We start from the raw sequence: 72,089 nt of genomic DNA, 5'->3' as shown, positions 1-72,089 counted from the left end.
ATTTTGTCCCACAATTTGAAATTAACGGAACAAGGTGCGAATAAAACAGCCTCCGAAAATTACGAAAATAATTTTAAAATGTCATAAATATCCCGGCGTTTACAAAAACATAAATTTCGGAATTTTAAAATAATTTCTGAAATGCAATTTATACCCGCATTTCTCATTTAAGGAACTGAGGTGCGTTTAAAACAAATTCAAAAAATCGCGAAAATATTCTTATAATATTATAAATATCCCGAAGTAAATAAAAACGTAAGTTTCAAAATTTTAACATAATTTTTGAAATGTCACTTATACCCGCTTTTATCAATAAAATGAAACGACGAGTGCGTGAAACTAATCCCGAAAATTTCCAAAATAATTTTAAAATTCTCAGAATATTCCAAATTTAAATAAATATGGGTTTCATAATTTTTGAAGAATTATAGAATTAAATATGGATTTTGCAAATAAAAGCATTCAGAAAATCATTTAAAGATAAATAATTAATAAAATATTAATTTCTCAATTTTATAAAATCCTAAAAATAATTATTGTAATTATACAATCATAAAAATAATTTTTTGAAACATTCCCAATATTTATGCAAATAAATTTGCACCAAATCCAGTTTTGAAAATGAAAACAATCCAATACGACTCCATAATTAATCACATGAACAACCCGATATATTATAAATTACACCTATATAATAATCAACCAACACAGAGCGATCAAAACCAATACACATATTTTATTTAATAATTTCCGTAATAATCACATATTTAAATAATTCAAAAACACACGAGTCGTTATACATAGAGTGTTCCACAGAGTTGTTGGATTTAAGGTTGTTTCTCATCATAACAAGAAATCAATCTTCTTCCACGAAGTTGACAGCTTCCCGAGATGTTTCTCATGTCACTTGAGTTGACAGCTTTAGAGATGCTTCTCATGTCTTTATTACAACCTGCCTAATCTATATCTATATAGCCAAACATGTTAAGCAAAGTATCTTTAGGGTAATTTACTCCAAGAGTTGATAGTCCCTTAAGATATCTAATAATCTTGATAATAGCTATAAGATTAGATTCTCTAGGATCCACTTGGAACCTTGCACATTGGCATCTTGAGAACATTACATGTCTATTAGCATTTGAGTAAAAGAGTGAGCTTTTCATACCTCTATAGCTTGTCATTATTACCTGAGTTGCACTGATCAAGCTTAAGTGGTTCATGTTGGTAAGTAGTCTTGACATGTTCAGAATCTTCCAAATTTTGCATCTTCAGAAGATCCTTACCTTACATGTATTTCCATCATCCTTTTAGTTTACTTGTGCTCCTAAAAGAATTGTTCTTTTGGCTTTCTTGAGCTCCTAAATGAATTATTCTAATGGCTTGCTTGAAGTAATCTCAAAAAGAATTGCAACTTTTCCAACATGCTCCTCCATACCTACTCTACAATTACTTAGCAAATAATCTTGCACAAATCTTTGTTAGTAGACCAACATATAACATTTTAATTATATCACTACACATATATAACATTATGTTTGTGCCTAATGATAAGAGAGTTATTAATATGACGAATCTACTAATTCATATTAAACTATAGCTTCAGTTAGAGTGTCATACCATGCCCTTGACGATTTCTTGAGTAAGATACCATTTCATACCATCCTGAAGTGAGCTTGTGAAGAAGAGATATACATAGTCCAATAGATCTGCAACTGCAAAGTCCATGAACTGTTGTGCATTGACTTCCTCTTTTGACTCACCAACCAGGAGTACACTTGTACATATTTACCAGAGTCCAATTCCAGGTAGAATATGGAACAGGTTCCTGATATGTCATAATATCCTCAAGTCTCATCACTGGTGCTTTTTGTTAGATACTGCTTCTAGATAATAAACTAGCATCCAGTTTGGCCTTGTCCCTCGTAATAATGCCACTGTCATCCAGTTTTGACTTCTGGTTATCCTAGTACCAATTATAAAGTTGTCATTTGGTTTGGATACCAGCTTCCCTACAATCTGCTTGCTGACTGATTGAGTTCATCTTGTTTTGCAATCACCCAATCAATCTGGATCTATCAGAGCTTCTATAACTTTCTCATTTTCTTCTTCAGATAGAAAAATAGAGAAGTAATCATTCATGCTCAGTAACCCTGCTAATCATTACTTCACCATCTGGATCACTTAAGAACTAGACTCTGGGAATAATATTGACATCAAACCCTTTGTCTCAGCAGATATGTTCTTGTAGTGTCCTCTTGATTTTCAATGTGGTATTGTGTCTGACTAGTTAATCCTTCAATTACTCCCCCTAAGTTGTAGCTGGGATTTCCTGAAAGTCCTTACCCTTGCTGACTGGCTTCATTGAAATAATGAGTTATTTTATACACTGCCATTCCACTGCTTGGGTTTGAATTATCATACCATTAATTTCTCCTTTAACAGCTTGGAGCATGGAGTTGTTGAACTGTGCACTTAGACTGTCTATCACATTCTGTTGATCAACCACAAATGCCCTGTAGGTTGTAGACTCCACTGAGTAGCCATGAAAAATATCCTAACTAGTCTTAGCTACAAATGCCAAGAGCTTCAAACAACTGAAAATATTTCTTGTTTGCTTCTGTAGAACATTCTCTCCAAACACTTTCAGGTTATTCAGTGTTTGCTTCTGTTGGCCATTAACTCATTAGTGGTCTTCATGTATACATCCTGATTGAGGCTTGATCTTACTTGTTACAAACTGTGATGACTACTTCAGCCCTTTGGTACTTAGAAAGTCTTGATTAGCTTGATATTGTCCTAGTTTCTTTAATCAAGTTCCAGTTCTTCCATTGTACCACTCCAAAATACAATTTCCATTACATGTATTTCAATTTAGACACGGAGCTCCCAGTGCTGAATATGTCTCAAAATATTCTTGATGTTACAGATATTAATTAGAACTGCTTCTTAAATTCAGTCCCATTATCTGACCACAAGATCATTTCTTTTACAGTTGCTTCCATATTGATCTTCTTTGATGTAATCAATCACCATTTGTGATGTCTTGTCTTGAGAATGCACGAATAACAACTTTGTATTAAGAGTAGTCATCAATCATCACTAAGGTATATCTTTACTTTGATGTGTTGTTGTGTTTGACTCTTCTTTCTAACATGCCTCACACTTATTTCATCCTTCTGAATTCCAGATGAGGCAGTCCTCTCACTAATCCCTTTTTACAAAAGAGTTTTTTCAATAGATGTTCAAGGGTGAGAGCTTCTAATGCCATAGCTAAACTTTTGTCAGATGAAGCTTTACAGTAGAAACCATTAACTTCACCTAAAACATATCTTTTCCTTACTCTAACAAGAGCAAGATTCTCAACCTTCCTACTTCAGATGAGACACTAATCCTTCGTTGAATTGACATTTTATCCTTTGATGCAGAACTGTCTGATAAGAGGATTTCTGTCTTGATTCTCCAGCAAGAAAGATGCTTCAACTGTTATCAGTGACTCCAATGATTATTTGTTATCAGTGATAGCAATTGTTGAATTCATGATGACATTCCTTTTTCTGTATAGCTTGTCCCGTAGTGAAAATATTTGCTGTCATCTCCAAAAATTACTGACGGAATAGCTTTTGTTAACCACATTTGTTTGTGAGGCTCTTTCTTTGATAATATGTCTTGAGTATGAATTACCAAGAATACATAAGAATCAATTGACCTATTATGTCCTGCACTCACAAATGGATTGACAGTTCTTGGTACCCAACATATCAGTTTGGGTCCATATGGATTAGAGATATTACTATAAACAGAGATAATAACAGCCGCAACCTTATCATGCTCATTCTTATCTTTGACTAACCATTTTCTCCAATTTAATGCCCTTGACAGATTTGTCTCTAGGCTAGGAGAAAAATGATTCCAACTTTATATAAGGAGGACTGGCAGTCTTTGCCCTATCGTAATCCTAAACATACTTTTTCTACAATTGATGCAAATACTAAGAGATGCATTCATGGCATAAAAATAAGCAAGCATTGTATTAGGAATACATGGAATTCATTCAGAAACATTACACATAAGAATTAAGCAATATTGGCATGATATGGAACAAACAGAATTAAAAACAACTCACTAATTCTATCTAGTCCAAGCTTGTTGATGTATCTCATCTAGTTATCTCAATCGAATTGTAAACTAGTACATCTTAACAAACAATTCAGATTAAAAGAATAAATCATATTGTAATAGGATACAGAGAGTAAGCATAAACAAAGGTCTTACATGCTGGAAAACATATATCTGACTAAAGCAATTAATCATGTTCAACAAATATTCAAACACATATTTAAGATCATCTAAAGTAACATGCACAAGTTAAACATCAATCCTAGTTACCAGACACATATTCTAGTGAACTAGTTCAGCATTATCTATGTTTGATGCTATCATGCTTGTGTGAGTGTTGAACATTTAAACACTAAGATCTTATCATGCATTGAATATTGAGAAAAAAATATTGCAGTGGTTCAAAAATTTGAAACCTGAGATATGTGAGTTGGATCATCTTCAGAGATTGCTATGAAAGCAAGATATTCATTATTCTCGTCATCTGATCCATCCTAACTCTTTCCCGTGCACTATAAGTTTTGATTGGTTGCTTCCCTAAGAAAACATTCTACCTATGTCTCAATTCTTCAACTGAATCCCTACTCATCCTTATTTGTCAAGCTTCTTATTCTGTTATAGCAAAACCCCTGATAGTTACTTGATACATATATCTTGTCACAACTATAACTATTAAATCTTTTTTTTGTCCCAATCTCAGTCTTGTAATCACCCCTTGAACTGAACCTTTAAGAATCTGTGCTTCAGAATAGATAGGCTTGATCCTTGGATATAGCTTATGTACTCCTTGTGAATCTGATGTGACTAAACTTCCCTGACAAGTGAAACACTGCCCTGACGTCCAGTCCCTCAAGTACTTCTACCTGAGCTTCCTCTGATTCATCTATCAGTAACTCTTACATTCTGTCCTGAGGTTCTAACTTAAATGCTTGTAAATGAGATAATTGTATATCCCCACTATTCTCTCTGACCTCCACAATTCCTGCATATATGTTCTCATTGATTCCCGGATAAATGTAGCATTGGTACAAACCACTGTGTGACTTTATAATCTGGAATCGTAGAGTTGTCTTTAAAATCTTTGAGAAAATTTGTACCCGTAGAAATTTCATTCATTTCCTGCATCTGAAAAATTCAGTGGTATCCTATGGAGTAAGCCTTTGAGGATGTTCCACAATTTTCGTCTATAGGTCTTTAAATTATTTTCATTTGAGTGAGAAAATCATTATCTTCAATTTCCGTATTCAGGAATTTTCTGTCTGAATAGCACATGGTCTTCGTTTTCTTCGAAAGATTAAAATCCACTCTAAAAGCCCGGAAGAATCTCGAGTCTACCAATCCTGTTATGGATAAAAAGCTAAGGTTATTATTTGCTGTATTTATTACTAAGATTCGGGAGCTCAAGGCCTTTAATGGCTGCTCTCGTGTATCGTAGCTTAATTCTGCCTTTACGAGATGCCTACGTATCTCTGTGAATTAGAGAATCAAGCCAAAAAACATAGTTCTGATTTGTGGGGTGAGGCCCCTTATATAGATGTGGGAGTCCTTGAATTGGACTTGGTATAGGAGACTTGGTGGACAAGCCTCTGAATTAGGATAGACTTAGGAGTCCTAGGAAGTAGGAAGCTGATTCCTTATCCTTTTAGGTCCCCTTGAGGCTAATCTATAAGGATTTATATCCTTATCGGGACTCTTCTCAATAGCTGATTTTTCCCTTATTAATTAATTACGAAATTAATTAATAATCAGGGCTTTTGGGCCTTTTTTATTCCACCAAGCCTGTTCTGGTCCATCAGGCTTAACCTTTCTGGTCTGAATATCATACATCTTCTTATTGGGCCTAGCAGCCCATTAATTATAAAATCAGGACTTATTTATCCCTATCATTTGCCCCCCAACTTTTGGGAAATATTGATCAGGTTTCGTAGAAGTTAAATCTATTCGTTCCCTTACAGGGTTTCGTTTTTGCGTAAAGTGTGGAGCGACCTACACATTTACAATGAATCTTACTTTTATTCAGAAATTATCTTAATTTCCAGGAATTTTTCCCTAATTTTCTGGGATTTTCCCTAATTTTCTAGGATTTTTCCCTAATTTTCTGGGATTTATCCTTAATTTCTGGATTTTTCCCTAATTTTCTGGGATTTATCCTTAATTTCTAGATTTTTCCCTAATTTTCTGGGATTTATCCTTAATTTCTGGATTTTTTCCCTTAATTTCTGGGATTTATCCTTATTTTTATGGATTTATTCCTTATTCCTGAAAATATTAGTATTTTTCAGAAATTATTAAAGGAATTTCCTTATTTTTCTGGATTTATTCCTTATTCCTGAAAATATTAGTATTTTTCAGAAATTATTTAAGGAATTTCCTTATTTTTCTGGATTTATTCCTTATTCCTGAAAATATTAGTATTTTTCAGAAATTATTTAAGGAATTTCCTTATTTCTCTGGATTTATTCCTTATTCCTGAAAATATTAGTATTTTTCAGAAATTATTTAAGGAATTTCCTTATTTTTCTGGATTTATTCCTTATTCCTGAAAATATTAGTATTTTTCAGAAATTATTTAAGGAATTTCCTTATTTTTCTGTAATTTTCCAGAATTTTTCCTTCCCTTTTTCTTCCTCTTTTTTTTTTAATACAAATTTCGGCCAGGAATCCTGTTCGACCAGGATCCTGGTCGAATTATCCATCACTTTACCCTAGTCGACAGCCTTTCGAGCAGGAGCCTTTCGAGCAGAAGTCCTGGTCGAATTTCGGCCAGGATTTCTCCTACTCTTTTTTTTTTTTTTGAGCAGGGAATTTTCGGTCAGGATTTTGGGTCAGAATTCCTTGTTTTGACCGAATTAGCCACCTTTTGTTGCCCTGGTCGACGTAAGTTCGGGCAGGATCCATTCGACCAGGATCTTGCCTTGCTTTCTGGTCGACAGTTTTTCTGGTTTATTTATTCTCGATCAGAATTCTGACCATTTCGGTCAGGAACTAATATTTTGACCGATTTAAGTATCATTTCGTGCCTTGATCGAAGCAATTTCGACCTCCAGTATTTCGATCAGGATTTCCTCATGATTCCTGGTCGAATTGGGTCATATTCCTGATCTTTTTATCCACTTTTCCCTGGGCTTTATTTTTTGGGCCACCTTCACTTAGCTGGGCCTTTATTCTTTTGGCCCATTATGACTGGATTTTGGGTTATGGGCTGTTAACCTTAAATATCTGGGGCCTTTTCTGGGCTTTTGTTTTTATTGGGCCCATATTTATTCAACTGGGCTTTTATTTTAAGCCCAAGCTCCAAATCTTTCTGGATTTTTCTGGATTCTTCCAGATTCTTCAAAAAACTCAAGTTTTCTTCTGATTTTTGCTAGAATTCTCTTGGATTTTCCAGGAATTTCCTGGATAATTCCAGAACCTTCCAATTTTTGGGCCCAAATGGGCTTTTTAAGGCCCATTACCCACTTTCTCTTCCTATATATAGGTGGGGGGAGTGTGCATTCACTTCACACTCTTCACTCTTCACCTTAAACTTTCTAAACTTCTCCTCTCTCAAATCCCCTCCTTTAGCTTTCCAGGTCTTTTCCAGTCTTTACTAAATGGCTGACAAGAGTTCTGAGAGGGCGGCCAAGATAGCCTCGGCTTCAAAACGAGGTAAGGATATCGAGATCCGCTCTTCGTATATGTCTTTAATTGATATGATTAACACTAGGGGGGATGAATATCCCTCCACTGCACATCTCGACTCTTTTAATCATTGTAATACTTGGCACAACATAGATTTCAATAAACTAAATGCTCGCTATAACGTCCTTCCTCCTCTTAGATTAGTTCCAGTCTCTGGTGGTGACCGTACTTGCCACTGGAGACCCGACACTCTCTTCATTTACACAGATGCCCTTAATGTTGGGCTTAGGTTTCCTTTTCACCCTTTTATTCCTCATCTTTTGGCTGATTTACAAATCAACCCGTGTCAGCTTCCTCCAAACGCCTGGAGGAACATTCTATGTTTTATGGTCTGTTGTCTTAGGGAGGGCTTTCCTCTTTCTGTAGCTGTTTTTAGGAAGGTCTTTCAGTGTTATAATAGTTCTTCTAGTATCTGTGGCTGGGTCTATGTCAAGCAAAGGCCCAAAAGCAAACATATCCTTAACAGCGCCTCTATTCCTGATAATAATCAAAATTGGAGGAATAGGTTCGTTGGGTTACGTTGGGAGAATGGTGACTGGGGCACACTTTTTCGATCTTCCTTCGGGAAGGTCAGTGATGGTAGCCTCAAATCCATTCACCTAACTCCTGAAGAAACTATTATCTATAATGGGCTTACTCAGGATGATGGCACTACCACCAGCTGGACTCTCTTAGAGGAGTTTTCCCTGATTCATGTGGGACTATCCTCTGTTTCTCAACAGGGTATTTTTCTTCCCTTCTCAACTTTATTTCATTTCATGCATTATTAACATCACTCATTTTGTCTTTTGCTTTGTTTCGCAGCTGCCAAGGAGATTAACGAGGACAATGTTCCTCTGGTTGAAGAGACTGCTAGGATGAAGAAAGCTCGGCTCGCAGGCCTTGACACCCGGGGAAAGGCGACAGAGCCTATCTTTTTGAGAAAGCAAAAAGAGCCTATGGGGGAGGCTTCAACTGAAGGAGTTGGGGGCCATAGTGCTCCTATCACTGCTGCTGCCCCTACTGCTACTGCCACAGGCGCCTTCCAGCCTCTCTGGGGATTCTGCCGAGGGGACACCGTGGTTGGTTCCACGAAACATGCTTGGGATTGGTCCTACCATAGCGTGACTCCAAAGGACTTTACTGATGTGGTGGCCACCCCTGACCTTGAGAGGATTAAGCTCATGGGAGCCCAATCTCTGGCTTCGGTATGCCTTCTCTCTTTTGAACTTATCTTTCATTCTCGTAGCATTTTCTTGCCTTATACTTCGTTGATTGCTTTGTTTCAGTCTAACGCCTATTTTCAAGGCGCTGTGAGGCAAGCCGAGTCATGGAAGCGGGCTTCTGATAAGGCCGATAATGCCTTCAGGAGGCAACAGAAGAAGTATGCTACCCTGGAGAAGAAGCTCAAGCGCAAGGAAGAAGAACTCGGAGAGTCCAACGCCGAGCTGGTGGTACTTCGGGCGGAGAAGGATAAAGCCATAGACAACTATCTGGACTCGGAGGAGTTTGCCCAATCCATGAGGATTAGGGATGATTCAGTCTTTCCCGGGTTTTTTAGGACAGGTTGGGACACGGCCCTTGGGACCGTGAACGAGGCTTGTCCTGATATTAACCCGACGGACTATGTCTGCCCTGATGACGAGGCTTTGCTACAGAGGTTTCGTACCCGAGTAGTTGTCTCGGATCATGTCTCTCAAGATCCACTCCTTCCTCCTCCCGAGTCTTCTTCCAGACCAGCTGAGGACGATAGCTCTTCCTCCTCCTCCGAGACGACAAAGACATCCAGCGAGAGCGGAGAGGACGATGATATGGATGCCGAGGGCACCTCAGCTCCTTAGAGCTTTTTCAGCCCTGCGTGGCTTGTCTTATTTCTGAGACTTTATTTATTGAACTTCTTGTAATATTTATTAGATCTATTTTATTTATCACCCTTCTTGCATCCATGCATTTGGTTTGTTAGGCCATAAACATTCATTGAAGAACTAATGAATTTTATAAAATTATCTGGGATTCGTCCCTCACACAAGTCTTAATAAACTTCGTAATAAAACTAAAACATATAAATCCTAAGCAATCGAAGCTTCAAGGTGCTTTTCAACCTACTCGCCATCCTGACGAGTGAGAATCGTATCCAGCTGCCCTACACATAATAAACCTTCAGGTTTTGTGCATGCCAAGTTCTCGGGACTTCAAAACCATCCATCGTCTCTAGCTTATAAGTTCCTCTACCTTGAACACTCTTGACTCTGTACGGCCCTTCCCAATTTGGGGCAAGCTTCCCTTTTTGTCCTACACCAGATGCTTCTATCTTCCTCAAGACCAGATCGCCTTGTTTAAAAAACCTTTCTTTAACCCTTAGGTTGTAGTAGAATGAAGCCTTTTTCTGATATTCTACTATCTTTGCATGTGCCGTATCTCGCACTTCATCGATCAGATCCAGGGCTAACCTCTGCCCTTCCTCATTTTCTTCTGCATTGAAAGCCTGAATCCTTGGAGAGGAATGTGATATCTCTACTGGAACTACTGCTTCTGCCCCATATGCCAACATGAAGGGAGTTGCTCCTGTCGTAACTCTACAGGTAGTCCTATAGGCCCATAATATGGGAAGTATCTCATCCACCCAATTATTTCTTGACTTCTCGATCCTTTTCTTTAATCCATCCAGGATTATTCGATTTGCTACTTCTGCTTGCCCATTAGCTTGTGGGTGAGCCACAGAGGTGAACCGTAACTCAATTTCATTTTCTTCACAATACTTCTTGAATTCCTCGTTGTTGAATTGTGTTCCATTGTCAGTGACGAGGATACGGGGAATTCCATATCGGCACATAATGTTTTCCCACAGGAACTGTGCAACCTGCTTAGTTGTGATTTTGGCCAAGGGTTTGGCTTCAATCCACTTGGTGAAATAATCAATGGCTACAATCAGAAACTTCCTTTGTGTCGTGGCCATAGGAAAAGGCCCTAGAATATCCATCCCCCATATAGCAAAGGGAATAGGCGAGTTGATAGAGGTCAGCATCTCGGGGGGTTGTCTAACAACTGGTGCATGCTTCTGACAGCGATCACACTTCTTTACATATTGTTTGGCATCAGCCATCATTTCTGGCCAATAAAAGCCTAAACGGGTTATCTTATGAGCTAAGGCCCTGCCCCCCAAGTGTTGTCCACAAATGCCTTCATGCACTTCCTCAAGAGCCAAGCGTGCCTCATCGGGCCTGAGACACCTCAAGTAAGGAACCACGAAAGATCTTTTATACCGAATCCCATCTATCAAAGAGTACCTTAGTGCTCGAACAGTTAACTTTCGTGCTTCAGTTGCATCGCTTGGCAACCATCCAGTTTGAATGTGAGCCTTAATGGGATCGATCCATGACGCCCCCAGGCCTACGGGAGCCACAAGCTTAACATCTATGCTTCGTGTCTTCAAAACACGGAAGTACACACTTCCTGAACTTTCTTCAATCTCAGATGAAGCAAACTTTGATAGCGCATCTGCTTTAGCATTTTCTTCCCTTGGAATGTGTTCAACATGACATTCATTAAATTGGGTCATCACAGCCCTTACTAGGCGAACATATTTAGCCATCATATCATCCCTTGCCTCAAATTCTCCCTTTACCTGGGATATGATCAGCTTCGAGTCTCCACGGACCTTTAAGTTTTTGACTCTAAGTGTTCCAGCTAGACCAAGGCCAGCAATCAGGGCTTCATACTCTGCCTCATTGTTTGTGGTCGGGAAGTCTAGCTTCATAGCATACTCAATTAAGAATCCATCAGGGCTTTGCAAAACCAATCCTGCTCCACTGGAGTTTGTTTTTGATGCCCCATCAAAATAGAGAACCCAATATTCTTTATCATCCTTCTCTTTGTCCCCATTGTCGACTCCCTTGTCTTGATAGAGAACCCAATATTCTTTATCATCCTTCTCTTTGTCCCCATTGTCGACTCCCTTGTCTTGAGGTATGGTATCTTCCTGCCCCCCGACTTCTTGGTTGGGTATGGTACATTCCACCACGAAGTCAGCTAGTGCCTGGGCTTTTATAGCCGTGCGCGGCTTATACTTGAGATCGAACTCTCCCAACTCTATTGCCCACTTAATCAGTCTCCCACTTGCCTTGGGACTGTGAATGATGTTTCTCAGTGGCTGTGTTAGCACTTCAATCTGGTGAGCTTGAAAATAAGGACGCAGCTTTCTTGAAGCCATTACCAAGGCTAAAGCGAATTTTTCAATAGTTGAATAATTCAACTCAGCACCATGCAAGATTTTGCTGACATAGTATACGGGTTTCTGGACTTTCAGTTCCTCCTTAACCAACACCGCGCTCAAGGCGCTCTCTGAAACAGCCAAGTACAAGAATAAAACTTCACTCAGAACTGGCTTGGCCAACAACGGGGCATGGCCCATATATTTCTTTAATTCTTCAAATGCCTTCTGGTTTTCCTCACTCCATACAAAGTCTTTAATGTTCTTTAGTGACTTGAAGAATGACAAGCACTTGTCTCCTGACTTGGAGATGAATCGTCCTAGCGCAGCAACCCTTCCTGTGAGCTTCTGAACATCCTTGATAGTTTTTGGTGGTTCCATGTCCAGGATCGCCTTTATTTTATCGGGGTTAGCCTCAATTCCTCTTTTTGAGACCATCAATCCCAAGAATTTTCCAGATCCTACTCCGAAAGCACACTTCGTAGGATTTAACATCATCTTGTGGTACCTCAGGACCTCAAAAGCTTCCCTTAAATGGGCTATATGATCAGTCTTTACTAGACTCTTGACTAACATGTCATCAACATAAACTTCCATAGTCTTACCAATAAGACCCTTAAAAATTCTATTCACCAACCTTTGATAGGTGGCTCCTGCATTCTTGAGACCAAACGCCATAACAAGATAACAATAAACACCAAAGTCAGTGATAAATGATACCTTTGGAATGTCATCCTTATGCATTTTGATCTGGTTGTATCCGCTAAATCCATCCATGAAACTCAGCATCTCATGTCCAGCAGTGGCATCAATCAAAGTATCAATTCTAGGCAGCGGAAAACAGTCTTTGGGGCATGCATCATTCAGATCAGTGAAGTCTATACACATCCTCCACTTTCCATTAGCCTTCTTCACCATTACAGGGTTTGCTAACCACTCCGGAAATTGAATCTCCTCAATGAAACCAGCCTCTAAGAGCTTTTCTACTTCCTATTTTATAGCCTCTTGTCTTTCCGGGGCAAAAATTCTTTTCTTTTGTTTCACTGTCTTCCGGCTTGGATCCACGTTTAGCTTGTGAGTAATTAACTCTGGGTCTATGCCTGGCATATCAGCTGCTGACCATGCAAACACATCACTATTTTCTTGCAAAAATTTCACTAACTTCCCTCTAAGGGGCTCCTCTAATGTGGCTCCAATGAAAGTCATCCTCTCAGGATTCTTGGGGTCTAAAGGAACCGAAACCAATTCTTCTGCTGGCCTTCCTCTATTCTCATCATTTTCTCGAACATCCATATCTTCAATAGGAAGAACCTGCCCCCCGACTCCATCTGCCCTCAAAGAGGCCACATAACAGCTTCTAGCCATTTTTTGATCTCCTCTCTCTTCTCCAATCCCATTTCGGGTGGGAAACTTCATGACTGAATGGTAGGAAGAGGGGACTGCCTTGAAGGCATGTATCCCTGTTCTCCCCATGATAGCATTATAAGTTGAACTAGCCTTTACCACCACGAAATCCAGCATCTGCGTCGCTTGCCTTGGCTCCGTACCTATGGTGGTTGGCAATTTGATTATCCCTTCCACAGGACATTCTACTCCAGCAAATCCATATATCGGCATGTCGGTTGGTGTCAACTGGGAGTCGTTATACCCCATCCTTAGAAAGGTGTCATGGAGCAAGATATCCACAGAAGCACCATTATCCACAAGGACCCTCTTAACCGGGCTATTTCCTATTATCGGTGTTATGACGAGCGGGTCGTCATGGGGAAACTTCACGCCCTCTAGGTCGGAATCATCAAAATCCAATGTTACTTCTGTCCTGGCCCTCTTCGGGGCTTCGCCAACAATATGCATAACCTCCCTGGTGTATGCCTTTCTGGAATTTTTGAACAATCCAGCAGCAGTTGGACCTCCAAAGATCGTGTTTATCACAGGTCCTCGAGGGCGTCGTGGTCCTCCAAAAATTGCATTTATAACCGGTCCTCTAGGTTGGGGATTCCGCCCCTGATCGTCTTGGTCCCTCCTACGATCTTCAAAGTTCTTCCTTCCATTATTGTTTCTGTCCCCTCCATCTCCAGTATACTTGTTCAACCTTCCTTTTCGAATCAAAAACTCAATTTCATCTTTCAATTGCCTACACTCATCGGTGTCATGGCCAACATCCTTGTGAAACCTGCAATACTTGCTCTTATCTAGCTTGGCGGGATCGGCCTTCAAGGGCTTAGGCCAGCGAATATCTCTATCTTTCTCAATCTCCATCAAAATCTGACTTCTAGGAACACTCAGCTTAGCGTATTCAGTGAACTTTTGCCCAGGTCCTCCCTTCTTGGGGATTGAATCAGGGTTTTGTTCGATTCTAGGATATTTGTCCTTAGCGATATACTCCAAATCAGTTTTTCGTTTCTTGCCTCCAGTGGGCTCATTACTTACTACGGTCTTCCTCATGCTTTCTTCAACCTTGATATACTTCCCTGCCCTCTCTTGGAGTTGCAACATGTTTTCAGGGGGACGTTTGGCCAAGGACATCTTGAAAAACTCATCCCTAGTTCCTTGTTGTAGTGCTATCATGGCTACCTTATCATCAAGGTCTGGGACTTTTAAAGCCTCCTTTGTAAAACGATTCAGGTAATCCCTCAAGGATTCCTTCGCTCCCTGCACAAGACTCATAAGAGATGCTGAACTTTTCTCATGGACTCTTCCACTGATGAATTGCTTAATAAAAGCCTGACTTAATTCTCTGAACGATCCAATAGAATTTGGGGGTAGGCGACTGTACCATCTTTGAGCCATACCCGACAGGGTTTGAGGGAAGGCCCGACACTTTATAGCATCATTCACGGGTTGCAGCAGCAGTGCATTAGAGAATGTCCTAACATGATTAGCGGGGTCTCCCGTGCCATCATAGGCTTTGATAGTGGGCATCTTGAATTTCCTTGAGATATGGGCATTCATTATCTCTTCTGTGAAGGGTGGAGTCGGATCATCAGGATCTCCAAGGGGAAGGAGATTGCTTGGATCAGTTCTTGGGACAGCAGCCCTTCTTCTTACCGGACCATCCAGGTCTATGATAGGAGGAGAATTTCTCCCCCTAGGAGGTATGTGGGGTCTGGTGGCCTGGTGAGCCTCCAAATCACGCCTCAGCCTTTGGATTTCAGCCTCATGAGCCCTGATCCTTTCCTGCAATTCTTGGGGATTCGTGCCTGGGGTGCTTTGGGGGCGTTGCCTTCCATCGGCCATTGGCTCTTTTCCAGGACGCCTCCTTCTCGGGGCCACTTCATCATCCGAAGATTCGGAGTCTCTCTCAGTGTATGGACCAGAAAATTCCCGATCCTCAGGGATAGGACCCAAACCTCGTATATAGGGGGCTGACCGCCCTCGTGCTTCGCTTCGCCCAGCATATCCGCTTCCTCCAACCTCAGGGTGAAGGGGCATCCCATAAGGGGGGTTAGTAGTAACAATAGTTGAATATTCATACCCGACGGGTCGAGAATTCACAGGTATATGTATTTGTTGAACTTGAGGATTCGTACCTTGAATCGGGGGAGTTGTCCCTTGTAGCTGGGGTTGAGTTGCCCCTGTCTGGGCTTCCTCCTGAGTAGATGCATAAGTTGAATGGGGAGGAACCTCTACGGTTGATGAAATCACCTGGGTTGTCTCTGATGGTGTTCCTTCCTCTAGAGCTCCAATTGTTCTCCGTGTTCTCGCTATGGTTGTTGTTGTGCGTCCCACAGACGACGCCAAATGTTATGGATAAAAAGCTAAGGTTATTATTTGCTGTATTTATTACTAAGATTCGGGAGCTCAAGGCCTTTAATGGCTGCTCTCGTGTATCGTAGCTTAATTCTGCCTTTACGAGATGCCTACGTATCTCAGTGAATTAGAGAATCAAGCCAAAAAACGTAGTTCTGATTTGTGGGGTGAGGCCCCTTATATAGATGTGGGAGTCCTTGAATTGGACTTGGTATAGGAGACTTGGTGGACAAGCCTCTGAATTAGGATAGACTTAGGAGTCCTAGGAAGTAGGAAGCTGATTCCTTATCCTTTTAGGTCCCCTTGAGGCTAATCTATAAGGATTTATATCCTTATCGGGACTCTTCTTAATAGCTGATTTTTCCCTTATTAATTAATTACGAAATTAATTAATAATCAGGGCTTTTGGGCCTTTTTTATTCCACCAAGCCTGATCTGGTCCATCAGGCTTAACCTTTCTGGTCTGAATATCATACATCTTCTTATTGGGCCTAGCAGCCCATTAATTATAAAATCAGGACTTATTTATCCCTATCAAATCCTTTGAGAACCCTTAATTTAATATTTAAGAAAAATTTAAATTTCCAAAATTTTTAAATTTCTTAGAAAATAAATAAATCAAAAATAAATATTTACGAAAAATTTAATTTTCAAGAATTTTGAATTTTCTTAAAAATTAAATAAAACCTAAATTAATATTTAAGAAAAAATTAAATATAAGACTTTTAAATTTTATGGAAAAGTAAATAAATCATAAATAAATAAATAAATTTGGGGCTGCAGAATTTGTTAAGTATCAACTGGCGACCAGCAAATAAACTTGCCACGTTTATATTCAACCTGCGACTCAGAGATCCAGACTGTATTGCCTGTGCAACCTGCGACTACAGCTAACAAAGGAGAATTACTTAGAATTTGTGAGACAAATTAACCTGCGACCATACAAGTGGTTCACAGGTGGGTCCCGCATAAATTGTGTGATACTTCTCCTTAACGAGCTGCTTTGATCTTTGATTTCCCGCGCATAAGCAGAAAGTGGCAGACTAACAAATTGGAGTGTTGGCCAGCGCGTGTGAACAATCCGCGCGAGTCTTGTTTAGCACAAAAAAACAATTCTAGCTGCCAAACTTTTGTTTTGTTTATATTTATTTTCTTCGGCGCGACTTACTGGTTGCAACCATAGGTGCCAAAAACACGTGTTTAAGTTTGTTCACTTGTTCAATGCAAGTTATTACCAATGGCAGCAAATAATACCTCATGTAATTCCGAAGTGAATCAAGTTATTGGCACCTATTAAATCTGAAAAATGTACTACAAAATTAATTTAAATTAAAAATTCTTATTTACTATAATTTAAATTATAAATTAATTTAAATCAAATTTATAAAATAAATCTATTTAAATGAAATTTATAAAATAAACTTATTCAAGTTTAAATAATAAACTCATTTAAATTAAATTTATAAAATCAAATTTTAAAATCAAATTTATAAAATTCAAATTAATAAAATAAATTTATTTGAAGATCCTGATTTGTGTATCAATCAGTCAGTTCTGATACCAATTGTTAGGTCCCGAATTATCGTAGAAGGGGGGTTGAATACGATAATCATTAAATTAAAAAAATTCTTTCGAATCTTTTGCGGATATAAAATTTAGTGCTCGGTTAGTGATTTCGTGTTCTTGAGAGAAATAGTGTTTGGAACAATAAAAATGAGGAACACAAGATATTCGGGGAAATATATATTCGTATATAAATCCGCGAGGGGTGTTGCTACACTCCGGTAAATAAATTAACCGGCTACAATCTAAGAATAACAAAGTTCCTAGCTTCTACAAAGATTTACAAATCAAATCCTATACAATAATCTAGCTTTTGTATGTACTAGAATTTAATTACCGAGTAACGATTATAATGCCCCTATGAATATACAAGAGTTAAATCGGGCATTATAACGTTACTCTAGTGAGAAGTTAAATTTATAAAATAAATCATTTTAAGTTTATTAAATAAATTATATTAAAGTCCATTAAATAAATTTATTTAATTTAACAATTAAACTTTGAGCTTCGCCAGTCCCTCGAGCAGTTTAGCTGTATACCCCGCGCACCTCTTCTCGTACTTTAACAGATAAACGTTCAATCCAAGTATGTTCCTCAACTTAACAATTCTTCAAAAAATAATACCCAGAGTCCTTTCACGAGCTGTTGACGCCTAGTGCAACTGGTCTGGTTCACAGACAACTAACCCCGATTCAGGTCTCCGTATTATGGCCTTGATTACATTGTTAAGCTTGCCTCAACTTTATTGCTTCGAACACTGACTATCAATAAGCAAATGTACTTTCACTGGAATCCTTTCTGGTACTTTAGACAACGTCTTCATTGCTACTACAATCTTGAATAATTCATTCACTATTCTTCACCGACGCTTGAACATATAAATGAACTCTTGTCAGTGAGTATAACTTCAAGACTGCAGTTGTCTTCTTTAACCTCTGTCTATACCCTGTCTTCAATTCTTCAGATTCCTATGCTTCATACGCTGTCTATCTTCAATCAATGCCAATACACTGAAATCTTCTAGTAGCACTTATACACTGAATCTTCATCATTTCTGAAACCTTGAAAGTCTTTAACCTTTATTCTTCATTGAGGCATGATCATATTAATGAACTTCTTTCAGTGACCTGTAAATAGACTTCCAGCCTTCTTCTAATCTTCCGATTCTTTGTATTTGTCTTGTCTTCATTTCTTCTGATTTTTTGTGTAAACGTAGTATTATTAACCTGTCATGTTCTAGTGTTGTTCTCGTGTTGAGTTATCACATAACTGTTCATACAGCTACGCAGTCTCACCAACATCTTGCCTGCACCTCCTTCATTTCCTAGCATACATACAATACATGTGAATGTTATGCCTGCACATAATTTGAATGCACGGTTTGCTAATAATCCATTTGCACAAAATCCTTACTATGTTGCATTTCATATGCCACAAATGCCACTTAGTATGTCATACTGGAATAACATGTTTGCATAAAATATGCCCTTCCATGTTAACCAGCCTGTGCATGATAGTTATGCAATGATGAATGGTTTTAAGGGTTCTACTCAATTGACTAAGGATGAACTTCAAATGCCTAAGTCAAATGAGTACAAGCCTAAGAAACCTAATAAAAAGGCTAACAAAACAGGACCCAAGGAAACTTGGGTACCAAAATCAACTTGATTTGATTTTGTTGTGTGCAGGAAAACAGAAAGAATCTTTGGTATTTGGATAGTGGGTGCTTAAGGCACATGACTGGAGATTTTACCCTGCTCACTGAGTTCAAGGAAAGAGCTGGCTCAAGTATTACTTTTGGAGATGACAACAAGGGTTATACTGTGGGATATGGATCGATTTCAAAAGATAATGTCATCATTGAGGAAGTTTCCCTAGTAGATGGACTCAAGCACAATTTGTTGAGTATCAGCCAGCTTTGTGATAAGGGCAACTCAGTAACATTCAATTCCGAAGTATGTGGTGTGACCAACAAGAAAAGCAACAAAGTGGTTCTTACTGGAGTAAGAAAAGGAAATGTGTATTTAGCTGACTTCAACTCATCAAATGCAGAATCTGTTACTTGTCTATTTAGCAAGGCAAGTCAAGATGAAAGTTGGCTATCGCACAAGAAGCTGTCTCACCTTAACTTCAAGACTATGAATGAGCTAGTCAGGAAAGATTTGGTAAGAGGAATTCCACAGGTGGAATTCTCTAAGGATGGATTATGTGATGCCTGTCAGAAAGGAAAACAGATCAAGGCATCATTCAGAAAGAAGCTTAACTCAACAATTGAAGAATCTTTGCAACTACTGCACATGGACTTATTTGGACCAATCAATGTATTGTCCATCTCAAGGAAAATATATTTTCTAGTAATTGTGGATGATTTCTCAAAGTTCTCTTGGACATATTTTTTCAAATCCAAAGATGAAGCTAGTGAAATCATCATCAATCACATAAGACAAGTCAATAATTATCCTAATTTCAAAGTAAGAAGAATCAGAAGTGACAATGGAATTGAGTTCAGGAATTATGTGATGAGATTATTTTGTGAAGATAATGGGATCATGCATGAGTTTTCAGCAGCAAGGACTCCACGAAAAATGGAGTGGTGGAAAGGAAAAACAGATCTCTTATTGAAGCTGCAAGAACAATGCTGGAAGAATCAAAATTACCAACATATTCTTGGGCAGAAGCTTTAAATACTGCATGCTACACTCAGAATATTTCTTTGGTTAATCAAGAAAAATGCATAATACCCTACCAATTGTTCAAGAACATGAAGCCAACATTAAACTTTCTTCATGTCTTTGGCTGTAAATGATATATCTTAAGGAATCAAACTGATCAACATTGAAAGTTTGATGCCAAAGCTGATGAAGAAATCTTTGTTGGATATGCAGTTGCAAAAGTATACAGAGTCTACAATCTCAGAACCAACATTGTTATGGAATCTATACATGTTGTTATTGATGATAAAAAGATTGAAGGACTGCACGATGGAGATTTCCATGAAAGTCTCAAATTTGACAATTTTGAGATGATTTGGGAAGACAGTGATGATGAAAGTGATCAAGAACAAATATCTAAGGACAATGCAGAAAAATCTACAATCAATGAAGTACATAATTCAACATCCATCGAAAGACCAAGTGCATCATCCATTGAAAGACAATCTGCATCATCCATCGAAAGGCAAAGAGCAACATCAGTTGATCCATCAATGGGAGTTGAAAGTCAAGTTAGATCACAATCAGAAAGAACTCCAATTTCAACTCAAAGATCCATAAACTCGGGGGGTTTTTGACAATCAAAACTCTGTCACACATCAAGACAACAACGAGGCCTCTTCATATAGAGCTAATTTACCTTAAGAGAGAAAATGGACTAGAGATCACTCTTTTGAACTAATCATTGGTGATGTATCTTCAAGAGTGCAAACAAGAAAAGCAACTCAGGAAGAATATCTTTATAGCAGCTTTCTATCTCAGAAAGAACCTAAAAAGGTAGAGGAAGCTCTGTTGATCTTGATTGGGTTTTAACTATGCAGGAGGAGCTAAACCAATTTGAAAGGAATACAGCTTGGAAGCTAGTACCCAAGCCTAAAGGAAAGAATCCTACACCAAGTGGGTATTCAGAAACAAGATGGATGAAAATGGCATATTAGTCAGGAACAAAGCTAGATTGGTTGCTAAGGGTTATTGTCAACAAGAAGGAATAGATTTTGATGAAACTTTTGCTTTTGTTGCAAGACTTGAAGCCATCAGAATTTTCTTAGCCTATGCAACCCATGCCAATTTCAAGGTCTATCAAATGGATGTCAAAAGTGTCTTTCTGAATGGAGATTTGGAGGAGGAAGTCTATGTCAGTCAACATCCTGGTTTTGAAGACCTAAAATTTCCAGAATATGTCTACTATCTTTTGAAAGCACTTTATGCATTGAAGAAAGCACCTAGAGCCTGGTATGATACCTTGTCAAAGTTTCTCTTAGAAAATCACTTCACTGGAGGTGTTGTTGACAAAACCTTATTCTTTAGAAATGTTATGGCTCTAGTATACTTGTTCAAATTTATGTAGATGATATTATATTTGGCTCTACAGATGAAAAACTTTGTAAAAAAAATTCCAAACTGATGCAAAGTAAATATGAAATGAGCATGATGGGAGAACTAACTTACTTTCTCGGTTTACAAGTTAAGCAAGTTAGTGATGGAATATTCATTAGTCAAACCAAATACATCTATGATCTTTTGAAGAAGTTTGACTTAATAGATTGCACATCTGTAAAAACTCCCATGGCCACAGTAACTAAACTTGAACTAAACAGTACTGAAAAGTCTATGGATTTTTCAAGCTATAGAGGCATGGTTGGCTCAATTTTATATTTAACAACCAGTAGGCCAGTTATAATGTTTGCTAATTGTCTTTGTGCTAGATTTCAGGCTGATCCTAGAGAATCTTACTTAATAGCTATTAAGAGAATTTTCAGATATCTCAAAGGAACACCAAAACTTGGCATTTGGTATCCTAGAGATTCTGGTTTTAATCTAACTGGTTATTTAGATGCAGATTATGCATGTTATAAAAATTGATAGAAAAAGTACAACTGGAACCTGTCAATTTCTAGGAAATAAGCTAGTATCCTAGTTCAGTAAAAAGCAAAATTCAGTTTCTACTTCTACAACTGAAGCTAAATATATTGTTGTTGGCACCTATTGTGCACAGATTTTATGGATGAAAAATCAATTGTTAGACTATGGTCTACAGGTGGATAAAATTCATATTTTCTGTGATAACACAAGTACCATTGCAATTACTGAAAATCCAGTACAACTTTCAAGGACCAAGCACATTGACATCAAGTACCATTTTATTAGAGAACATGTTATGAATGGTACTGTGGAACTTCATTTTGTTCCAAGTGAAAAACAACTTGTAAACATCTTTACCAAGCCACTTGATGAGTCTACCTTTACTAGGTTGGTAAGTGAGTTAGGTATGCTTAATTACTCCTAATCTATTTTTGATGTCGAAGCATGTTGAGATGCAGCCAGAGTAAAGGTTGATATTTCATGTCAAAGATAAAATTTTGGCTAAGTCAGAATTTATATCTCGACGGATATTCATTATCCGTTGAAAATGAACATCCGTTGAATATTATCATCCGTCAAGTATCAATTATTACTCTGGTTACTTTCATCATTATCCGTCGAATTGCACTCAATCTTAGCCGTTAATTTTAAGCTTTATCCGTCGAATTTACTTACAGCCTGTATGTATATCTCAACAGATAATCTTAGAATTTTGACAGTTTTTTTTATTTTTAAACGGCTAATTTGGGCTAATTTGATTGGTTACTTTATTTTACTTTTTACTTTTTGACAGTCTATTTCTGAGAAAGTATATAAGTTAATTTCATTTCTACTCTTTACTTTTATCTTTCTCAAGAAATTTTTCTAACTCTCTTTTTCTCCAAAAGCAGATACTTCCTTTTTGCAACTAATTTCAATCACATCAATGGCACCCGTAGTCAAAATTATATCCTCAATTGGGTTCGTCTATGAAAAGAACAACTTCGTGGCTCTGGTAAATAAGCAAATTCTAGCATCTGAAGATCATCACAAGATAATGGACTTCATACTAAACTGCAAATTGAGTTATGCCATGCTTGAGTCCCCAACCATTTACTGTGAAGTTGTCGAGGAAATTTGGACTACAGCAGTGTTCAACTCAAAGGACAAAACTATTACCTTCACTCTCAAAGGTAATGAACATTGTGTTAATTGTGATGCAATTAAAAAGTGCTTTAAATTGCCTGAAAATAACATACTTGCTCCATACACAGACACTGATGTGAGTAACATGCTAGTTTCTATGGGTTATGCTCTTGATGTCACCAAATTAGGTGATGTTAGGAGATTGGGTCTTAGAAAATAATGGAGCTTTCTGTATGATTCATTCATTAAATTATTTTCTGAAAAAATTAGCAATTTTGATGTTGTAACTTACTCACTTGTTCACATGCTTTACATGCTCCGTAGTGATAAGTACTTCAATTTTAGCACTTCTGTTATGTATGAAATAGGGAGTAAATAAGGGGATATCAAAAAGAGGTCTAGGAATATTTATTATGTTAGATTCTTCATGATGCTAGCTAATTTTATTTCCGAGAATCTCTCTATTGAGAACCCAACAAACAAATTAGATTTTTGGGTACAAGAGAGAAGAATTATTGCTGACTTGAACAGGGCAAATCACCACAAGGATGTTCCACTTGTGTACATGCAAATCATGGAACAGCCTCAAGTAAGCGATGTAAATGTTTTTATCCCCACTACTTCTAAACCACCTATTTCTTTGCAAACAATTGTGGCAATGAAACCTGTGAAAGTAACCAAATAGGTGCCTACCCAAGCCACAAACCTAGACTTCCAAAATCCAAGTCAAAGAAAGCCCCCTCTAGTTTCTCTCAAAAGAATCTAGTTGTAACATCCAGTAAAAACAAAGAGGGGAGTGTGAAGGGAAGTGAGCTTGGTGAGTGATAGGGTGAACATCAAAGAAGCCCTAAGAATAAGGATGTAGAGGTGAGTGCATCCCAGCCTAGCCACACTGTAGTTTCCCAACAAACTGTAGTGCTTAATAAGTATATAAGCTCATTGCTAGTTACATCATCTCAAAAGGATGTGGCTATTGAACAAAACTCTCAGCCAAGAGCACATGCCAAAAGGGTTAGGGATACAAGCTCACCCCAAACTTTTGCTAGAAAGAAGAAATCCAAAACACTTGGGGATACACAGGGTGCACACACTGTGCAAACTGTAGTCAAATACTCAGTTACTGCATCTTCTCAAATTCAGATTGATGTGGCTCCTGTAAATGTGGAGTCACAACCAAATTATTTAGTTATAGAAGCACCTCACACTCAAAACTCACCCACCAATTATCTGGATATGGACATGATCCAAATATCAATTCCTGATTCTCCATCTTTAACTCTCATGGAGAATCCAAAATATACAGCAAGTAAGCATCATCTTTTAGATAATTTGTTGGCTCACTTGCCATTTCTTTCTGATTCTACTAAGAAATCTGTGCCAAATTTTAAATCAATCACCACAGATTCTACAGTAGTTTCAACTCCTAACTCTGTCATTTTTACTATCTCAACGGATATTGTTCATCCGTTGACTAGTGATTGTATCTCGACGGATGTACTTAACAGCAATCATCCGTTGAAACTCTCAACTACAACCTCGACGGATTTTTCTCATCCGTTGAACTTCATTGCACCACTTCAATTTTCAACAATAGCTACTAGTGCAGATGATTTAGTAGTTGTAAAATCACTCTTAGGATTGAGGGAAGGGAGTTAACAGAGTGAGTGGCTAAGTTGCTCTCAGGCAAAAGGAGAGAAAAAGAGTGAAAATATGCAATATATTTCTTCCATCTTGGAAAAAGTAAGTGAGAGGAGTCCCACCTTAGTAGGTGAAGGTGAGGGTATGAGGGTGGGAAGCCAAGAGGAGCCCTTGATGCAAAAACAGAGAGAACATGAGAGAAATGCAGGTACAGGAGAAATAAGGATGGAAACCATTGCTAGTGAGTCAATGAATGTTAGTGATGCAAAAAAAGAGACTGTTTCAGCATGAATATCAAGCTGTCATAGATTCTATCTCTTTGGATACTGAGACATTTACTCATCCTGTTCCAGCATATCAAATTCTGGCTGGACAGGTCAATGAGGAGGCTGAGAAGACACTAAACTTGGTGCACACTACTGCTTCTATGCAAAGGGAAAATGATGCAATCATTGTCATGCCTCCCACAGCTGGTGATGAATTTAACTATCCATCTGGTGGTTCTGAGGAGTTTGGGAATGAATATGATGAAGAAGATTTCATGCACACAGGGGGAGATGCAGGCCCTAACTCAAGCACACGCATTCCCTCATGGATGCTTAGCAAAGACTGTGATACACATCACTTAACATCCATTCTCTTCAACTTAATTCATCAAACTCAGAAAGCTATTCAAGCCACCACAGATGCCAACACCAAGACTCTTCTCCAAGCCCACCTTGAATCTCTTCAGTTACACAAGATCCAGTCTCTCAAACAAAATCAAGATGTCTCTAAAATTCAGATAGAGATTGGACAGGTCAAGCAAAATATTACTAAGAGATTAGAGTCTATGCTTCCTACCTCAACATTGTTGGATGTCACCAGACAGCTAAGGAAAAATTCTGATCTAGCCACCAAAGTAGACTCTTTGGACACCAGGCTCAGAACCCTGGAAACATCTATTACTGAAATCCATCTACATCAAGCCCAACAAACTCTACTTCTTCTGAAACTGGTGGCTGCACAAACCTCAACTCAACTTGATGTTAACAAAAAGGGGGAGAAAGACTCTATTATTTAAGTTAGTCCGGGGGAGTCAACAAGCGAGGGGGAGAAAGTGCTAAACATTCAAGTTAACAAAGTGATTATGCCAGCAATTACTTTCACTAAGCCACCAGCTCTTGACAACATTGATCTGATCAAGATAGTAGATGTTAAGTTGGAATCAAATGTAAATTGAAAAAGCTTGATGTAGCAGCAGTTGAGCAAGAGCTAGATGCAAAATGGAAAAAGCTGGGTGAAACCATCAAGGAGAAATTTGGTCAAAATGAGAAGCAAGAAAAAGTCTTTTCTCACTTATCTTAATTGAGACAAATTTCAGGTAATGAATCGGGCTTAGGGAACATGGAAAGGGGTCAACCCCCATCAATCAAGACTCCAAAGAACAGTGTGATTTTTCAGCCAAAAAGAAATTATGTGGCGCCCTCCAAACCCGGGTCAGAAGTTTGGGGTCCACACACACACCTTATTTATAACCTGCTTATAACAATAATAAAGATAATAATAATATATGCAGTGACCCTACTTACCAACCACCACAAACCGCAACAGGTTAAATTATGCACACAAGCCAAACACACTAATATATTACAAACTGTTCAAATCTCAATCATTCAAACTCAAACTGAGTATTAAACTTTATTACAACTTTTACAAACTTAAATTATCCCAAAAGAAGCCTACTAGCTCAGCTTTCTCAACCTGAACCCCTAGCTCTCGCGCTGGACTGGGGATCCTCATTTCCAACTGGTTCCTTTTTAACTGGAAAGAATATAAACAACATCGCACAAATGAGCTAACTAGCTCAACAAGTCACAATGACAAAACTGAGAATAATGATCATCAGGTGAACATGATTATGATATCAAGTGAACAATGGATTATGATTTAGAATTGGATATTATACTTTTAATTTAAAAACCAAGGTTAGGCTGCTGATCAGTCACGCACTAACCCCGAGCAAGGCACACAGCATTGCTCTAACTACTGGATCCAAGGCACACATTGGCCTAACTTGACCATTATATGGTCTGACCACGAATCTGGTCCACAATTTTATAAAAATAATCCAATTCTAACATAATAACAGAATAATAAATAATAAACAATAACCAGAATCATTAATAACAATAAGTGTTTAACAATGAAAGGGGTTCAATCCTTGTAAGGATCAATAAAATAATTTCAAAGCTTGGATGCTGGGTAATGAAAGAATTGGATAACAAAGGAATCAACATTTCATGGTTTCAAGATTTGGGCTTTCAAAGCATAGGATACAATGGTTGAGTATATAAGTAATTCGGTTCGGTGTTTGGGATTTTGTTTGCCTGTATTTGTGGAGTAGTATCGTATACTTGAGGTTCGTGTTTGGGTATACAACAATCAATGGTCTAGAAAGAATAAGGTTCATGGCTCAAGAACAATGACTGGAATCAGAGTTTGGGTTTCAGTGCTTCAAAGCACTTGCAATATCAACACGACTATCAAATATTACAATATCTCAAGAAAGTTCAGAACACTTGCCTGGTATTAGCTTACTACACTGCACTCGCTTCCAATCACAACCGTTTTACTCCTCAACTACCTGTTTCCCTTTCATACGCCTTGCCTCTTCTGCTCACATATCATAAGCATCTATCAATAATTGACTCATAGAGTTCTATTCAACACATACTTCTATCTACCCTTCGTTTTACCCAAATCCGATTAACGGATTGAAAGTTATGCAATAATCAAGTAAACACCGAATATATAGACCGGTAGTCAATCAACAAGTTACGTATAGCACATAATACATCACGTAATCAATGATATGTCGTTTATAAAGAAGTCTCGGGTCATAAATAGGCTTTCGGGTATTTAAAATGATTTTTAATACATTTTTCGTCATTAAAACGGGTCGTTAGATCAATTTCGGAATAATAAACAGTGTTCGGTTGGCCAGTTCTGGCTCCGAAACAATTTTATAATAATTATCGAGCCTTGGAAATAATTTAGAATAATATTTTAAAGCTTGAAACTATTTTGCGGAATTTTTAAATCATTTTTAAGTAATTAAATCTAATTAAATAATTAATTAAAATCAATTAATAATTAATTAAATCAATTAATCAATTAATTTCCAAATTAATTGACCAATTAATCAATTAAAAATTAACTGAAATTAATTAACTAATTAATTCAGATTTAATTCTGAATTAAAAATAATTTTCGGAATTAAAATACTAATTTTTAGAATTTTCAGAAATTAAAAATGAAATTTTATAATAAAATTAAATAGGAAATATGATTTTTAAACATTTTTAAAACAGGATTCCAATTTTTGCAAAGTCTGGAAACCTGGGGGACCAAACTTCATCGTTTTCAAAAGTACAGGGACCAATCTGCAATTTCGCAGTTCCAGTCGCCGGAAAAGTCGGGGGTGGCCGGAGAACTCACCTCCGACATCCTCCCACCACCGTCACGTCCAGAATTAAACTACAGATTACCAGGAACATATCCATGCAAACAAATCATTCTAATCATCCCTGTTCTGGCCGGAAATTGGCCAAGAACATCGCCGGTTTCCGGCGAACATCGGGAATTTTAAAAACACAACTCCCTACGATTCAAGCATCCTCTGTTAACGAGCTATATATCAATCGATTGCAAATTTCATAAGGAACACAACCCACTATAAATCAACAGTTAATAACCCCTGAATCAAAAACCCCCAAATTTCAATTGAAAACATTCATACGGGTTATAAACCCTAATTTTGAAATTCGAAAATTAAACCCACTTTTGAGCATGTTATTGAACTCCAAATCAGACGTATGACATATGAAAATCATCAGGAAAACAAGCTCTACAACATGCAATCATCAAATCATACAAACAATCATCCGAACAAAAATTCATATTTTTAATAAAATAAATTCGAAAATAAATAAATTTCCAGAAAATAAACCTTTGATTCTGCAGGTATATGGATTACAGATTCTGATAGAACTTTTCAAGACCTTCAAATCCAATACTCGAGCTTTTCAAACAAATATCAATAACACCTTCAAAAGTTGATTTGATTCTTGGAACAGTTTATGAATATATGATTTTTCTCTGTAAAATTATATATTTATCTGTCTGCAAATGATTTTGATACGAAATAAAATATGGTAGAAGGCTATTTATATTTATGGAAAATTAGTATCCCATTGGATCAAAACGGTACGTTTATTTATAAAAACTAATCCGAACGGTATTGGTTTTCGGGATAATTATCCAAACCAGTACAATTTGTACTGCGGTCTTGGTCTCAGCGCCTGGTTACACGTATTACGAAGTGATAATTGGGATAGTTTAATAAAAAGCTCCCGTTTATCGAAAATACGGGTTTTATTGATTTACCGAAACGAATATTTTATCGAAAATGTTGCGCCGGGACCCGCGCAGAACAAACCGTACGCCGGATCGAAAAAGTCGAAACATGGAATATGCTCGGAATATTACAATTAGGTTAAAAAGGAGTTCTCGGAAGAGTTTCGGGTTCCAAAAACGTAACAACGGGTGACGTCGGTTGGTTCCCGTTTTTATAAAATAGATTTTAATTACCCGGAAAAAGATTTTAGAAATTTCGTATGATTCTTATAAATCCATAAATCAACATCAAAATAATTAGGAAGATATGATAATTATCTATATTTTATTTTGGACATATAAAAATTAAAATACTCAATTAATATTATTTTTGAATATCCAAGTACAGATAACACTTAACAATTATCTCACAGAATAGATACTGAACACACATAATAATTATTTAATAGCAAAAATAATTACACGATATATCCCGGATATTACAAATTATCCAAAGAATTCAGACAAAAATCCACTGGACATATCCTATGAAACACCAAGGCCAGATGAAAAGAAGCTTCTTGCAAGGTCTATTTCCTTATCCAAAGATCCTAGAAACACGGTGTCAAAGAAAAGAATTGCTAAGATCTACAGGAATGGTAAATTAATCTGTGTAGTGGCTGGACATCCACAGTTTACAGAGGCTAAGAAAGAAGAAAAAGTGAGGCTCAAACAACAACAAAAGCAAGCTACCTTAGAAGCCAAGAACTTAGCCAAGAAGCCTGAAATCACAGAAGATGTTATACCTACTGAGACAACTGAGAATCTGGTTGGAGAAAAGCAAGAAAAACCAAAGCAGATAAAAAGGAAGTTTAGATACAAACTCCATACAAAGAGGAAGCTAAATTTCAGTGAAGACAAGGAAGAATACATGCCAACCCAACTTACAACTTCAAGTCAAACAACCTTACCTACAATGAAGGAGGATGAATTCAAGGTTGATCATAACATTAATTTCCATGGTGAACCAGTAATTCCAAAGGATGAACCCATATATTGGGATAGCCTGCCTCTTCCTGATCTAAACATTCCAATCTTTGCCAAACCAAGAAATACAAAGAAAATAGTAGTCAAAACAGTCAAGCCTGTCAAATTTCAATCCAAGACAGTGGTCAAACCTAAACCTACTGTCAACAAGGGAGATGAACTCTACATTTGTGACATCAAAGAATTCTCATACATAAATCTGTATCTGGAAGAGATAGATGAAGTAAGAGCCATTGATGTTTACAGACATCTTCCAGAAAGATTAGTCTTCAGGTACAAGGGTGGAAGAGAGATGACATGGCCACTTCACAAAATTCTCAATGAAGGTATTTCAACTTTGGTGATTGTCTTCTCTTCAATCAAGAAAAACTTTGGATTTAATATAGTTGCCAAAAAAATGGTACTAAACAAGATTGAGGAGATAGAGAACAGCTGGAGAGGACCAAATACACTCCCAAGAGTATTGACAATTCCTTTCACTGAAAATAGGGTGCATTTGAGGCCTTACTGGATATTGGAGTTCAAAGATGAAAAATGCATGAGAAGATTCTTCAGATTAGAAGATCAGTTTAAAATTTTAAGCAATGAAACTCTTATGGAGATGCAAGAAAAGCTGGATCAGACAAATAAGGATGAATCTGAATTTTACAGACAACTTCAAAACCAAATTGAGGAAAATAATGTGAAGCTGTGAAAGAAGTCAAGGCAATCAAGAAAATGATCTAAATTTGCTCAGTCTAAAGGAGCACCTTGAAAATGATCTGTAAGACACTCTACAAATCTTTCTTTATGAGAATTTTCAATAAACTGCAGCACTTGTAAATTTTATCTACTTTATTTCATTCTGTAATCATAGAGTGTTTTGTTATCATCAAGCTTCTCTTAATTTATGGCTATAATTCCAGTAGACATAAATTGGGGGAGATTGTTAAGAATATGTTGTGTACTTGATGATAACTTGAACAAAACACTTAGTAGATTTTATTTAAGTGGACTTGTAGCTTTCAACGGATGATCAATTCAACATCCATTGAAAGAGTAGCTTATGTATCAATAAGATTAGTAGCACATTTCTGCATACTTAAATAGCTTAGTGAACTAGTTGTTGTAGAATGTTTAAGTCATGTTGACTACTAGATTGATATACAAGATAGGTTGGTTAACTGTACATATTAGATGCCTTGTAATCTTGTATAAATGAAATGGAGTTAACTGCCAAGAAAACAGTCTCAACGGATGATTCACAAAACTTCAACGGATGATCAACTTAAGTCTCGTCGGCTGATCAAATAGAGTTTCAACGGATGATCAACATGAGTTTCACGGATGATCAAATTCAAAAGATCAGTTGATAGTGACTTGACAGTCACATGCGTTGGTTGTATGCAAATTGAATGTGGCAGCCTATTTGCAGGGTTTAGAGAACAAACAAACATTTATATTTTCATGCTAAACTGAAGATATTCAAAGATGTTGGAAAGAGAAGTGAATAAGCATGAAATTAGACTATAGACATTTTGTCTTATTTGTTTGTATTTTTTTCATGTATCTTGGTGATATATAAACTAAGAGTAGCAAGTTGAATAGTATCTAAGTCAGTAACCAATTACCAGAGAAATAGATAAAGCTACATCTATAAAGAATTTCTCTGTTCTTATTGTTCAACTTGTAAGCAGTGTTGTACAATTTTGTAACACAGAGTTCTCTACTTATTATATATCTCTGGTGGAAAATTTCAATCCACCAGAAAGTTTTTAAATACTTGTATTTGATTACTTTATGTTTTTTATTTCAATACAACTCTCATTCTGCATCATTGCTAAATCAAACACAGTTATATATTCATAGAAGAACTTTTCTTAAAATTGAAAAGAAGCCAGAATTACATTCAACGCCCCCTCTATAATTGTTATTTAGATTGTTTTGGAATAACAATAAGCAAGCCGAGACGACCATGTGAATAGTCCTTGATGGACTGAAAAAGAGGACCGAATATTCGACATATGCTTCAGCGGACTATCGACTTCCCATATCGTGGGTGAATTGTGCCACTTACAAAGTAAATCCAGGAGTTACATCATTCTTGTTAACCTACAAAGATAAGGTTGGGATGCCCTTTGGAATCACTCTATCCCAAGGGTCGAGGCCTTTGAGTCTGAGAAGAACGAAGAAGACATGACACATGCTCTAAATTTGATTAAGCCAAAATCGGGATTGCTAAGGATCAGAAATAAGTTTCTTATAACGCAAGAAGTAAAAGAATGATTTTGTTGACACTGGAAATTACTCCTTAGAGAGATTAATGCACCCGGATTTGGGCAGAAAGGAAAGCCGAATCCCATCTTTCGAAGGACCGCATCTAGTCAAGTACAGAATTAGAATGAGGATCCTACAAGGTGAAAAATGTTTAACGAAAATGAGGTATTTATACTTGACACGCCTTAAAACTAAGGTTTTAATTAAATTGAACATCCAAATAGGATAACGCACTTAGTCAGACGAACTCAAAAAAAAGGGAGGGCTTGTAAAGGCCACGTTCCATCCAGTCGAAGGCAAGGAGAATGCATGTTTCGTCCAAGAAAATGCTCGTAGAGCCATGATTTTATCTGATTAAAGGATCAAGGATTGTAAGTGGCAAGAGGAGAATGCTATTATAAGTTAGAGCCTGGAATAAGCTTTGATTTGATATATTATAAGCTCAAATCGGGAAAACGAGCTAAAAGTTATGGCTGTTGAAAGGCTTGTAGCTCGTAATTCGGGATTCCTGATCTAAGATTTAGGACTCGAGGTCCAAGGGGTCAGGATTCCTGATCTAAAGATTTAGGATTCGGGGTCTAAGGGGTCAGAATCCTGATCCAAGGGGTTAGGATTCCTGATTTAAATTGTGAATCGTTCGATCAGGGGTCAGAATCTTTGTCCAAGGGGTCAGGATTCCTGATCTAAATTGTGAATCGTTCGACCAAGGGTCAGAATCCTGGTCCAAGGGTTCATGATTCGTGATTTAAATCGTGAATCGTTCGATCATGGGTCAGAATCTTCGTCCAAGGGGTCAGGATTCCTGATCCAAATTGTAAATCGATCGACTAGGGGTCAGAATCCTGATCCAAGGGGTCAGGATTCCTGATCTAAATTTTGAATCGTTCGACCAGGGGTCAAAATCCCAGTCCAAGGGGTCAGGATTCATGATCTAAATTGTGAATTGTTCGACTAGGATCCTGACTGAATGGAATCCGGGTCGAAAATCCCATGACCAGGACAAATCAGTCCATAATTTGGTTAGCATCCTAGCCAAAGGGGGATTTCTGAAAAAAAAAATATAAAAAAAATATTCGAGTTGAATTTTATTCGAGTTTTTTAACCCGGTTTGGGTTTATCCGAGAATTTTTTACCCGGTTTGGGCTATTATTCGAAAAAATTTATTCGAGATTTTTTAATCCGGTTTGAGCTATTATTCGGAAAATTTTATAAGAGTTGAATTTTATTCAAAATTTTGTAACCCGGTTTGGGCTATTATTCTAAAAATTTTATCTGAGTTGAATTTTATTCGAGTTTTTTTACCCCAAATTTGGGCTATTATTCGGAAAATTTTATTCGAGTTGAATTTTATTCGAGGTTTTTTAACCCAGCTTGGGGCGTTATCGAAAAATATTTTATTCAGAGGGACCATATAAGAAACATTATTTGGGTAGGACACTCCAGACACGGGGCTCATATCATTCAAAATATTGAATAAAATAAATGTTATTATTTTTTAATAATAATATTTGAAAAAAATATATATTCGACCAAAATCCTGGTTGTGGGTGATCCTGGTCGAAATCACCACGATCAGAGATAAAGGACACATAATTCGGCCTGAAGGTGTTTAAGTGGCAAAGTGCAACTTGGGTTACATATCATTCCCTGAAGTTTCCATAGGTACGAATTTAACCCTAAAGTTTGAGAATTTACAAATTCGATCCTGAAATTCTGAAAACTTGCAAGTAAGTCCTCGGAAAAATTCCTAAAATATGAGGAAAAATTACAAAAAATACCCGGAGGTACATAAAAATTCGTAAAATATTAGGAAAAATCACTTAAATACCCGGAGGTACAGAAAAATTCCTAAAATGTTAGGAAAAATCACGAAAAATACTTGGATGTGTAGAAAAATTCCTAAAATATTATAAAAAATACGAAAAATAACCGGAGGTACAAAAAAATTCTTAAAATATTAGAATTTTTTTGAAAAATACCCGGGGGTATAGAGAAATCTTAAAATATTAGAAAAAATTACTGAAAATACCTGGACGAACAGAAAAATTCATAAAATATTAGGAAAAATCACGAAAAATACCTGGAGGTGCAGAAAAAATCTTGAAATATTAGAAAAAAAAGACGGAAAATACCCGGAGGTACGAAGATATTCCTAAATATTAGGAAAAATCATGAAAAATAACTGAAAGTACGGAGATATTTCTAAAATATTAGGAAAAATTATGAAAAATACCCTGAGGTACGGAACAATTCCTAAAATATTATGAAAAATTACGAAAAATACCCGGAGGTAGGAAAAAATCCTAAAATATTAGGAAAAAATATGAAATATACCTGGATGTACGGAAAAATTCCTAGCATATTAGGGAAAATACCTAGAGGTACGAAAGAATTCTTAAAAATTTAGGAAACTTGTGACCATGAGATAATCCCCAAAAATTAAGGGAAAAAGACCAAAAAATTCCTAAAAATAGGAATTAAGGTAAGAAAATGAGTATGAAAAATTATAAAAATTCCAGAATATATCCTGAAACCCCGGATAAAGCAAATTGTTGTAAATGTGTAGGTCGCTATACACTTGACACTAAAAACGATACTCCGGATAGGGTAAGAGATAACTTAACTTCTACGAAATATCGAGTGTGTTTCCCAAAAGTTGGGGGCAAATGATAGAAATGAAAATAACCCTAATTGTGGAGTTAATGTCACATTAACTAGACCTGATTTGGGCTAACGAAAACCCCCAATAAATAAGGCCCAAACCCCTAATTATTTATTAATTTCATAATTAATAAAAGGGCTAATTAAATGACCCAATAAATGTGTTCAAATAAGTAACTATACTTCTACAAGAAGTAGCCTCCAAACAACCTAAATTTAGAAGGAAACTAATTCCTGCTTTCTAGGACTCTAAAGTCCAATCAGAGGTGGAGACTTGCCCATCAAGTCACTCAATTCTACCCTAATTTCTAGACTCTCAATGTCTATATAAAGGGTCTTACCCCTTCAACTTCAGCAGGACGTTTTTCTGGACAAGAGCTCCATACGTCACCACTATGAAAGCACGTTTTGGAGCACAACTCTAAGTATCGCGAAAGCATTCTACAAGTCACGGGACCCGGAACGACGTTTTAGACTTAGTCCTTGAAGGACATGAAAGTCACTACGTCCCAAGAGCATGCATCACCGAGAACTACGTTTCGACTTGATCTTTGGCATACGCCAAGGTACGTAGGCATATTGTAAGAGGAGGTTCAAGTCACGAAATATAAGAACAGTCATTAAAGTTCAAAGCTTATCAAACCCTATTATTAAATATACGCAATAATAAATATTTATTTTTTACCCATAACACAAATCGAACCATATCTTTATCGAGTCGAGTTCGAGTCAGTTCCGTTGAAATTACACCCCCGCTAACAACCAACATACTATTACGAGGATCTTTTGGGCTTTCTTGAACATATAACAAATAGATAATTTATAATATTTAGTTAAAAATTGTTCAATTTAATTATAAAAGAAAATCAAAATTAACATGTAACTATGTACAGAGGGACTGATATATTTTTCATATAAATAATGAGTTACCGGTCCGTGGGACTTGCTCTAACAAACAAGAACCAATATTTTGGGCTTTGTTGAAGACCCACCGAAAAATGAATAGAGAACTACTAGTAAAATGGAAGGGGCAGCCCAATAAGCAAAAAGTTACTGAGAGGCGGCATTATAATTTTGAGATCCCGCCTAAATGTTTGGTGACATAGGTCGTGGTGGAGTGTCTCTATATAATCCACTTTACCACCCTCATAGTTTGTGCGTGCATTCTGTTTTGTGGTTAAATTTTCATTTCAAATTTTCATCTCAAACATACTCTGTAAGGTCACATCACATTAAGCTTCATCTGTATGTGTATGTATATATTTATTTACTGTTTGTGACTAACACCTTTTCATTTTCCAGGCTATGAAAGGACTCAAAACTATGATCGAATCTTCTACTGCTGATAGTCGGTTAGTAATTTCTTCATTTTCATTTCATTTTTATCTGTTTATATATTCTATTCTATTCGATTCTTCGCCTCTCTTGTTTGTTTCGTTTCTCTATGTACCGATTAATCTCTGTGATTAATACATGTGATTGGATATGTGATTTTTGATCTGTTTGATTTGATCAGTTTATTACGGTGATATGTTAATATGTGTAATTGATTATGTGATTGTTGTTGATCTGTGTTTGTAATGGTGATAGGCTTGGTGTGAAGCAAAAGACTAAGAAGGAAAAGAAGGCTGCTAAGGACCCTAACAAGCCGAAGAGGCCTGCAACTGCTTTCTTCATTTTCATGTATGTGATTCCGCAACATTGTTTTTTACCTCTCTGTTTACTGTTTGTTGATGTATATAATTTGAGTTAGATTGTTGGTGCAGGGAGAGTTTCCGAGTGGAGTTCAAAGAAAATCATCCTGGAACTGCTAATCAGTCTTTTGCTGCTGTGAGTAATTGTGTCCTCTTTTGTTGTTATTAAACAATTCTGTATATATTTGTGGAGATTCATTTATGATAGATATAAGATGTTTTTACTTTTCTTACTGATTGTTTTGTAAACAGATTGCTAAAGCTGGCGGCGAGAAATGGAAGATGATGTCACAGGCTGTATGTGTTACATTTATCTCTCATTAGTCACTGTCTATGTTGATTGATTGTGATGGTGTCACGGGCTGTATATATTTTTGTATCTGTTTCTTAGCTAATGTTCGTGTTGATTAATTGCATTGTTATGTATTCAATCGGATGTTCTTAGAGCATTTTAAGCATACTTTATTTTTATTTATATGACAATGTGTAGGAGAAAGCTTCTTATGTAGCTCAAGCACAGCAGAGAAAGAAGGATTATGAAAAGAAAATGGAAATCTATGAAAGGGAACAGGTATTTGATGTGTAATTTGTATTCTTTTCATTTCTTTTATATCTGCTTTTGTAGTGTTGAGAATATAACACTGGATTGACTTTAGGCTGGTTCTAATGATGAGGGATCTGATAAGTCCAAGTCTGAGGTTTATGATGCAGTTGCGAGTAAAGAGGTGTGTAGATTTACATGTTTACATTATGCGGTAACTGCTGCAAGTCTGTTGATTTATTAATACTGTGAAAATGGTTGTTCTGTAGGATGAAGATGATGATTGAGGAACGTGGCTTGAGCTACTTTATGGTGATAGATTACTATATAGGTGTATCATGTTGCTAGTAGTACAGTTGCAGTCTATATGTTCTCCCTTATTGAAGTCTTGAACTCAGTATGCACAGGAATCCGATGTAATGATCTATTTTGCTTCTGTTTGGTATAACAACAATTTTCTAGTGAATGGGGATTGCTTCATTAAAAGGGGTTGTTACTTGTTACCTTCAGTTTTTAGTGTTCTATGGGTTTGATTTCTGCTGCATAATGTTAATTAGCTATGTTATGCAAGTTTTATCAGATGGTTTCACCATTGGTGTTTTAGCATTGTTCTGTGTGTATACTTGTTAGCTGTTCCTGTGATTTGGTAAATTTTAGTATGGCTTAAAAAAATGTGAGTACTTTCACAGGTTTGCCGTGGAGGTAGTGTACCATGACTCCTGATGCCTGCATAGTTGGTATAATATTTTTATTATTCATTAGAACACTATTCAACAAAGAACAGAGAAAAGATGTAAGAGTAGTGTAGGCAAAACAATAAACTTCCAAGTCTTTGACAGTGAAAAGACGTTTCTGAACATTATTAGGCCCTTTCTCACATTCGCGTAAGGTTCCACTCATGCTCAAAAGGCTATTATTCATTTATGGTATGGCGAATCATCAGAAAGCTTCCCACTATGTTGACAATCAATATATGCTATAAGCTTAGGCTAACGAGTTGGATTACAATTCACCTTCAGTTGTTTACGGCTATTATAGTCGATCATATTCCTAGAATATCTTTTTCCACCAACTGTGTTAGGAGTTGTCCACATCGTTTGTGGGAGGGGCAGTTTGCTAGAATATAAGCAGTCAGATAACTCCAATCCAATTAATATGAGGCCTTTTGGGAGGTGCCCAAAAACAAATCCGTGCGGGCTCGGCCCAAAGCGGACAATATCATACTAATGTGGAGTTAAGGCGTGCTCAGCAAGCCCAACAAGTGGTATCAGAGTTATGGTTGTGACGGTCCATAACAATCTCACGTGGGCTCCAGAAGTGACCTAGGAAGAGGCAGATGGGCTTGCCCCAGAATGGGCTCAAAGAAAAGGCAGACGGGCCTTACAGTATGGGCCTAGGGGGAGCAGATAGCGAGATGAACTTTCAGTATGGGTCGAGGGGGAGCCTGGTCACACTGAAGGAGGCAGAGTCGACAGGTGTCGGGCCCGATGTGTGAAGGGGGAGATTGTTAGGAGTTGTCCCACATCGTTTGTGGGAGGGGCAGTTTGCTAGAATATAAGCAGCAAGACAACTCCAATTAGCACGGGTTTTGATAACTCCTGGTGGCGGGGCTGCTCCTTCGACGGCGTCCTGGATCCTTCGCCGCTGTAGAGGTGTAGCTGTGGTTGGGTTCCTACAAAACAACACCGGAAGGGGGGTTGGAGTCCCGCGGCGCCTCCGGCGTGAGAGTAAGAACTAGCTTTTGGGAAGATGAAGATGAATATGAATGCGGGGTGGCTGTGTGTGTATATGAGTGTGAAAGAATGATTAACCCCAAAACCTCACCTTCTTGGGCTATTTATAGCTCAAGGGTAGGGTTTTGGGGTTGGTACCTTTGAATCGTAGCCATTGGTACTGGGAGCGGAGGGCACCTGGCGGGAGTGGATGCTTTACACGCGTCAGCGCGGGACTGGTCGAGGAATGTTTTGAGGATATTATTCCCATGATTGATGTGTGACAGTTGTCCCCGTCACGTGCTTGGGCCAACGTCTCACGTGTTGGGATTTATCAGGGTTTCGCTTATGGGACTAAGCTGGTCAGGAGTGGTAGTGTGCGGGAGTATCCCTTCCAGGAGCTGCGTAGAGTTATGAGCCTAGGAGTAGGCATTCCCGGAGCTGCACGGAGTTAGGAGCTTAGGAGTAGGCCTCCCAGGAGCTGTATGGAGCTGAAGGCCTAGGAGTAGTTCTCCCAGGAGCTGTATGGAGCTGAAGGCCTAGGAGTAGTTCTCCCAGGAGTTGTGTGGAGTTAGGAGCCTAGGAGTAGGCCTCCCAGGAGCTGTATGGAGCTGAAGGCCTGGGGGTGGTTCTCCCAGGAGCCATATGGACTATCATGTGCCCCCCACTCCCTTATGCAGATTTTCTGGATGGGGGAGTGAATTTGGGTATATTTGTAGAACATGAGTTTTTGGTTGTTTTGAGCTTTTCTTGCCCCCAGTCCGGAGTTCGCTGAGTTCAGCGAACCAAGACTAAGGTTGTTGTCTTTAGCAGGAGTTGAGCTTTTCTTGCCCCCAGTCCGGAGTTCGTTGAGTTCAGCGAATCAGGACTAAGGTTGTTGTCTTTAGCAGGAGTTGAGCTTTTCTTGCCCCCAGTCCGGAGTTCGTTGAGTTCAGCGAATCAGGACTAAGGTTGTTGTCTTTAGCAGGAGTTGAGCTTTTCTTGGCCCCAAGTCCGGAGTTCGTTGAGTTCAGCGAATCAGGACTAAGGTTGTTGTCTTTAGCAGGAGTTGAGCTTTTCTTGCCCCCAGTCCGGAGTTCGTTGAGTTCAGCGAATCAGGACTAAGGTGGTTGTCTTTAGCAGGAGTTGAGCTTTTCTTGCCCCCCAGTCCGGATTTCGTTGAGTTCAGCGAATCAGGACTAAGGTGGTTGTCTTTAGCAGGAGTTGAGCTTTTCTTGGCCCCAAGTCCGGAGTTCGTTGAGTTCAGCGAATCAGGACTAAGGTTGTTATCTTTAGCAGGAGTTGAGCTTTTCTTGCCCCCAGTCCGGAGTTCGTTGAGTTCAGCGAATCAGGACTAAGGTGGTTGTCTTTAGCAGGAGTTGAGCTTTTCTTGCCCCCCAGTCCGGATTTCGTTGAGTTCAGCGAATCAGGACTAAGGTGGTTGTCTTTAGCAGGAGTTGAGCTTTTCTTGCCCCCCAGTTCGGATTTCGTTGATTTATGTAGTCCGGACTTGGAAGTTGAAACGGTTTTGGGGAATTTCCCCCCAATTATTTGAATTGTTACAGTTGTCTTTTTCAAAAGACGTGCTGTAATAATGACTCTTCAATAATGACTGCTCGTGATGGGCGGCTGGGATCGTGCCACGTGGCATGGTTTTTTAGTTTTTTACCCCCTATAAAAGGAGGCGCTGCCTTCTTTGTTTTCTTTTTATTGCTTCTTCAATTCTTCTTCTTTGTTTTTATTTCTTTCTCTCGAGGTCTTTCTTTGCTGTTCTTGCCGTCGTTACCTGTCGCTGTAGCTTGGCCTGTGGTTGATTATTGGTCGTCCCCAGTCGCTCCGTTATATCAGTCTCGTAAGTTTTGCTATATTTCCCTGTTTGTGTCTTTACTTTGATTCTTCCGTTGTCCTCATTGTTTGGTTGTATTGTTTATGTGTTCTTGCGTTTCGTTGTTGTTGTTTTGCTGTATGTATGTGTATATATATATGTGTTTGTGGGCATGTTTTGGTTTTTGATTCTGTATTGATATTGCTTATGGAATTAGGGTTTTATGTTAGGGTCCGGACTTGGATACTTAGTCCGGACTAATAGGCTAGGTTTTGGAATTTGCAATTGGTTTGCGTTTATGTGTTTGTGTGTTGTTTGAGTTCGGAGTAATGGCTTCGGGGTTTTTGCAGTCTGGAGCGTTTGTTTAGGGGTGTTTTCTTTGTTGGGTCTCCGGACTGTCGATTTTAACTTGTGATAAAAATGAATAATGGGGTAGTCCGGACCATGTAGCTTCAAAGATAAATAAACTGTAGGAGTTTTAGACTAACCTTGGTCACTTGTTTTAGGTTTATGGTCCGGACTAAAGCTCTTGCCAAGGCTTTCGTAACTTGCTATCCGGGGCCGTCTAGTTCAGGTTCTGAGTCTTCTGCTGATTCTGAGCGGGTTGAAATGGGTAAGAAAGCTTCTACTTCGGACTCCGAGGCCATAACGAAGCTTACAGTTGCTAAGATATCTTCGAGAAAGGTACCGTGTAGTCCGGAGGGGCTCTGGGTGGAGAATCTTGGTTATTTTGTTACTAAGAGTGAGGAGATAGAAAACAGTTTTTATTTTAGGAGCGTTAGGTCCGGATATGCTAGGCAGGAGAATGCTGGGCCGGGGCCCTATGATAGGGAAGCTTTTGATAGGAAGTTTGCGAACAGCATAGTGGCCAAGGAGCACTATGAGTTAAAGGATGAGTATGCTGGGCTAGATAATGAAGCCCAGGATTCGGCGGTCCGGGCTGCTTTTCAGTTGGATCCCCGGATTGAGTGGAGGTGGCCGACTCCGGACGAGAGGGCTCATCATAGGCCGGCTGATGGCTTCGTTCCCGTGTGGTTGGAGCATCTCCGGTCTGGATGGAACCCACACTGGCATTTGTTTCTAAAACATTTGTGCAAATATGTGTACAAGATCTCTTCAATGCAGATAACGCCTAATGGAATTAAGTGGATGACTTGGTTCATTGCCACCTGCAATCAATTTAAAGTTCAGCCCACGTTCAAGCTGTGGCATCACATCTTTCATTTAGTCCGGTCTAGCCAGTTCCCGTTATACGAGCTTCGGTTCCGGGCTCCGGAGTGTGGATATGGTGGCTCATATAGGCCCGTTATTCAGCAATCTTCGCTGAAGTTTTGGAATGGGGAGTTGATCCTGCTCCGGGGTTTGGACTTGTACTATCTACCCCATATAGCTTCGGAAGGAGTCCGGACTCGCTTCCGCAGGGATGTGCTCCGGGGTGACGCTCTCCGGTTAATTTTTGCATTTTGTGAATCTCTGGGTTTCCAGATGACCCGAGACACCTTTATGAATCATAGAACTTTGCATAGGCTGGGCTGTGAGTAGTTTTCTTTCTTGTCCGGACCTTTTAAATGTTTTTTTTTTTGCTCCCCTTTGTTTTTGCTTCTTGTTTTTGACTTGTGTTTTTTGTTTGTTTCCTGCAGGTTTGCCACATTATAATCCGGACATGTCGTCCTCCGCTTACAGTGATGCTTTGAAAGGTTTGGGTAAGGCTTTCAAGTTGCCAAAGAAAAATGCTGCTGGTGGCTCCGGATCTAACGCCTCGGCCGAGGAGGGATCACAGAGCAATGCCGTCCCCAATCCGGAGCCTGAAGTTCATTTAAACCAATCCACTCCGGAGCACAATGTTGAGTTGGATATGGGTAATGAGTTTGACAATCTTGAGGATCTAGGTCCTATTGGGGAAGTTCCGGGTGCTGACTCTGGGCGTAGGAGGAAGAGGCTCCGGACTGTTGGGTCGAAACCTCCTAGGGCTGAAAACTATGAAGCTGGCTCTGGGTCCGGGGCTGGCAAAGGGAAAGCAGCTGATGTGGATTGTCCGGATGAAGGTGGTTCGGGGCTGGAGGAAAAGGTGGCGCGGTTCATGGCTGGGATTCCGACTCAACCTCAGTGGAGCAAGATGAATGAGTCCGGATTCGATGCCACAATGAAGGAGTGTTCCCGGCTCTGGGGTCAGGTATTTTCTTTCTGTTCTTGTTTCTTGCCTTGATTTGCCTTAGAATATTTTTCTGAGTTTATATGTCTTTTGTAGCTTGGTGGATATATGGCCGGATCCGCCTCTCTTGCTTATAATGAGATTAAAGGTTTCCGGAGCTCTGTTGCTGATAAGGATGCTGAGATTAATCGGCTCCGGGACCAAATCATTGAGAAGGATAATTCTTTGTCCGGGTTGAACAAGAATCTGAATGAAGTGACTATCCGGGCTGATAACGCGGAGAGGGAGGTTTCTGATTTAAAATCCGAATTGGTAGAGCTCCGGAGGCGAATGTCTGCTGTTCGTCCGGAGGCTGAGGTTATTGATGAGTTTAAAAGATCTGAGGAGTACGATAGGGCCCTTGCCAATGCTGGTGCTCCGGAGATAGCTCGCTGCTGGCTGGTTGCTGAGCGACACATCAAGACTAATCCGGAGGCCGATTGGGATAGCTTCGTCTCCGAGTTTATCAAGGCTAAGGAAGAAATTGAGCTCGGATTGGGGGAACCGGAGCCATTTGACGGCCCCTGTCCCAGTTTCATTCTTCCCCGTGCTCCGGACGCTTGACTTGCTATTTGTTAATGACTTTTTGATATGTTTGATCTATGTAATATTCGTACTTTGCTCCGGACTTTATTGAGTCCGGTGAATTTGTTATGAATGCTTTCCTTGATGCTATTTTACTTTGTTTCTGTAGTTTGTTTTTGCCTTAGAATATTTTTCCAAGTATAATTTTGCTCTAGTCCTGACTAATCTTCTTGTCCGGACTAGTGGAGGACTTTGATTTAGAAGATTAATTCTAAGTAAAAGTGGTTGCTCTAGTCCTGACTAATAGCTTGTCCGGACTAGTGGCTGCTTTTAGTTAGAAAATTAATTCTAAGTAAAAGTGGTTGCTCTAGTCCTGACTAATAGCTTGTCCGGACTAGTGGCTGCTTTTAGTTAGAAAATTAATTCTAAGTAAAAATTGGTTGCTCTAGTCCTGACTAATATCTTTTCCGGACTAGTGGCTGCTTTTAGTTAGAAAATTAATTCTAAATAAAAATTGGTTGCTCTAGTCCTGACTAATATCCTGTCCGGACTAGTGGCTGCTTTTAGTTAGAAAATTAATTCTAAGTAAAAATTGGTTGCTCTTGTCCTGGCTGATGTCTTGTCCGGACTAGTGATAAGTTGATTGCTCTAGTCCTGACTGATAGCTTGTCCGGACTTAGTGGTTTCTTTAAGTTAGAAAATTAATTCTAAGTAAAAGTTGGTTGCTCTAGTCCTGACTAATGGCTTGTCCGGACTAGTGGTTGCTTTTGGAAAGTATTCAAGTTAAAAAGAAAGCTTTTCATTGATCATTCATACAATATAGAAGGAGAAACATTTTGGTTGCTTGCCATATTGGCTACAAGTTTTTTGGTTGCTTTGTTTGCTTTACTACTGATAGTATTTCCTTAGCCTTAGTCCATGCCAAGTGTTTGGCACTTCTGAGTCATCCATGTTCGAGAGCTTGTAGGTTCCTGGCCTGAGGACTTTTTTGATTTTGTATGGTCCTTCCCATTTGGGCATTAACTTTCCGGTGTTTGTGGGATCTGATGCTTCAGTGTCTCGAAGGACTAGGTCTCCAACTTGGAAGTTTTTGACTCTTGACTTCTTACTGAAATGTTCTCTTGTTTTCTCCTTGTATTTCTCCATTCTTACCACAGCTTGGTCCCGGACCTCATCAATTAGTTCCATGTTTGTTTTGAGTCCTTCTTCATTTGCTTCTTCTTCAAAGTTTATTGCTCTGTGGGAAGGAGAGCCTACTTCAATAGGCAGCATTGCTTCTGTTCCATAAGCTAGTTTGAATGGAGTTTCTCCTGTGCTTGTCCTTGGGCTTGTCCTGTAGGACCAAAGTACGCTTGGTAGTTCTTCTGGCCACTTACTTTTGCTTTCTTTGAGTCTTTTCTCGATACCCCGGAGCAGGATTCTATTCGTTACTTCTACTTGGCCATTTCCTTGGGGATATGCCACTGATGATTTTTTGTGCTTAATCCCGCGGTCTTGGAGGTAGGACTCGAACTCTGATCCAATGAATTGAGGTCCATTGTCTGATACTAGGACTCGTGGTATCCCGAACCTCATCAAAATGTTGTCCATAAACTTTATGCAGTCTTGCTGATTGATTGTCCTCATTGCTTTTGCTTCAACCCATTTTGTCATGTAATCAATAGAGACTAGTAGGTACCTTAGATCTCCTTTTGCTCGAGGGAATGGTCCCATGATATCAATACCCCAAACAGCGAAGGGGATAGGTGACAGGAATGAGGATGGTAGGACTGGGCTTATTCGGGATACATTGCTGAAGAGTTGGCACTCCTTGCACTTCTTGACGAATTGTATTGCATCCTGATGAATTGTTGGCCAGTAGTAGCCTTGTCTTATGATCTTATGAGCTAGGGCTTTTGCAGACATGTGGTCTCCGCATATTCCTTCATGCACTTCTGCCAAGCAGTACTTTGCTTCTTCTGGGCCAATGCACTTCAGGGTAGGAGATGAGAAGGTCCTGCGGTAGAGTACTCCTTCTTCGAGGAAGAACTTGGCTGCTTTTGCTTTCAATCTTTGAGCTTTTCCTTTATCTTCTGGGAGTCCCCCTTTGTCCAAGTAATCTATGAAGGGAGTCATCCAATTTTGAGTGCTTTCTATTTCCAAGACCTCTCCGGATTCAATTGATGGTTTGTGGAGGTCCTCGAAGTAGACTGAGCAGTCTAGGTCTGATGAATTCCGGACTAATTTGGATAGGATATCCGCTTCTTCATTTTCTTCTCGGCATATTTGGAGGATTTGGTGGCTTGGGATTGAAGCTAAATAGCTCTGAACCAGTGCTTGGTACTTCGCCAGAGTAGGGTCCTTTGCTATGTATTCTCCGTTTGTTTGTTTGACCACTATCTGGGAGTCGCTGTAAATTTGTAAGTCCTGGACCCTTAGAGTCCGGGAGAGCTTTAGTCCTGCGATCAGCGCCTCATATTCTGCTTGGTTGTTTGTTGCCGGGAAGTTGAAGGATATAGCTGTCTGAATCTTGAATCCTTCTGGGCTCCTGAGTATGAGTCCGGCTCCTGACCTCTCGGTTGTTGAAGAACCATCTACTTTTAAGGTCCAGGCTCCTGGACTAATTTCCTTTTTTGGCTCCTGATCCATGTCCATTGGTTCTTGGTCTTCTTCTGGGAAGTTGCATTCGATTATGAAATCTGCAAGAACTTGAGCTTTGATTGCAGTCCTGGGAATGAAGCTTAGGTTGAACTGGCTCAATTCCACAGCCCAATTAACAAGTCTTCCCGAGATTTCTGGCTTGTGCAGTATTTTTCTTAGTGGTTGATTTGTTACTACTTTGATCTCCCTCCCTTGGAAGTAGTGTCTGAGTTTTCTTGATGTTGTAACCAAAGCAAAAGCAAACTTCTCCAATCTTGGGTATCTTGTTTCTGAATCTTTTAGGACTTGGCTTACGTAGTAGACTGGTTGCTGTGTTCCATTTTCTTCCCTGATCAGGGCAGCTCCTACGGCTTGTGCTCCTGCTGATAAGTATAAGTAGAGAGGCTGTTCTGGCTTGGCTTTAGTTAGGACTGGTGGCTGAGAGAGGTAAGTTTTGATTTCCTCGAATGCTTTCTGGCACTCTGGGCTCCAGTTTACCTCTTTCTTGTTGGTTGCTCCTTTGAGTAGATCAAAGAAAGGTAAGCACCTCTCTGCTAGTTTTGAGACAAATCTCCTGAGTGCTGCTAGTGATCCTGCTAGCTTCTGCACATCTTTTTGCGTCCTGGGAGCTTTCATCTCTTGGATTGCTTTTATTTTCTCCGGATTGGCTTCTATGCCTCTGCTGCTGATCATGAACCCTAGGAACTTCCCTGCTCCTACTCCGAAGGTGCATTTCTCCGGGTTTAGCTTTAGTTGGTTCTTCCTTAGATTTTCAAAGCATTCCTTCAGATCTTCCAAATGCCCTTGTATAGTTGTTGATTTAGAAATCATGTCATCGACATAGCATTCCAAGTTTCTCCCAATCTGGGACTTGAATATCTTATTCATGGCTCTTTGGTAAGTGGATCCTGCGCTGGTAAGCCCGAAGGGTAGCATCACATAAGCGTAGACTGCTCTGTGAGTTATGAATGCTGTCTTAGGGATGTCCTTCGGGTTCATCTTTATTTGGTTGTATCCGGAGAAGGCGTCCATGAAACTTAGCATTACATGTCCTGAGGTGGCATCTATCAGCTGATCAATGTTTGGAAGGGGATACGGGTCCTTCGGGCATGCATTATTTAGGTCAGTGTAGTCCACGCACATTCTCCATTTGCCGTTGGACTTCTTAACCATGACCACGTTAGCTAGCCACTCCGGATATTTGATCTCTTTGATGATTCCTGCTTTGAGTAGCTTTTCTACTTCTTCGTCAATGGCTCTCTGCCTCTCTGGAGCAAAGTTTCTTCTCTTCTGCTTTACTGGTTTTTTGTTGGGGTTGACATCCAAGCTGTGCATTGCTATGGACTCATGTAGTCCTGGCATGTCCCTTGGACTCCAGGCAAAAACATCTTTATACTCCCGGAGCAGGGAAACTAATCTCTCCTTGAAGGACTCCTCGAGTCCTGACCCAATCCTCACTTTTTTTGCCTGAATTGGTTGCATCTACTTCGATTTCTTCTGTTTCGACTGCTGCTTCAATTTTTGCTTGTTCTTTGTTTGAGATCATTTGATGAATCCGAGCTTCAGAGTTCTTCTTTAGATAGTTGTTTGCTTTTTCAGGTTCTTCGGTTGCTTGCATGGTAGGACGAGGTTGGTCTAGGACTCGATTTGTCTTGTCCACTACCATGACTTGGTTGCTTGCCAGTTCTTCTGGACTTGTTTTGCTTGGTTCTTCCCTTGTCCGGGGTCTGTGCTTCTTCGTGCTTTGTTGCTTGCGAAGGACCGTAGCCTTCCTCTTGTTATCTTGATGGGTTTCTGCCATAACTAACCCCTGGTTGTAGCATGTTTCAGCAACTCCGTAATCTCCTTTAATCTCCCCGACTCCCGTCGGGGTTGGGAACTTAATCTTGAGATGGGAGATTGAAGTTATTGCTTGCATCATGGTCAGAGCTGATCTGCCAATAATTCCGTTGTATGAGGAAGGAGCGTTGATCACATAAAATTTGATGACATGAGTCGCTTGGTTAGGAGCAGATCCAAAAATGACTGGAAGATACAAAGTTCCTTGGATCGGGACTAAGTTGTGGCCGAAGCCATAGAGTGGGTCTTCTCGACATTCATTTGAGCGGACGCTCCCTAACTGCATTCTATCCACTGTGTGCTTGAATAGAATATTACCTGAGGAGCCATTGTCTATGAGCATTCTTCTTACTTCATTATCAAAGATGTCCAGAGTGACAACCAAAGCTGCATTGTGATGAGGGTTGACTCCTTCATAGTCCTTGCTGCTGAAGGATATCACCAGGTCTGGGAGCGATTGGATTGAGAGTACTTCTTCGCCGAAGCCCGGGCTCCCGGGTGGGGAGTAGGATCCGCCTAGGACCACATTGACTATATTCTTTCCTTTCTTCTGTGCTTCTCCTCTGCTGTTGTCCCGAACTAAGTACTTGTTCATATTCCCCTTTTTCACTTGGTCCTCAATGAAGTACTTTAGTGATAAGCAATTCTCGGTTTTGTGGCCATGGGTCTCGTGATAATCACATTGCCTATTGTAGGGCCTACTCTCCGGAGGAGTTTGCATTGGCTTCGGAGGATAATAGAAAGGCTTTTCTTTGACTTCTTTCAAGATTTCTTCCCGGGTCATGTTGAGAGGAGTCCAGTCCGGCTCCTGCTTCGGCTCCCGAGCTTGCTTCACGGGTCCTGGGTCGCTGTTCGACTCCTGCTTAGGACCAAGTCTTTGGAAAACCGGGTTTGCTTGTCTTTCTTGGCTTTGGTTGCTTTGCTTGAATTTCTTGTCCTGATGGTAACCTCCTTTCGGTCGGTCATCAGTGTTTTTATTCCTGAACCCTCCATTCCGGGTCATTCTCATTGCTTGGAGCACGTCTGTTTCCTTAATGAATCTGGCGGCCATGGAATAAGCTGCTGCCAGACTTTGCGGCTCCTTATTGACTAGCTCCACAATATACCTTTCGTTGTGCTCTGGGTCCAGATTTCTTCTAAAAATGCTTAAAGCTTCCCTCTCATCCAGATTTGAAACTTTATTGATTGCTTCCTGGAACCGGCGCATGTATGCAGATAGGGATTCATTGTCGTGCTGCCGGATTGTCTCCAGGTGACACATGTGCATTTCGTGCGTTTTGTTCGCCCGAAATCTCCTGAGGAAAGAGGCTCGAAATTCCTTCCAGGAATGGATGCTGCGGGAGGGGATTCTGCTGAACCATCTCTGGGTCCCTCCCTTAAGTGTTGAAGCGAAGAACCTTGATTTCGTCAAGTCATTGTAGTAGTATATCTGCGCTATCTGTTCAAAGTAGTTAAAGTGCTCCTCCGGGTCTCCCAGACCATCAAAGGAGTCAAAGTTGTAATGTTTCAAGTCCCGCTGCCGGGGGATAGCTTCTAAGGAGTAGCTGAAAGGAGTGAGTGTTTCTCCAATCTCCACTCCTGAGTCTCTGTCCATCTTCCTCTGCAATTCATAGATCATGTCTTTTAGGTCCTTCTGTTTCTCTTCTTCTTCATCATCAGAAATCAGCTCCGGAGTGGGGTCTCTCCGGGTTCTTTTGCTCCTAGGCTTGGTCAACAGCTTCTCTTCTTCTAATTGTATTCTCTTTTGGATCTTTAGCTCGAGCTTTGCTTCTTCTTCTTTCCTGATTTGCTCCCGGACTTCTTCCAACTTTCTCTGTTTGGCAGCTTCTGCTTCTTTTTTGCCTTGATCTTTTTTGCTTTTCTTCCCCTTGGCTCCAATGCGGTCGAACACCGACCTCTTTGATTGCTGGGAGTCCCCGGATTCCTCCGGCTCCTCCTCTAGTTCCGCCTCTTCTTGGAGGCGGGTATGCTCCTGTCTGTATAGTCTGATTGCTTCTGCTAGTTCATCGCTTGTGAGGTTAGCCATGTGCTCTTCGGCTACCGGGACATTTGTGTACTTGTACTGATTGAGCTCTATGAGGGTTCTGGCATCCCTTGTGTTTACAATTCTCTCCACTACGGGAGTGTGTAGTGGTTGCTCCTGGAATGTTTCTCTCTCGGCTCCTGGGTCAAGGGCCTGGGAGTGGTCCGGCTCCTGGACCTGAGCACTAGCAGATGGTCTTCCAGAGGTATTCTTTCCTGGTCTTGCCATTTCTCAACAATACCAACAACAAACAACAACAATATGCCACAGAGAATATCGGTCTACGGTTGCTTTATGAAATTTGCAGAAACTACCCAAAATAACGACAAATACTAGCAAATAGCTTCCTGGGAGCAGTTCAAACGATTTTATGGGACTATTCAACGATGAAGTACAACGCAAAGTTATATTCAAACTAGAACAATAACGATTAAAACTAACGATAGCTCACACAAACGTGGCTTAACCAACAAAACGAGCTCACACAAACGTGGCCTAAAGTAACGAGCGCATACAAACGTGGCCGATATGAGCAACATTCATGTTTACGTAAAGGGTTGGTTGCTTGAGTTCTTACAAGTTTGAATAAATGGACTCTTTGAAGAGTTTGCTGATGAAGGTGAATCCAGGGGCACCGAGACCCAAGGATGGAGAGCCCCTCCTTCTAGCGCCAAATGATAACTCCTGGTGGCGGGGCTGCTCCTTCGACGGCGTCCTGGATCCTTCGCCGCTGTAGAGGTGTAGCTGTGGTTGGGTTCCTACAAAACAACACCGGAAGGGGGGTTGGAGTCCCGCGGCGCCTCCGGCGTGAGAGTAAGAACTAGCTTTTGGGAAGATGAAGATGAATATGAATGCGGGGTGGCTGTGTGTGTATATGAGTGTGAAAGAATGATTAACCCCAAAACCTCACCTTCTTGGGCTATTTATAGCTCAAGGGTAGGGTTTTGGGGTTGGTACCTTTGAATCGTAGCCATTGGTTCTGGGAGCGGAGGGCACCTGGCGGGAGTGGATGCTTTACACGCGTCAGCGCGGGACTGGTCGAGGAATGTTTTGAGGATCCTCTGACACGTGGCCTGATTATTCCCATGATTGATGTGTGATAGTTGTCCCCGTCACGTGCTTGGGCCAACGTCTCACGTGTTGGGATTTATCAGGGTTTCGCTTATGGGACTAAGCTGGTCAGGAGTGGTAGTGTGCGGGAGTATCCCTTCCAGGAGCTGCGTAGAGTTATGAGCCTAGGAGTAGGCATTCCCGGAGCTGCACGGAGTTAGGAGCTTAGGAGTAGGCCTCCCAGGAGCTGTATGGAGCTGAAGGCCTAGGAGTAGTTCTCCCAGGAGCTGTATGGAGCTGAAGGCCTAGGAGTAGTTCTCCCAGGAGTTGTGTGGAGTTAGGAGCCTAGGAGTAGGCCTCCCAGGAGCTGTATGGAGCTGAAGGCCTGGGGGTGGTTCTCCCAGGAGCCATATGGACTATCAGGTTTGTTTTTGGGCACCTCCCAAAAGGTCTCATACTAATTGGAGTTGTCTTGCTGCTTATATTCTAGCAAACTGCCCCTCCCACAAAAGATGTGGGACAACTCCTAACAACCTGGACCTTGCAATTTCTTTTATGTTGAGAACTACGGGTACTATATTTACCATAGCTCTTCAATTTCTGGCTTCTACTAATGCCTTCTTTTTCATTTAGCGGAACAAAAACATCAGGAGCAGACATGCTCTCATCAGCCAGTTACATAGACTCTACCCCATTCATTGAAGTATAGACATTCCCGGAGAGTGTCTTTTTGGCATCAGGATCCCGATAAACCTTTTCTCTTCTTATATTGGATTTTCACGAATTTGATCTGTTGATCAGATCGCTTACCTTATTCAAATTTTGATTTTCACTAGTGTGCGCAGCTACCTCTTTAGAATCAATACAAGTTTGTATTTCTCACTTTTCTAGTATATAGATTGCTTTATTAAATGGTGTTGTTACTTGTTACCTTCAGTTCAATGTTCTGTGGGTTTGAATTGTGCTGCATAATGTTTATCAGCTATGATATGCAAGTTTATCAGAGGGTTTCACCATTGGTGTTTCAACATTGTTCTGCGTGTATACATGTCAGTGGTTCCTGTGATTTGGTAATTTTTCGTATGGCTTAAAAATATGTGAGTACTTAAGAATGTCCATGACTTGGTCATTTTTGGAAACGACAATATCTATAACATTTGTAGGGAATCTTACTGTAGTGATCCTCTGTTTCTGTGTGTGCATATATGTTTTCTTTTAATCGTAGAATGTTAGTAAAACTTTTTGTTTATATGAAGGCATCAATCTTAGACTTTATGTGCCTAGACAAGACTACTATAGCCTAGACAGAAACTTGCCTAAAACTTGAAGGTAAAATAAATACCTAAAATAGTACAGTACACCATATACTAGCATCAAGTAACGTAACCTTGCGAGTTTAAGCACATCAAAATATTAATAACGAGTGTACAAGCAGCCAGGTATAAAACATGACATGGTTAAAGCTTTTAATTAGGGAGAGTTGAAGCAACCTCCCACCAGCAGGATCCAGACAACTAGAAGGGAAAAGACAAAATAGGCGGTGCAATGTTGGGAATGAATATTGCTTTTAAACGAAATAGTAATGTTAGAATACTAACATAGAACGAGGCGATGCTAAGGTTAGGTAGTAGCCTGTCTTGAAGTCTGTCATAAGATCAGAGGCAGTTGAAACAATGCTCATCAACAAACCACATGAAGCCAGACCAGCAAGGACGCCACCATCAAGCCCAACCCAAGCACTGAAAATAAGGATAGCAAGTTCTCCATAGTTGCTATCATGTTTTTTAAGAAGCACAATCGTGAACAGACCAACGAAGCTAACAAGAAAGAGATAGCCCATAATCTAATCAAGGGAGAGCGCCTTGACATTATTCGGGGTGTTCCCTGCATCTGCCTGAGCAGCTATAGTTTTACTCATCCTCAGTAAATAAGTTGCAGTACCACTGCTAAACGCAAAGAGGAGGCAACAACACAAGTCTGAACAACAGTATTCTCTAGTCGCGTAAACGGTTGCTTCAAAAATCCACACTTCTCAGAAACAAAGGTCGCCTTCTGCATTACCTTATACAATATTATAATAAACTTATAAGAGCAAAATAGTGTGCCTTTGACCTTTGTTGCCTCACATGCTATGCACAAATTAAACTATTGTGCCAAGGATGAACCTGTCACGGGAATAGCCAGCGACAGGAGCAGAATACTCAAGTTACAAGTATCGAAAATTATGGTGTTTGCAATGTTATTCATACAAAAATTATTACAATAATTTGAGTTTGTATACAGGGCCCGTGACTTGCACGGGCACTTATGCGACGTATTACATGAATACACGTAATTGGCATTTTGATACATTTTGTATACGGGTATAAATGGAAAATGGGGAGGGTTCTGGTCAGGGGTGTAATTCAAGTCTCAGTATGACTGCTCACAAGCAGCTTGAGGACGAACTCTTTAAATTAAACTTAACTTGACTCGAACTCGTATATGTGTTAATTTCGAACATAAATATGGACTCGTTTAATTAAATGAGTCTGGGTATGCATTCAACTTCGGCTCAAATTCAAATTCATCTAAAATTTACATATAAATAAGTTTATAATTTTTATTATTATTTATAAATTGAATTATAATTAATTATTTAATTGTTGAGCTCGCGATCAAAATTGGCTCGTTCAGCTTGTGAGTAAACTTGACACAGTTCGTTTATTGAATGAGTCGAGTTTGGTTAGAAATTTCAGCCCACTTAACTTAAACCCTTTAAAAATCCTGGAACTCAGACAAGTTCATCGGACACCGGACTTGAGCCTTGCTACAGCTTTAAGTGGATAAAGTTGGGGCTTTATCATGGGCCTCATAATAAATCAGGTTGAAGCCCGAAAATTGAAGTACAGCAAATGATTGACTATTCAGGACTTGAGGTGAATATTGGTTTTGCTTCCAAAGGATATGGCAGCAACAGCAATCACAGCAACCCATCTTCATATTGGGACTCATGTACAAAGCTCATCCTTCAGTTGCCGTCGGTCAGATAGAATTTTCGCCGGTGGATTCTCTTATGCATTTCCGACGATATCGAGCAAGTCCCATATAATTCTAGCCACTCGAAAGGATGATTCGAGCTTCAACAACAAAGTCACTCCCTCTGACCCAGCTCCATTCAACTCCCAGGTTCTTGTCTTTTGAATCAGAAATGTGTGTGCATTGAAATTTATTGTACTAGAAACATAAAATTTTGAATTTTGAACAGGGGAAGGATGTTAAGTACGTGCTGAAGCTGGCAGGTGGATCAGTCTTGGGAGCTGCTGTTATCAAATATGGATGCGCCTTATTTCCAGATATTACAACACCCAACATTCTACTAGCTCTTTCTATGATTTCCGGTCCTGTTATCTTAGCTCTCCTCCTCCTCATCAAGAAAAGTCGTGCAGCGAATTGATTTGAGCAAACATGTTTTTTTTATATGTATTACATCATCCTTTACTTGCAAAAGAAAAAGGATTCTTGTAAACAAATTATTTGTATGTATCTGTATGTGTCCAGTATAAGATCCACTGTAACAGAACAATCTGGTAAGAACATAATCAAGTCTGCCCCGATTCAAACTCAAGAGAGTACTGCCTCACCGAACAGATTAAACAGTTTTGCATTATTCAAATAACTTAATACATGCCTTCAATCAGGTTCCAAACTTGAAAATGATATGCCAATTTTCTATTACAAACCACACATTTGTGATTATGCCTTGTGATGATCGTTCATAAATAAACTTGACTCTACTACATATTGCAAATTAAGTTATTGCAACCACCATTTATAGATATATTTCCTTGTACTTCCTTGACCGCACCACAAGCAAGTAAACTTCTGTAATGTGACCCCACATAATTGATTGTTCTGAATTCATGGTGTGAGGACTCAAAACACATCTCTATTTGAGCTTCCAGGCATGAAGTTGCTTTCTAAAGACTGCTTCAAATGCATTGTCAAAGCATAGTTGTTAACCTGCAACCGTTGAAACAGTGATTTAGAACACCTGAATAATAAAATATTAATAGAAAAAAAAACACATAATCCGAAACTCAGTGTTTTTTTAGTGCCATTACTATATAACAAAGAGATAAAATGTCAAAGGTCAGTATTTTCAGAGTCGAACCCTAGAACCCATTTACAACGATACATTTTTGTTGAAGGTAAAGCTGCAAAGAATATCTTTGAAGGCATATATTTTACTTCAATAATTATATACATCTGACAAGGGAAACATAATGCACATAGTTACACAAAATGAGAACAATTTTGTGCTTTACCTCAAGGTTCCTCAATTGTTCCTGGTATTGAGCTACCAGCTGCTTCATATGCTGCACTTCCTGGTTCCTCTCATCATACTCTTTCTGACGTTCATGTTGGATAGCTACAGCACGCTTAAGGATAGTATTCTCCCGTAGAATAACTTCAGTTTGCTCCTTCAGCATCACATTTTCCTGCAAAATAACAGCAATATTAGATTCGGCAAATATAATTAAATTTACAGAGATTTGGACTAAGGTCTACATGCTAGAACAATTAAATATATATCGTAATTGGTTATAAAATAATTGGTCATCTCAAATCTTTAGCAGTGCTGTGCTCTAGGCCCTTGACCTTCGTCTATTTAGCTTCATTCTTTTTTATGCAAAAAACAAGGCAGAAGAATTCTATCCTTTTTACATATCCTTGTAAAAAGAATATGTTCCTCCCTCGTGTCATGCCACATAAAAATTATCAAATGAAACACATCCAGATTTTTTGATTAAAAAGAAAAAGAAAAGTGGCCTGTATCAACTAACATACAAGGCAATCTGATTTGGACACGTATTGGCAAGCACTACAAGTACATTTAGGTATAAACAAATTGTGTACCTTGTAAAAATTTTGTGCAGCCTCAGCACTAGCACGAACAGAGATAGATTTCTCTAAACTTTCCAGCACTTTTGTCGCCCGGGATCTAGCGTCATCCATGCTGGTAGCACTTTTCATTTCTCTCACAAGCAGTTCCACCCATTCCACACCCTCAAGTTGCAGGTTATCTTGAGCCAAATTATCCTTAACTGGAATTCCATCAGCAGTTGCAACACCTATAGATTTCACTTCAATCATTAAACTCTTACTTAAATAATATATAGACTGGGAGATTATTCTGTAAAATATTTTCTAATCAATTATGTTAATGACATTATCAAATTCCTCACCCTAATTGTTACCACATGGGTAGAGTTGCAAAACATGCAATTTGCTTGTCAAAATAGATATCACACTGACGTAACATAAGCACAGAGAGGCTACGTAACAGTAAACTAAAAACTCGTTCACTGCATTCAGCATCATACAAGGACATAGTGTAAGTGTAACCCATTAGATGATAAACACCACATAAACTGGTTACCTTTATTTTGACAGAAATATAGACAGATTCAGTCAATCACACCTGATGTAGCAGATAACATATATATAGAGGCAAAGGCGAGGCCCACCTCCCCGCACATACATATACTGGAAACGTGAGGAACTGTGTCTGTGTTTCAAGAACGTGTGTCTAAATCTTTTTTACTTTTTCAACATTCAGTTGATCAAGTCCATCGACAAAAGTCCCAAATTGGCTCTAAATATATTAGGTTTGTTAAAAAATTCTCTTATTTGACAAACATGCAACGGCAATGCTGCACTTCCAGATATAATGACCCTCGACATCAATAGTGCTCACAATATCTAAAGTAGTCTAAGATAATATTGGAATGATATACAGCCTTTAATGTAAAAATTTCATCATAATACCTGTCTCTGGATTTGGAGTTGATTTTGCTACAGATTCTGAGTTTCCCTCTGTGTATCCAAGACAAAGATTGCGTAGGTTCTTGATGGCAGATTCCACATCAAATCCACATTCCTCAAGTGCTCTCTCAAGAAGCTAGAAGACATATCGAAATAGTTTCAAGGAACAGTTTAGTTGTTGAACTTATACAACAGTATCTGTTGCAGAATAAAATACAAGGAAAATACACAACAGAAGAAGTAATCCAGCTAGAAACAAGGAGAATTGTTTATAATGTTAAACAATTGAACTAAATACTAGTTCTATCCCAATAACTGCAACTCTTCCCCATTAGCAGAATATTAGAACTGAATCTAGAAGTGAAGTCTAAGACAGGGATGCATACATTATAGACAATAAACGATGTACTTGTGTAAATACCAGGTCTAGCTTGGAAAGGGAAAACTATGATTTAAAAACTAGCATTGAATTCAGTACCACAGTCGGGTGACTAAGAGATATAATGGATGAGCTACGAAGAGAAGGCAAAAACCCAATGCTGTTTTGTCAAAGTATGTTTCTTTTATGTCTAAGATACATATACAAAGTTATAATGAAAGAATCCATGTAATCAGGAGCTTTAGCTAAATTTCTCAATAGTATGTGATCATAAAATGGTAGAACAATTACTAAGAAAATACAGTTAAAAAAACATTATAGGTCTTCAGAAAATTATTAGAATTTTACAGTCATATAACATTACTTTACTAAACCGTAGAGGTGATAACATTATTGTCACTAACAGAGGATAGACACAAGAGATTCAATTAAAGTTGATTATTTTTTAATTTAAGAGCAAGAATATACCAAAAGTAAAAGGTAGCCTTGGATTGTAATTTCATTCACAAAAAAACATGGCAATTGTGTTATTTTCGAGTGATTTTCTTTAACCAATGAATGAATGAAATGTCTGAACTTGTAATTTCAGATGAAAGAAGAACAAACTTTACATGTGAAAATACACAATCAATCAATAAAAACAATTAGATCTTTGAGATGTTAAAGCATCTTTAAACACATACATGATTAACCATCAATTAATATACACAAATATATACAAGAGAGGGAGGGGAGAGAGGGAGGGGAGAGAGAGAGGGGGGAGGGAGAGAGGGAGGGGGAGAGAGAGAGAGAGAGGAAGAGAGAGAGAGAGAGAGAGGGAGAGAGAGAGAGGGAGAGCGAGAGAGAGAGAGGGGAGAGGGAGAGAGAGGGGGGAGAGAGGGGGAGGGGGAGGGGGAGGGGGGGGAGGGGGAGGGGGAGGGGGAGGGGGGGGAGAGAGGGGGAGGGGGAGGGGGAGGGGGAGGGGGGGGGAGAGAGAGAGAGAGAGAGAGAGAGAGAGAGATGACCTGATTGTCCATGTGAGGGAAGACAGCTCGGAGTTGATCGAGAGGAGAGGGGCGCGGAGGCGAGGTAGAAGAGCGAAACGGCGACGTAGAGGAATGAAAACGAAGCTTTTTGGAAACAGGAGGGGACACCGAAGAGGGTGAATTGGGAAGATCGTCGAAGTAAGATCTCTTCCCACACACTATTGCAGACATTCTCTCTACCGGATTCCTTCTATTCAATCCCCCTCTTTTCACCAGTCCTAACAATATATGCTTGTATCTTTAATTACAAATCAATTCAATCCCAGAGAGAGATATAGAGAGAGATTGGGACAGGTTAGGGTTTATCGGAGGGCGGTGATTCTAAACTTCACTTGGATGATAATTTATCTCTTCTTTTTCTCCTTTCCCTTTCTTTTGGTTTTTGCAACCCCCCCTCCCCTCTCTCTCTGTTTATATAGGCGGTTTCTTTGGGAATTTGCACGCGCCAAAGGGAGCGTGTTTCTAATATCCTGGAAATCAGCCATATCTAGGCCCGTTATGTTCAATTTTGTTGAGAGTCAATGGCATCTCCACAAAGGGCTCTCCAACAATCCGAAAAATTTAAATTGGGACGAGATATTTGTATTCGTATTTACAATAAAATAGACATTATTCGTATTCGAATTTGAAAATTTCGAATACGGATATATGTCTATTCGTATTTGATAATATCTGAATCTGAAAATAAATATATATAATATTTAAATATTATATATATAATTACTAAAAATCTAAATTTAATTTTATTAATTTTATAATGTGTGTGTATATGTATATAATTAATCATATATGTATTGAATTTTAATATAATTTGTATATTAATTATAAATATATGTAAAAATATTATTATTATTTTTTTATCGTAGGTAACCCGCAGCCGCTATCCTTCGGGTGCGCACTGAATAAACCCTACGAATTCATGCAATAGTCTGCAAAACATGTGAACCAAGGTAAACGGAATTTAAGCGACATGCTCTGACTCAGGAGGTATAATCATAAATTCTCGTCCCGTGGGATTCGAACCTGTAAGCAAGAGGATAGTTATCCACTCTTTAATCAACTGAGTCGACCCTTGCGGGCTGTAAAAATATTATTTGAGTTTAACTTTTAAAGATAACACAATTATATTGAAAAGATAAATAAATTTTAATTTTTTAAATAATTAGAATGGCCTTGTATATCTTTAACACTTAACTTAATTTTTTAAAAATTAATTTTAATTTTTACTATTTTTTATATATTTTTTAATATAAAATTAAAATTCTGACCGAAATCCGGATTCAGATCCGGATATTATCCAGAGAGTATCCGTCGAATACGAATTCAGATATTAAACTTGAAAAATTTTCGGATTCGGATACGAATCCGGATACAAAGTTTCGGATTCGGATCCGGATCCGGATACAGGCAGATGCGTATCCGAATTATCTGTTTAACAGCTCCGTCTCTAACTCACTCATGCCTCTATAAATAATATATAAATTATAAATTATTGACTAGAGGAAGATAGTATTGTTAAAGTTATATAATAAAATAATAATTAAGGGTGAAATTTGACTCTTAAAATTAAAAAGAACGATGAGTCTTTTATAGTCAAGGGTGAATTTAAAGAGTCTGTTGCATCAATATTTTGATCCTCAATTTTTTAGTTAAAAGTTTGAATAGATAGTGTGTTTGAGATGCTCTTAATAAGCATCACATGCACTTTGGTTCATATTGGGAAAGCGAAATGAAATTACAAAAAAGGAAATGAGGAGAAAGGAAGAAACCCTGAATTGTGTTATTTGTTTGGTTTAGATCCGAAACAGAATGAAAAGTTACTTAATTATATTAATATTTGATTTTTCTAATAATATGTAATGTAAAAAGACTCAAATATATTTTTATTTATAACAATATAATTTATTTACATTAAAGTAAATAAACATAATTAATGTATACATTTACAAATTAACATATAAATTATTCATCAAATTTATCTTAATTTTATAAAAACTAAATAAAAATAGTTTTTATTTTAAAAAAATAATTTACATATTAATCTATTTTTTGAATTGTAAGATTTAAATTATAAATATAATTAAAATTAAAAAAAAAAGTTGGAAAAAAGAAAGCAAATGGGGAGGTGGGGAATGGGCACGAGAGATTTGACATAAACCTAAAAGACAATAAGCGAAAGGAATGACAATTTTTATTAAACAAACGTCTACAACAAATAAATGAGTATATTTTGTTGTGCAAGACATGCATGTACAATAACAAGACTAAGTCAAATTGACAACCCTAAGTAAGTTGTATTGTAATCTTAGTTTGCATTTTGTATTGTAACATTAAAGTTTGTAAAAATGTCAAAGAGTAGACTAGAGTCTTTTTCTTTAAACAGTATCAAGCCTAAAAATTCTATCTGGAAGAAGATCAAGAAGATCATGCTTTAGAAGAATTATGAAGAAGTTTGGAGTTGAATAAATCTGTTTTGAGAAAAATGTTCTAAGTCAAGATCTCTAAAAGTCACAGATTTAGTGTTATAGAGAAGTCATTCGAGAACTCCAGAATGACTTATAGAGAAGTCAGGAAAGCTATTAGAGAACTCAGAGATATCGACAAGCCAAATTGAAGACATGAAGATTGGAGATATCGACAAGTCATTTCTTCACTAGAGAACTCAGAGTTATCGACAAGTCAAATATTACTAGAGAACTCTGAGTTATCGACAAGTTAAAATATCGCTAGAAAACTCTGAGATAACGACAATTTAAATATCACTAGAGAACTCTAAGTTATCGACAAGTCAATTAGTCACTAGAGAACTCAGAGATATCTATAAGCCAAAGAGAAGACATGAAGTGAATAGATCTCGTGTAACACCCCCAAATCCGGGGTCGGGGATCCAGGTTGTCACGAGTTCCATTTCCCTTATCAATACTTAATCTTAACAGTCAACCAACTACTGCGTACTGTGACCCCACAATATACACACACACACACCACAAGTTATAGTCTCAGAGATGAATACCAAAAATAACACAAGTCATTTTATTCCACAATTATAAACCATTTCACCTTAAAAAGGGTTTCTGAATAATTTACATATTCTTTGCCATTATTACGATTCATAAATGTACATAAGTCTGGTACATCGAAATTTGAAAGCCTAGCCTATTGGTAGATCCTACCTCAGCTACACGGCATCAACGCCTACAGGAAACTGCGGAACGTTTCCTATCTGCTCGCGAATTGGGAGCTTGATCATATTCATCTTGTCTATCTGTTGTTGTGTGATGAAAGAAGAAAGCAAGGGTGAGCAACAAGCCCACCAAAATAATATGTAGAATAATTAACAATATATGAGCATTCTCATAGTACTCGTGAAAGTCTTGGTCAAAAGAAATGAACCAAGTTTGATATCTTATGCGATCAAGTCGCAAAATATTCAGTATATATACATATATACTTTTCACAATCTTTGAAATCCTCCGACCTGTATAATATACACAGAGTTCCAGTTTATAACTGTATAAAAATATCGTTGCAAGGTGATCTCATATATCTAACCTTGTCTCAACGTATTTCTGAAAATCTTTGTCATGCATAAGATAATCAATAACCAGATATAAGTTAAAAATATGAAGTTACAAGATACCCCAATATACTTATATCTTTCCCAAATACTACTTGAACTACCACCGTTCAAGTTATAATCAGTTTCAAAAGTTCATCACATAGATGAGACTACAAGATAAGACTTGAATAAATTCAATCCTTGAAATATCATTATAAATAATGAAGTTACGAGATACTTCATTAAGTCCCGATATATATATATATATATATATATATATATATATATATATACCTATATATATACATTTCATACACTCCTTTAAAACCTCTATTATGAAAATAATAAACAGAGTTGCAATATCCAATGAATTTGGAAAGGAGAAAACCTTGGTATAAACCTGATATCTTGCTGATCAGGCAAAGATACCAATAATTAACCTTTTCTACTAGTAGATGGACGAATTCCCCACTGGTCATCACCCTGGTCGTAATAGGACCTTATGCTGGACTGCCACTCAGCCACTTACGCATTTGATGGACTCCCACTGAGCCACTTACACTTTCATGGACGCCCACTGAGCCCATGTTGCTTATGCCGACTCAATAGATGGACTTACTTCCCGAACGTTGGGTAAGTAATCAATTCATTTATCAAAACAGCAACCTCGTTGCGAATATAAAATACACCACAGAGCCGGATCCCTTAGATTTTTGAGCGAATATTCAAGTCCCCTTCGAAAGGAAGATCTTAAATCTGAAAACGAGTTTTGGGATCCGCTCTAACTTTTAAAAATCATTTTGAAGACTCGAAAACATTTTTAAGAATGTTTGGAGTAATGTTGATTTAATAAAATAAATCAGTCCCAATATATTAGATAATATCTGAATATTATTATTTAAATAATATTCTCATAAAGGATAATCTTTATAAAAATAATTTGAAGTACAAGTTTTAAAACTTATACTTGAAATGAATATTAAATAACCAAAGATATACTTATACGAAAGTACGATCTTTATTTGAATAATCGAAAATAAGTTTGATTATCAAAACATCATTCTTTAATAAAATAAAGAATATTATTTAGTAAATAATCGGAGTCATAAGTCCTCGAATGAATATTCAAACTAATATTCATTAAATAGAATAAACAGAGTCATAAGTTCTCGAATGAATATTCAAAGTAATATTCATTAAATAAATAAGCGGAGTCATAAGTCCTCGAATGAATATTCAGAATAATATTCATTAAATAAAATAAAGCTATCGAATAAACCTTATTCGATTAATAGTTTTGAAAACTATATCAATATATATATAAATATATATATATATAATATACTCGGGAACATCGACTCCCGATTTTAGAAAATGTTCACCTTTTGGCCCCCTATACTAAGGGTATACGCAACTACTGCTTATCTCTAGCATAGGTATTATGCAACTTATAAGCTTTTGAATCAACAATTAGATATCAAGATTACAAAACAGGCATGCATATAAATATCATATCACATGCTCCAATATATCGCAAGACTTTGCTAATAATAATCATGCACTTATCACAAGATAATGCATATACATATATACATCACAACAACAGTATAACGGGTAGAAAACTTGCCTGAGCGACTGGGGGTGATAAATGGCTTGGGACGAGTCTGGTAACCTATAAACAACATATAAGTTGGAATTAAACCAAAGTCGCTTATGAATCTATACTTTAACCAATTAGACTCTAACACTCGCTTTGCGCTCAACGATTCTCTTAAGTCGCTCGAGTACCCTTGGCTCCACCATTTTTAATAAATTAACCATTAAGGGTTTTAAGGCGATTCTTTCGCGAGTGCCTTACCAACTGCCTAATACACTTTACATAAATTATTCATACTCCAATTAGTCCTTTAAGGTCTTTAACCTATGTTCCAAAGTAAGGCGAGGGGTAATGGTTCGTTCGCGAAACGCTGTTACTTAAAACGGTCGTTTCTCCTAAACCGTACATCGGATTCAAACGAACCATATATCAAAACGAAGCTCGTAATATGAACTATCTAATCATGGCAATGGTCAAAACCTAAAAGTGAGTTCTCGGGTCCTGATGTTAAGAACAAACAGTCTAAAATAAATCGGACATTACGACGGCTATGTTTACGCGATTACCAATTTTTATCCTACTCCAAATCAACCACCAATCAACCACAATTCAACCATACAACCAAACTCCATACATACAATGCTACAACAGCCCCAACAACTCAATATTTCCAATTTACACTACTTCCCAATCATGAACTAAAAGCTTTACTTAAGTTCTTTAACTAATCAACAAGGTTTACAACTCCAAACACATCACAAAACCAACACATCTCTAAATACACAATAATCAAGCTTCTCATGAACCATACCAAACATAAAAGATCTAAATATACAAAAGTAGGGCTAGGGTTTGAGATTATACCTTCCTTGGTGAGTAAAAGTAACTAAGGAGCTTGGAATCACCCTTGAAAGTCCTTACCAAAGCTTAATCTAAACAAAAACTCCAGAACAAAATTTCAAGTTCTTGAAAAACACTATTCACCAAGAACTTTGATGAATTGATTAGCTATGTTAAACATGGAATCTTGAGCTTAAACTTATGGCTCATCTAAGTTATGAATTATGGAAGCTAAAGAAACAAACCTCTTGAATTATGAAGGTGTGTAGCTTGATTTTTGAAATTTTTCCTTTGCTTTTCATGGAAAAGCCGAGAGCAATAGATGGGGGAAGAAGAGAAATGAGTTTGTTTTGGTTGCTTTTGATTTTGGTGTTTGTGAAATGAATACTTGGTGGAGATTGCTTTGATAAAGTGATGACATCACTTGGATGACCTCACCTCCAAGCCACATGTCTTTCCCTTAAGGTTTGATGATGTCACCTTCTCTTTTAACCACTTGTTTTAGCTTTTCTTGGAAGCTTCCTTCCCATTCTACTTGTATGTGCTTGTCCCTTGGTCGTTTATTTGTTTTACGGTTTGCTTAACTCTGTTCTCTTTCGTTGTTTGAGGGATCACATCCGGGATCTTATTACTTGGGTTCCCCTAAATCTTTCTCAATATCTTATAATCCTTTAATGATCCTCTCATATAATCCTTAAATTTTAACCCTTTAACCATGTTACCTTATACTCAATTCCTTCGGTATCTGGTGGATTTTCGGGAAAAATCAAAGTGTTCGGATTTGGATTCTGACGATCTTTACATACACTTATATACCACATAGAGTACTAATAATATCTCAGAAGATCAATAAAAGAACCCCTACATAGTGTGGTATGAAAAGTTTTCTTATTCAGCATAATCGAAAAAATCACTATTCATAAGGGTTTCAAAAATTCCAAAAATTGGGGTTATTACATCTCGACAAGCTAAATTCTCTTACAGAGAACTTAGAGACCTCTACAAGTCAAAACAACTATAAAGTAATGAGAGATCTTGATAAGAATTATACTTATCGAGATGTCAAGTTCTATATGTATCAAACTGGAGATCTTGAGATAAAACTCAAAATACAAAATGCAGACCAGTTCAATATCCAAGATTAACAATCAACAAACAATCTAATCAAGTTGGATTGACAAGTCTACAAAAAGCAGATTGAAGAGTGCAAGATCAAGGCTGAATATTAACTGACAAAGGAAGATCAAAGTTAACACAGTATGCAAAGATATGCTAAGCCAGAAATGAAAGATATGCTTTTCCTAAAATGGAATGATTAGTGACAGTTTACTAAAGTGAATAGCATCTTTTATTATATATTGTGTAAACCAGTAGTTAACTATCATATAAAGTTAACACTGGTCCTTTTTTAGTAGTAACAATTTAGATCAGAAAAATCTTTTATTCTCTCAAGGAAGAAGCTAAGCTCTTTAACAACAAAGAGCCTAGAAATTTTGTAGCAAAACATTCTTAATTTTAATATAAAATTAAGTGAGTTTTGAAAGATTTGTATTCACTGTTATTGCTTGTTTAATTTCAGTATTAACACAACTCACTGCAAGATTTAATTTACTTTGTTCATAACCATAAATACTTCAAGAAAAGCATAAAAATACAAAAACACATTCACCCCCTCTGTGTGTAATTCATTACCTAACAAGTGGTATCAGAGCAAAATTTGAAAGCAAACAGATTCAAGATCTTGGAAGAATGAATACACAGAAAGTCAGTAGCATTAAAATCCCTACTTTTGATAAAATTAACTACACTCTTTGGAAGAAGAAAATATTGCTGTTTATCAGGATGGCCAATCCACTATACATTCAGATTCTCAAAAATGGGCTCTTCACTCCTGTGGTTAGAGTTGAGGAATCTACAGATGGAGACATGGTCATCCCAACTCATTATGCTCCTAAAGACCCTTCTGAGTACACTGAGACTGAGAAAAAAAGTTTCCCTAGATAGTGGCTTGCAGCTGATCTTGATAGAGTCACTTGACAATATAATGTAGAACAATATTGTCAACTGTGACACTGCTAAGCAGATCTGGGAAAAGATTGAAATACTCTGTGAAGGAACTGAGGAAGTTAGATCTAATCAAAGAAGGATACTGATTTCACAGTATGAGGGTTTCATGGCTAAGCCAAAAGAAAGTATCACTGATGTGTTTGAAAGGTTTAACAAGCTGATAAATAACTTGCAGCTGCATGATAAATACTATGAAGCTGAAGAAGTGAACTTGAAGTTTCTGCCCACACTCCCTGACCATTTGGAACAGAAAATTTCAGCAATCAAAGAAGGGAGAGACTTGATTAGGATAACCCTTGAAGTTTTATATGGAATCTTAAAAACATATGAATTGGAAATGATTCAAAGGAAATCATTAAGGGCTGGTCAAGGGCATGTTGCAAATGGTTCAAGTGCTCTAATTGTTAATGAAAGCCATACTTCTAATGATGAGCCAAGATCCCAAACTTCAGTTGTCTCAACAAGTGAGCAAAGAAACAATGATTTACAGGAACAAGTCATACTAGAATTGGAAGAAGATTAGTTCTACACCCTGGATGAACTTGATGAACTTGATAAGTCAATGGCCTATATGGAAATAAAGTTCTCTAACATTAGAGTAAAGAAGACAAGATTCTTCAAGGGTAAATGACAATCATTCAACAAAGACAACAGCTGAAAAGAAAAAGGGAAGTACACATCTGATAGCAAAAATGGTTACAAAATTAGATCTGTTGACATATCAAAAATAAGGTGCTAACTGTGATGAACTAGGCCATTTTGCTACAGAATGCAGGAAACCCAAGAAAGCAAAGAAAGACAAAGTTTATCTTGAATTGGAAGCAAAGTATGAAGCTCTTCTGAAGAAACAGCAAACCAAAGCTTATATTGCAGATGGAAAGAGTTGGGATGACTCTAATAATGATGAAGATGAGGAAGTTAGAAATTATGCACTAATGGACTTGGAGCAAGGAGAGTCATCCTCATCAAAATCATAGGTACCAACTCTTACTATCATTGATTTAAATGTGAGTCAATATAAGGAAACTGTAGAGAAGATGAGCACATAAATGTTTCACATTCATACAAGTATGGTTGCTGCTAATGAAGAGGTTAGCAGACTGGCAAAGATAAATGAGAAGCTTGAAATGAGAAACAAGAAGCTGAATTGTTGTTGGTAGAGCTTGAAGCTTTAAGACAAGAGAATGCATATCTAAAGAACAAGCTCAAGTGTGCGAGTGAGATTGAAGCAGTGTTAAGGGAGAAGCTGGAAAATAATGAAGTCAAGTTAAAGTCCTTCAAGAATGCATCTGAGTTGGTGGAACAATACCATGAGAAGAACAAGCCATGTGCAAATATTGCTATCGGTCTTGGTTTTGATGTCTTGAACAACAAGAAGAAAGATATAGGTGACAAAGGAAAAGTAAGAGAAAATGAAAATGTTCCAGTTATGCTGAAAAAGGTTGTTTCATCTATGTTCAAGGCATATGAAGTTAACTTCAGTGAAGAAGAGTTGATTATAAAGCAAGAAACTGCTGATGAAGACAATGAGAAGAAAAATGCAGAAGCAACTCAATCTTCCAAAGTTGAAGAGAAGCTCATGGACAACCAAGGTTCCAAGACACCTGTCAAAGAAACAAAAGTTGCGACTGCAAGAAAGAAGAAGAAAAATAGAAATGGGAAGATTGGGATAAACAAAAGCAATAATTTTGCTTATATTGCAGATGCTCCAAGAAGTAAATGTGAGAAATATGACTATGTGAATCACCTAACTCGCCTTTATAAAAAGGTTGTTAGCAAGCCAGTTGAAGGAGCCTGCAAATACAATTAAGCTGATACACATGATCCCTACTCATTCTGTGACAAGTGTGATTGCATCCCTTGCAACTTGAAAGTGATGAAAAGTTGTCACAAGCTGAGAGTATACCTCAAAGAAACAAAAATTGGGTCTACAACAGATAGGGAAAATGCACAATAGTCAATGAATTCTATTTTATCTGAGTCAACTCATTCTACTTCTGCTAAATCAGTTAACAAGAAGAAAGTGCCCAACACTGCTTGTGTTGCTAAACACACTTAAAACTCATTGTGTGCAGGGAAAAATGAAGAAGGTCATATGGATCATTGATAGTGGATGCTCCAGGCATATGATAGGTGATAAGGCACTTCTATCACAATTTGAGGAGAAGGCTGGCCCTTTAGTGACCTTTGGAGATAACAGCAATGGATTCACAATGGGATATGGCAAGATTGTTTCTAAAAATATTGTCATTGATGATGTAGCATTGGTAGCTGGTCTTGAAGTAAAGCTTCTCAGTGTCATCCAGTTTGTAGACAAAGATTTTAAAGTTTTATTTAACAAAGAAGAATGTATTTTCATTAGAAAGAAAACCAATGAAGTTGCTCTAAAAGGAGCAAGGAAAGGAAGCTTGTTTATTGCAGACTATAGAGCAAAGCAACTATAGAGCAAAGCAACTTATGGCATAAGAAACTCTCACATCTGAACATCAAGGCAATCAACATCTTGGTCAAGAAAGAGTTGTGAGTGACATGCCAAAACTAGAGTTTGCTCAAATTGAAGTTTGTGAAGCTTGTCAAAAAGGAAAAATGAAAAGATCAAGTCACAAGTCAAAAACTGTGAATTTCATAAGTGCACCATTGCAACTTATTCACATGGACTTGTTTGGACCAGTAAATGTCTTATCAATTTCAAGAAACAAATATGCACTTGTGATGGTGGATGATTTTTCAAGGTACACTTGGGTAGAATTTATGCACTCTAAAGATGAAACTCCACACATCATAATTGAGCACATCAAGAAGATAGAAAAACAGGCTAAAGATCATAATTGTTTAAAGAGATTGAGAAGTGATAATGGAACATAATTCAGGAATGCAACATTGAGTGAATTCTGAAAAAGTTAAGGCATTGTTCAAGAATTCTCAGCTGCTAGAACACCTCAACATAATGGGGTAGTTGAAAGAAAGAATAGAACATTGGTAGAAGCTGCTAGGACAATGTTGCAAGATGCCAAGTTATCAACAAGTTATTGGGAAGAAGCTGTTAACACTGCATGTTATACTCAAAACAGATATCTCATTACAAGGTACATGGGAAATCACCTTACTCAATCATGTCTAAGAGAAAGCCTACTCTAAAGCATCTTCGTGTGTTTGGAAACAAGTGTTACATTTTGAAAGACAACTATGAATATGTGGGAAAATTTGAGTTAAAGGTTTTTGAAGCAATTTTTCTGGTATATTCATTGGAAAGAACTGCCTACAAGGTCTATGTAATTGATCAAAAGAAGATCATGGAAAGCACAAATGTGACTTTTGATGATGACAAGTGTCCAGGCTTGGAATGCCTTAATGATAATTAAGCTGAATCCCTTGCATTTGAAAACCTCAACATTAACAGTGATTCTGATGAAGAAGATGAAGTCAATGCACAACAGATGATGAATGAAGAAATTACTGAACAAGAAAATCATGGAAATGGAAGCTCATCTCAAACACCTGAATTTGATAGCACAAACTCAGGGGGAGAAAGAGAAGAAGGATCTACAAGTCATACCAATGATGAAGAAAATGATGAAGGCATAAGTCAACAAACTCACACAAGGAAGTGGGATAGAAGTCACACTAGAGAAGCAATTATTGGTGATCCAACTGCTGGTGTGAGAACTAGAAGTGCAACTGCTAATGAGTACCTACATGCATGCTTTCTGTCTCAAGTAGAGCCTAAGAAAACTGAAGAAGCTCTAATGGATCCTGATTGGATATCTGCTATGCAGGAAGAGCTGAATCAATTTGTAAGAAACAAAGTTTAGGAGTTAGTTCCTGCACCAAAGAGCAGAAGTGTAATTGGAATAAAATGGGTGTCCAGGAACAAGATGGATGAAAATGGTATAGTTACTAGAAACAAAGCAAGGTTGGTTGCAAAAGGCTACTCACAGGAAGAAGGAATTGATTATGATGAAACTTTTGCTCCAGTTGCAAGACTTGCGACAATAAGGATTTTTCTAGTATTTGCTGCATAGTCAAATTTCAAAGTGTATCAAATGGATGTCAAGAGTGCCTTCCTAAATGGTGAGCTAGAAGAAGAAGTTTATGTGCAACAACCACTTAGCTTTGAGGATCCAGAATTTCCAGATTTTGTGTACTAGTTACTCAAGGCTATATATGGACTAAAGCAGGCACCTAGAGCTTGGTATGATACATTGTCAGAATTCTTACTTAAATATGGTTTTACTAGAGGCACTGTAGACAAAACTCTTTTCTACAAGAAGCATTGTGAGGATATGATTCTAGTTCAGATTTATGTGGATAATATCATCTTTGGTTTTACAAATGAAAAGTTTTGCCAAAGATTTTCCAGGCTTATGCAGAGTGAATATGAAATGAGTATGATGGGGGAATTAAGTTACTTTCTTGGACTTCAAGTCAGTCAAAGAAGTGATGGAATCTTCATCAGCCAAACTAAGTATGTCAAAGATTTATTAAAAAATTTAGGTATGGTTGATTGTTCACTTGCATCTACATCTATTTCTACAGCAACAAAGTTGGATGAAGATAAAAAGGGCAAGATTGTAGATATTTCAAGCTATAGAGAGATGATTGGATCATTGCTTTACTTAACTGCAAGTAGACCAGACATCATGTTTGCTACATATTTTTGTGCAAGATTTCAAGCCAATCCAAAAGAATCACATTTGTTGGCCGTAAAGAGGATTTCCAGATACTTGAAGGGGACTTCAAACTTGGGATTATGGTATCCTAAGGGAAATGGTTTTGAAGCTGTTGGCTACAAAGATGCAGATTTTGCTGGATGCAGGGTTGACAGAAAGAGTACTAGTGGAAGCTGTCAATTTCCTGGACAAATACTTGTATCCTGGTATAACAAGAAACAACAATATATGTCAACTTCTACAGCAGAGGCTGAATACATAGCTGCAGGAAGTTGTTGTGCTCAAGTGCTTTGGATTAGAAATTAGCTAATGGACTATGGCCTAGCGTTACATAAAATTCCAATTATGTATGACAATACTAGTGCTATATCTATAGTGGCTAATCCAGTTAATCATTCTAGAACAAAGCACATTGATGTAAGGTACCATTTTATTAGAGAACATGCTACAAATGGTACCATTGAGCTCATTTTTGTTCCAACAGAAAAACAATTAGCTGATATTTTTACTAAACCTTTGGATGAAGCAACTTTCACTAGACTTGTATGTGAAATTGGAATGCTTAATTCTTTATCTTAAGGTAAGAACTCAGCTAATGTTTTACAGCAGATTAATTTCTAGTAAATCAAAATTTAATTTGATTTAATTGAAAATTAACTGAAATATGAACTATAAATATTTCAGAAATCTCTGCATATTTATTTTTCAAAAACAAAATTCAGCTTGGAATTTTTCAAAATTCTAAGAAAAACTGTCTAGCTGTTAATTTATATTCTTAATATGTAGAATTAACACAAGGCATAATCAAAGTGATCAAAATTATATAGAGAACTGAGTTCTCGATAAGTCTAATTGACTTATCGACAAGTCATTTAAGACTTCTCGAGTGAGTTCTCGATAAGTCAATTTACTGACTTCTCGAGTGACTTCTCGATAAGCTTTATTATGACTTATCGATAAGTCATTGTAGAGTTCTCTAGTAGTGTTAACTCACAGAGTTCTCTTCAAGTATAACTTTTAGACTTATTAATAACTCAGAACTGAAATAATTTAATTTAATAAATTATTTTGGTAAAAATACTTTTGGAAAATTTATTCTGATTTTATTTTGAATTTATTCAAATGAAAATTGGAAACAATTCAGTCCATTTTGGACAAACTGGGTATTT

General features: G+C 38.1%; 2 protein-coding genes across 2 annotated transcripts; one reads left to right on the top strand and one right to left on the bottom strand.

Annotated features, from left to right (window-relative positions):
• Positions 1 to 36,067: 36,067 nt before the first annotated feature.
• Positions 36,068 to 37,728, top strand: LOC141685594 (high mobility group B protein 3-like). The gene is made up of 8 exons (XM_074490686.1): positions 36,068 to 36,193; positions 36,280 to 36,329; positions 36,568 to 36,660; positions 36,744 to 36,807; positions 36,924 to 36,968; positions 37,162 to 37,242; positions 37,328 to 37,396; positions 37,482 to 37,728. The coding sequence occupies exons 1-8, from the start codon at positions 36,068 to 36,070 to the stop codon at positions 37,497 to 37,499; spliced, it is 546 nt and encodes a 181-aa protein (XP_074346787.1). The 3' UTR covers positions 37,500 to 37,728.
• A 16,697-nt stretch (positions 37,729 to 54,425) lies between these two features.
• LOC141684190 (uncharacterized) lies at positions 54,426 to 58,578 on the bottom strand. The gene is made up of 5 exons (XM_074489031.1): positions 58,167 to 58,578; positions 56,787 to 56,919; positions 55,875 to 56,089; positions 55,283 to 55,456; positions 54,426 to 54,977 (listed from the first exon to the last, which is right to left on the bottom strand). Exons 1-5 carry the CDS (start codon positions 58,356 to 58,358, stop codon positions 54,891 to 54,893), a joined length of 801 nt encoding a protein of 266 aa, XP_074345132.1. The 5' UTR covers positions 58,359 to 58,578; the 3' UTR covers positions 54,426 to 54,890.
• Positions 58,579 to 72,089: the final 13,511 nt, after the last annotated feature.

This window comes from Apium graveolens, chromosome 9, assembly GCF_009905375.1.
Source record: "Apium graveolens cultivar Ventura chromosome 9, ASM990537v1, whole genome shotgun sequence".
Classification (NCBI taxonomy): domain Eukaryota; kingdom Viridiplantae; phylum Streptophyta; class Magnoliopsida; order Apiales; family Apiaceae; genus Apium; species Apium graveolens.
This window is presented reverse-complemented; position numbering and strand designations above follow the sequence as displayed.

Coding starts and splice junctions, on each gene's coding strand:
- LOC141685594 (XM_074490686.1), top strand. CDS start 36,068: ATGTTTGGTGACATAGGTCGTGGTGGAGTGTCTCTATATAATCCACTT. Junction 36,969..37,161: donor GGAAGATGATGTCACAGGCT/GTATGTGTTACA, acceptor GACAATGTGTAG/GAGAAAGCTTCTTATGTAGC. Junction 37,243..37,327: donor AAATCTATGAAAGGGAACAG/GTATTTGATGTG, acceptor GATTGACTTTAG/GCTGGTTCTAATGATGAGGG.
- LOC141684190 (XM_074489031.1), bottom strand. CDS start 58,358: ATGTCTGCAATAGTGTGTGGGAAGAGATCTTACTTCGACGATCTTCCC. Junction 56,090..56,786: donor AACTCCAAATCCAGAGACAG/GTATTATGATGA, acceptor TGAAATCTATAG/GTGTTGCAACTGCTGATGGA. Junction 55,457..55,874: donor CTGCACAAAATTTTTACAAG/GTACACAATTTG, acceptor GTTATTTTGCAG/GAAAATGTGATGCTGAAGGA.